Raw genomic sequence first — 70868 nt, 5'->3', positions numbered from 1 at the left:
CATTGCCAAACTCAAATACTATTTTACCTAATTTTCTGATTGGTGATGAAGCTTATCCACTGAAAACATATTTGTTAAGACCTTTTCCACGTAGGAATTTAAATGCGAAAACAGAAAATTTTAATTATCGACTTTCAATAGCAAGAAAATGCATTGAATGCGCATTTGGAATATTAACCAGTAAATGGCGTTTTTTGCAAAAAGCCATTGAAACAACACCAAGAACAGCTATTATTTTAATTAAATGTGCTTGTGTACTGCACAATTTTGTGAGGGAGCGCGATGGCGATAGTGATCTTGATTACTTACAAACAACAACAACTATAAACAATGCTAACGCTCAAACAAATACCGTTGATCGAGAACAACAGCAAAACTTCAACAGAAGCAGCCAAACAGCATTAAATATACGTAATGAATTAACAGAATACTTGTGGGAGTTTGGACATTAAATTCCACTTAAAATTTTAATTTTATCATGTTAATATGTTAACAATAAATTTTTTTTATGAATAAAAAAACACTCACCAGAACAACCACATATTTCTCCCAGTTTTTTCCATATGTTGTCAGTGATATTTTTATTTTTGAAGTCTTTGTGGCTATCCTGCCACAAAACCGGATAGCTTTGCACCTCAGAAATAAGCATTTCAATGTTAAATTTGTCCATTCTTTCTGTTCGTCGCTCAGCAGTCAACTGAAAATTAGAACATGTTTTAATTGTTAAGCGACGTCGCTCAGTCGCAGAGAAATCGCTCAGTCGCTCAGTCGCTCATCGCTTACTGCTTGGCCACTTCAATGGCATTTCATATGTTTAAATTTCGTCGCTCATCGCTCAGTGCGTGGCCGCGCACTAAGTCGGCGACGCCACGCCCATCCTAATTTCAAATCTACTCGTCACCCTGATTACTTTGGTGTATATCACCGTATATCTAACTCCTTTAGTTTTAGGTGTTGCCAACAATCGTTATGTGAACAACACTATTATACTCTCTTAGCAACTTTGTTGCGAGAGTATAAAAATACTTAGTTACATTATCAACATAATTGAATCGATCCCACGGACTGATATGATAAGCTTTAACCTTACAAATATGCCTCAAATCTACATCTTCATTGTCCACAAATGAGAGTATAGAAACTATTACCTTTTATATCTCTAGTAATATCATAAAAAATGTTTTTTTTTTTGTTGAGTAGAGAAGGTACACTCCTGTAGGACCCCCAGAGGTGATCAGTTATTGATGACCAGAGTATACTGAGTTTGTGGAGGGAATACTTCTCCAGCCTGCTGAATGGCAGTGAAAGTACAACACCTGGAGATGGCGAACCCGATTCCCCAATCGACGACGATGGAGCAGATGTTCCATTGCCCGACCGTGAAGAAATTCGAATAGCAATTACCCGCTTGAAGAGCAATAAGGCGGCAGGGGCCGATGGATTACCGGCCGAGCTATCTCATACGGCGGCGAAGAGCTGATAAGGTGCTTGCATCAGCTTCTTTGCAGAATATGGTTGGAAGAAAGCATGCCTGACGATTGGAATCTCAGTGTACTCTGCCCAATACCCAAAAAGAGAGACCCCACAATTTGCGCCAATTACCGTGGGATAAGCCTCCTCAACATCGCGTATAAGGTTCTGTCGAGCGTATTGTGTGAAAGACTAACGCCCCCCGTCAACAAACTGATTGGACCTTATCAGTGTGGCTTTAGACCTGGAAAATCGACAACTGACCAGATATTCACCATGCGCCAAATCTTGGAGAAGACCCGTGAAAAAAGGATCGACACACACCACCTTTTTGTCGACTTTAAAGCTGCTTTCGACAGCATGAAAAGGAGCTGCCTTTATGCCGCGATGTCTGAATTTGGTATCCCTGCAAAACTAATACGGCTGTGTAAGCTGACGTTGAGCAACACCAAAATCTCCGTCCAGACGAGGTTTCAGACAAGGTGACTCACTCTCGTGTGATTTCTTTAACCTGATGCTGGAGAAAATAATACGAGCTGCAGAGATAAATAGAGAAGGTACAATCTTCTATAAGAGTGTACAGCTACAGACGATGGAACGATGAGCTGTATGTGTTATTCGACGACATAGACATAGTCCAGCGAATAAAAAAACAGCGGCTACGCTGGCTAGGTCATGTTGTTCGCGGTCCCCTCATCAGTATATGTATATTCAGAGATTGATAATAACATCACTCCGCAAAATCTTCGATAGAGACACCTACTTCTGATCGCTCACGATGTCGAGTTTCTGAAGTATGAAGGATAAGATATAAATTAAAATTAAAATACAGGTCATAAGTTGCGTTTACCAAATAGTTATAAATTATCTGGATACTTTGTTGACGAATGGGGACAAATAGTATGAACACGAAACGATCCAGGAACATGTCCAGGAAGCATCGTTAGAGAATCATTTTATAACAATTTATCAGGTGCTTATTTGGTTAGACCAAGATAGTTAAATAAATGTGTTTCAGAATATAGAATTATTGGTAAGAACCTTACCTGCCGGGGAAAAGTGGGGTCTCCGTTCTCCATTTTACTCTATAAGATATAAACTTTGGTGCCTAAGGTCTTACAATATTGAAAAAGTCTCATGACCATAGATAGTCCTATTTGTCAGGGTTAGGAAATTATATGAAAGAGTATAGTATTATATATGTAACATATTACTATTTACATAGAGGGACAACTCTTCTTCTTCAGGGTATTCAATTGGCCATTTAAAGGATTCGGTTTCCGGGATAATTAAGAGATCCAGAGTTTTCGGCTATGCAAACCGTTATGTTATGTGATGTGATCTTGTTATCAAATATTTATAGATTCGAGTTCTGCTAGTTTAAACTGGCTTCGAATATCTGATAGACTCTTCAAAAGACAGTTCTACGAAAGAAATACTAACGAACCGTTGCCATTGTTTGCAACCGCTGTTAGAAAAAAATCAATAGCATTCCGCACGTCCAACCACCACAACAAAAAGACCAACGTGTCGTTATTACTTTGGGATTAAAAGGGCCAATCCTTTAGCTTTCAACTTAAAGTCTCTTTCTAGTCAAACCCAACTTTCATCCACACGCAACAACAAAGCCTCGCATTGTACTCTTCAAAACTCACTCAACCACAATTAAGAATCATGTCAACATGATACAGACACGGAAACAGTAAAAGGTGCAAACAAAATACCGAAAATTCGGTTAACTGTAAAAAAGGGCAAGCACATTTGTCACTAATTTAATCAATCACTTAATAGAGTCGAACTAAAAGCGAAAAGTAGCTCAAACAATTTGGATTACGCTTTGAGTAGCCTTAATTTAGTGAAAAGCCGATCGGCAGAGAAGCGGTTGGGTCAAATAAAAGAAGCAATGAGGTGAAATCGTTCATTCCACACGTAGAATTTCGAGGAAACTTGAACCTGTGTTAACACATTCAAGTTAGACAAATGATTACAACGTGACTTCCGCAAAAAATACGAAAAATAGAACTCACACAACACAATATATACATTAAATAAGCAGGCTTAAGCGTGTCGCTCATCAGTCTATGCCAGTTAAACAGCACCTGACAGGACGAGAGTGTGTGCTTGGCATTTTTAAAAGGAAAAACTAAAAGTGTTGCTTACCTTCCGCTTTCTAATATGTGTGGGTGTGTGTAATTGTAATACTGGTTTTTCGCAAAAAGGTAGTTTTGTGAAAGGTGCCTAATCAACTTAAAATGAAGGACGCACTCAAGCCAATTGCTTACATGTGCCGGTATTTGCATGAAACTTGAATAGCTAAATAATTGCATTTGAATAGACAAATAAGCTTGTTGTCATAACTTTCCAACGCCTCAATGTCTAGGTTGTAAGCAAATTATTTCAAAATTGTTTCGGGTTTATGGGTTCTGAATATATGCATAATAAAGTAGTTATTTACAAATGAAATGAAGTTAAATTGCGAAAATTCAGTTTTTGAAAGCAGATGAAATTCCTAGAAGCCAGAAAACTAAATTAAAGCTTTGGTATAATTGAGTTTCCAACTTTACACGCCTCAGCTAAGTCAGTGTAGGCATGCTAAAATATAAAAGAAGCATGTTCAAAAAATAATGGGAATAAAAATTAAAATTTCAAGGGTTTTGAAGAGTCCCATTGTCGAAATATCAGTGAAGTACGATACACATTTTCTTACACCTAAGCAAAATCAGTGGAGACATGAGAGTATATAAATGAATTGCGTTCAAAAAATAACGGGAATTTGAAAATTTAAGTTAAAAATAATGTTTACAGCTAAGTAAAAACAGTGGAGGCACTGAGAATATAAAAAAATGAATGCTAATGTTCGACTCCTTTTTATGTGCTTTCTGATTTTCGTTTGTTAAAAGCTAACACTTCGTTGCTCGTTCGTGAATATTTGGCCAAAAACCATCTGTAACGATGCCACGGCCTCCATATTAGGTAGACGGATGGCTCCGTGTGACTTTTTCCTATTTCAAAAGTAAAGTAGAGAGAACCATTAAGGGCCGTTTTACAAGCATACAAGAAATCACTGAAAGAGGCAAAAGCTATAACAAAAATTGAGTTTGATAAGAAGAGGGAAGAAAGGACTATTTTGAAGGAACATTTAAGTAGACTAATGAACAAATATATTTTTCAAAAATCAAAAATACCCGTTATCTCGTTACACATCGTATTTATATTAGACACTAGTTGATCGAAAATATAAAATTTTTTAAAATATTTCGGCATTTTTTTCTCTCAAATTTCATATTGAATTGAATTTGATCGATATTTTTTTTTTGTACACAACTTAAATATTGCTTTCTATTATCGATTATAACAAACAAGTTTATCTATTCTTTCATTTAATGTATTCAGTAAAATCCTATCAGCCGAACACCTGTGAGACCAGCAGTAAGTCCCCGTACTCATTATATGCCCTTCAATCTTTCAACGCACTTCCGTGACCTTTGACACAAACTGAAATCAGTGCCTCTTCCGAATTCATAATTTGTTTTCTTCTTGCTGCCAACAGCTGTGCTGTGTTCCATCTAATTTACAAGGCACTGCTTGCTATTATTTATGCAAGTAATTTACTCCTCTGGTGAGTAAATGAAATTTCCGTTATGAGTACTGTGCTAAATTTGAACTTTCACCTGTCTCAGGCTACTCCACCGCTGCACCACGATTTCTTTAACTTGCATATATTTCGGTTTCCGCCTTTTTTGATTTTTATGTTTGCTTGCGGCATTTGTGGGTTATTCAGTGTCGATTGTAGTCCAAATTTGCTGTGGCGCTTATAAATCAATACAGCGGAAGTACGAGACTTTGAGCAACAACAAACATCAGCTATGAAATCGAGCGTTATCTTTATGTGTTGAATTTTGAAAAATTACTCTTCCTCAAAGTCGTATGTACCGTACTTCTTCTAACTCATATTCGCCCGCAGCCAGTACACTGCGTATACGCAACAATCACCATTCATATGAGAAAGCAGCGAAAAAATAAACGAAAATTCTTTACGTCAACTCATAATACGTGTTGTTATTTTTTTTTTACTTTCACTTAACCTTACTCTTTACATGTGCCTTGACTTGCACCTTCACTTGAGAAAATCAAACTTCAACAAACACAATTTTAGGTATCATTTGTTGCGCCGGTGCCAGTGTGTATGTGTGTGTGTGTGGAATTTTGTGTAATGAAATCTCTCTGTTGTATGAAAAATTATGCCAAACACTCGACGACAAAGTTTGTGATTTAAGTTGAAAGTTGAAATTAAATGAATTTTAAAATTTAATAAACTCAACGTCTGTTTACATACACAAAAATGCGCAAAGTTTATCTTTTGTTCAACCCAATTCTATTTCAAGCACATTTTTAACATAATGTTGATGTTTTCTGCTTCTTTTCTTTATTGTTGTCTGCAATCACAATACAAATAATCATAAATCAAGTTTGGTGCACGCGTTTTGAATACCGAAGTGATATGGATAATGTGTGGTCGGTAGGAAAAAATTGCTGAACAAAAGGAAAGTTCATTCATGATTGAAATGTCTCTTTTTGTTAAATCACGATGAAGAGTAAATTCTACAAATCGATTATGAATAAATTTAGAGAATTTGAAATTTAGGGGTATAATTTCTCAAGAGCTTTCGGGATAAACTAAAAATGTCTTTGAATAAGAATACACAATTTAGTTTAACGAGTCATGTGAAATTAATGTTTTGATGGTATTTAGGATTATTCAGGTATTTTATTTCTCTTTTTTTTTAATACTTTAAAAAGATTTCAAGATTTCACCCACATTTTTGCGGGTGTGTTTTTTCGAGTTTTTAGGCAACTAATAAACAATGTTAAACTGGAATTCGCGTTTTTAACTACTTTAGTATTACATCTTGTAGATTTCGGGAAATTGTCGGAATCAGTTCGGAATTGATTTTTCGGAATTTTATGTAACCAATAAATAATTTTGGTTATATCACTTTGCAAATACAAACTCATAAAAAAAACAATAACTGGTATATAAGCAAGGTTTATAACACACGTTATGGACAATTTGCTAAGAGAGTATAATAGTTTTGCTCACATAACGGTAACACCTAAAACTAAACAAGTTAGATATAAGGTTATATGTACCAAAGTGATCAGTGTAACTAGGGGAGTTGAAATCCGGATGTCTGTCCGTCCGTCAGTCCGTCCATGCAAGCTGTAACAAGCTTGTAATTGAGATATCTTAATGAACCTTTCTACGCGTGTTTCTCTGCGCCATGAGACGGGTGGTATTGATCGGACCACTGCCACGCCGACAAAATAACGAAAACCGAAAACATATAAAGTGCCATAACTAAGCTATAAATAAAGCTATCAAATTAAAATTTGACACAGTGGATCGCACTAGGTAGAGGCATATTTACATGCCTTTCTTTTGGAAAAGTGGGCGTGGCCCCTCCACCAAATAACGAAACTCTCTAATTACATTATAAAGATGGCACAGAAAGGCTGCACACAAATGGGTATACAAAATTTTAATTAGGACCGGCTGCACCCACTTATGGCTCAAAAACCATATCTCAAAAACTACTCTTCTTCTTCTTAACTGGCGTAGAAACCGCTTACGCGGTTATAGCCGAGTCCACAACAGTGCGCCACGCATCTCTCCTTTTGGCGGTTTGGCGCCAATTGGTAATACCAAGTGAAGACAGGTCCTTCTCCACCTGGTCCTTCCATCGGAGTGGAGGTCTCCCTCTTCCTCGGCTTCCACCAGCGGGTACTGCATCGAAAACTTTCAGAGCTGGGGCACTTTCATCCATTCGAACAACATGACCCAGCCAGCGTAGCCGCTGTCTTTTTATTCGCTGGACTATGTCTATGTCGTCGAACAACACATACAGCTCATCATTCCATCTTCTGCGGTATTCGCCGTTGCCAATGTTTAAGGGACCGTAAATCTTCCGCAAAACCTTTCTCTCGAAAACTCCTAGTGCCGTCTCATCGGATGTTGACACCGTCCACGCTTCTGCACCATAAAGTAGGACGGGAATTATGAGGGACTTGTAGAGTTTAGTTTTTGTTCGTCGAGAGAGGACTTTACTTTTCAATTGCCTACTCAGTCCATAGTAGCACCTGTTGGCAAGAGTGATTCTGCGTTGGATTTAAAGGCTGACATTATTATCGGTGTTAATGTTGGTTCCTAGGTATACGAAATTATCTACAACTTCAAAGTTATGACTGTCAACAGTGACGTGGGAGCCAAGACGCGAATGCGCTGACTGTTTGTTTGATGACAGGAGATATTTCGTCTTGTCCTCGTTCACCACCAGACCCATTCGCTTCGCTTCCTTATCCAGGCGGGAAAAAGCAGAACTAACGGCGCGGGTGTTGTTTCCGATGATATCAATATCATCGGCGTACGCCAGGAGCTGTACACTCTTGTAGAAGATTGTACCTTCTCTATTTAGCTCTGCAGCTCTTATAATTTTCTCCAGCATCAAGTTAAAGAAGTCGCACGATAGCGAGTCACCTTGTCTGAAACCTCGTTTGGTATCGAACGGCTCGGAGAGGTCCTTCCCGATCCTGACGGAGCTTTTGGTGTTGCTCAACGTCAACTTACACAGCCGTATTAGTTTTGCGGGGATACCAAATTCAGACATCGCGGCATAAAGGCAGCTCCTTTTCGTGCTGTCGAAAGCAGCTTTAAAGTCGACAAATAGATGGTGTGTGTCGATCCTTTTTTCACGGGTCTTCTCCAAGATTTGGCGCATGGTGAATATCTGGTCAGTTGTTGATTTTCCAGGTCTAAAGCCACACTGATAAGGTCCAATCAGTTTGTTGACGGTGGGCTTTAGTCTTTCACACAGTACGCTCGATAGAACCTTATAAGCGATGTTAAGGAGGCTTATCCCACGATAGTTGGCGCAGATTGTGGGGTCTCCCTTTTTGTGGATTGGGCAGAGTACACTGAGATTCCAATCGTCGGGCATGCTTTCTTCCGACCATATTTCGCAAAGAAGCTGATGCATGCACCTTATCAGCTCTTCGCCGCCGTATTTGAATAGCTCGGCCGGCAATCCATCGGCCCCCGCCGCCTTGTTGTTCTTCAAGCGGGTAATTGCTATTCTAATTTCTTCACGGTCGGGCAATGGAACATCTGTTCCATCGTCGTCGATTGGGGAATCGGAGGATGGAGTCATATGTAGAAGTTCACGTAAGTGAGGAAAGTTTCTGACTGCCATTCACTTGGGAGTGGCCAGGAACGATTCTTTTACATGTGGCTCAAGCAGCTCACAACTTCCGGTCTTAGACCAAGTATCCTCTGGGTAGCCAACAGACATCCGTCTGGAAGCGAGCTAAAGTGAGAAGGCGAATCCCGCTTATGCGGTTGTGCGTAGGGTTTGGGACCCACCACATAAAAACGAATAACCAGTGAATAAGAAACACAGGCCTCGGATGAGAAACCCCCCTTTTGATGACGACCACGGCAAACGTATAAAGGACTATGATTTAAGGGCATGCACCTGGAATGTCCGGACCCTTAATTGGGAAGGTGCCTCTGCCCAGCTGGTTGATGTCCTCGTAAGAGTAAAGGCTGACATCACCGCAATCCAAGAAATGCGATGGACGGGACAAGGACGGAAGAAGGTGGGTCCTTGTGACATCTACTACAGCGGCCATATAAAGGAGCGCAAATTCGGTGTGGGATTCGTGGTGGGAGAGAGACTCCGTCGTCGAGTCCTGGCATTCACTCCGGTGGATGAACGTCTAGCCACAATCCGCATCAAAGCGAGGTTCTTCAACATATCGCTGATTTGCGCCCACGCCCCGACGGAAGAGAAGGACGATGTGACCAAAGATACCTTCTATGAGCGCCTAGAACGTACCTATGAGCGCTGCCCCCGCCACGATGTCAAAATCGTGCTTGGCGATTTCAACGCTAGGGTGGGTAAAGAAGGTGTCTTTGGCACAACAGTCGGAAAATTCAGCCTCCATGACGAAACATCACCAAACGGTCTGAGGCTGATCGACTTCGCCGGGGCCCGAAATATGGTCATCTGTAGCACTAGATTCCAGCATAAGAAAATCCATCAAGCTACTTGGCTGTCCCCGGATCGAATCACTCGCAACCAGATCGATCATGTTGTGATAGATGGACGACATGTCTCCAGTGTTTTTGATGTGCGTACGCTTCGTGGTCCCAACATCGACTCGGACCACTATCTTGTAGCAGCTAAGATACGCACCCGCCTCTGTGTAGAAAAGCGCACACGTCAACAAACACAAGGAAGGTTCGACATCGAGAAGCTGCAATCACAACCGACAGCCGAACGATTTTCTACTCGACTTGCACTCCTGCTCTCTGAGAGCACTCATCAGCATCTCGGTATAAGGGAGCTGTGGGACGGCATATCAAACTCCTTACGTACAGCTGCAACCGAAACCATTGGCTTTCGGAAAAGCCAAAAAAACAGCTGGTATGATGAGGATTGTCGTCTCGCAGTGGAGAGAAAACAGACTGCCTACCTCGCAATGTTGCGATCGACCGCAACACGAGCGGGATGGGAAAGATACCGAGAGCTGAAGAGGGAAGCGAGACGCATTTGCAGAAAAAGAAAGAAAGAGGCAGAAATGCGTGAGTATGAAGAGCTTGACAAGCTGGCCGACAGGGGTAATGCTCGAAAATTTTACGAAAAGATCCGGCGACTAACTGAAGGTTTCAAGACCGGAGCACACTCCTGTAGGACCCCCAGCGGTGATCTAGTGGTTGATGACCAGAGTATACTGTGTTTGTGGAGGGAACACTTCTCCAGCCTGCTGAATGGCAGTGAAAGTACAACACCAGGAGATGGCAAAAACTACTCTACCAATTTTAATAAAAGTCAGTTTGTAATATTTTTCTAGCATCCCTATGGTATGTTATGAAAATAGGCCAAATCGGTTTACAACCACGCCTACTTCCTATATATCAGGACTGTGAAGTCAATCTGAACCGTTTACTTTATAATATATAAGTAAAGCGCTAGTGAACAACAGTACTTTGCACATACACTGCATTTATAGCCCTTCTAAAAATCGCCAAAATCGGACCATAAGTATTCAAGACCCCATATATGGAATATGAAGACCTCAGTGCTTCTTATAAATATTTTACTGAAAATATAAGTAAATCTCTCAGATATTTTGAAGAAATTCTTTAGGAATATTTTTCTTCCATTAATATGTCTCCGTGCCAAATATGAGTGAAATCGGTTCATAACTTCGTCTAGCTCCCATATACCTAATATTAGGGCTTTCAAACATTTAATAGACTTTATACCATATATATGTGAGTCAAACTGTGTGTTATATTAATAAAATAGAATAAATAAATTGCGAGAGTATAAAATGTTCGGTTACACCCGATATTAGCCCTTCATTAATTGTTGTATTTTATTTTAGTGCTCATATCCGGTTATAAAGTATTTTTATTTATGTGTATTACTTAATATAAACGATATTGGTAATTTATATTAATATAGACAATACTAATAACATATTTTTGATTAGTACTTACCTTTCACAGAGGACATTTTTCTGAAAATAAAGAAGAATGTGATCAATAAGAAAGCAAGTAAAAAAAGCAAATAATAAATTTTAAAACTTTTTATAATATAAATTTCATAGAAAAAATTTATTTACATAGACAAATTGTAAGAATAATATAAGAAATGACAGTATGTTCCACAAGGCGTATGAGTAACATAATTTTTTTATTAAAAAATTTCAGTTACTATGCCATTAATATTTAATAATTTTCTTGTAGAGAATTTTAATAAAACTATTTAATTTGACTGCATTTTTATTCAAATAGCATATATAACAGAGAATACATTATTTACTCATAACCTGTTACGACGAACTTTCCGCCAGGCACGTTCTTCAAGTGCTCAACACAACGCACTTCGAGCTGATAAGTTAAATAATTCAGTTTGATAACGTAAATAATTCATTCATGTACTCAAAGCATTTCAAGCGAATTTCCATTTGTTATACATTTAAGATATGAAGTTTGTAACTTTTTGATACCCCGCAATGGAAATAAGTAACAAATATGGCGACACGCTTAATGTTACTTGTAAATTGTATTTGTGCCTGTGTGTATGAGTCACTTCTACTTTTAATCTGCTGAAAGCATCAAGTTTCAAGAGTCATTTACATGCTCAAGTAAATCAAATGTATTGAGCTAACGAATGAAATGAAAATACTATAAAGATATGTTTAGATGGATTAACTTGTGTGGTAGAGGTAGATAATACTCATAAAAGCTGTTCAATGAAGATTTTGGTCAAACAAGTAAGTTATTTCTCTAGAGTTCAATAGAATTATGAATGAAAATAAGTAGATATATTCGCTTATTATTACTCGCTTTTTCAAATTTTGCTATGAATTTTGCTTGAATTTGTCAATCTGATAGCCAGAAATCGACAAATCTCTTCAAAATTGCAACAAGTGGCTACTTTTAGTAATGAACTTAACAGCAGACAAGCACTAATCTTTTATGAAGTAACCAAAGCATGAACAATATTTTACATTATTAGAAATTATATACTTTTTTCACATAATATAATATATAATCGTCTATATAAATATTTTACAATTATTACCTGCAATCATCTTAAATGTCTGAGAGATAAACGTTGCTGCTTTGAATTTCTAAAGCCATAAGCTGTTATAGAAATTGAGACAAGCAATTATGCAAATGGACTTAAATTTTCAACTTGATAAAAATAACAATTGAATATCTGCACAATTTGCTGAACGAAGTTTCCAAACGAATTAGGATAAAAGTGTGCTGAAAATGCATCAACAACTTTATGACTGTGTGACAGTATGACTGCGTGCATATCTATATAATTTGCTGGCATATGGCAATTGTCTAAAGTTAGGTGGACTGGAGCAAGGATAAGTTTGGTTAAATTGAGTATATTTGTATGTACATACATATGTATACATAAATGGGCTATGCATATGTTCAAAGTCAGAGTTTCGGAAAGTTATAGAAAAAGCAACTGAGCTTTTTACTATCACAATTTAACATTATTAAAAAAGTTCATAACGTTTATATGAGAGGAAAAACAATTGAAAAGACAACCTAAACCTCATATTATAGATGGGTAAGATATAGATCTATATATCATTTGTTATCAGACCACATTATGCTCAATGGTACTCGCTTTTTTCATGTAAAAAATATTTATTTTATATAAACTGTTTTCTGTCTATAGATTATATAAATATATATTATATAAATTTCCAAGAAAAAAATTAAAACTCCTCCATTGTGACGTAATTTCCGAGGACCCCTCGGAAAAAGGTGCGTCCGCGTTGTCAGCATAACTCCTGGCAGGATCGTCCAAAATGAAAAAACAAAAATAAGTGTTTTAGGTAAGACCATAAACTCGTGCTTGAACGAAAGAAAGACAAAAATATTAAAAATTGGAATTTTTCCGAAAAAATAAAAATTTCGTTCAAATTTTTTTTTTGTTTGTTTTTTTGGTTTTTGCTTTTTTTTAATTATTACGTAGATTAGATTCAAGTACGTGATAATTTTAAATAAAAAACAAAAACAAAAAAAAATAAAAATTTGAAAAATACAAAAAAATTAAAAAAAAATATTAAAAAATAAAAAAAAACTAAAAGGGATTAAATGTCTGCTACGTCCACGTCGTAAATCCTGGGTTACGCTAAATTCTGATAATAATAGTGCGTAAATCAATGATTTTTCATCATGTTCTGAATTGGTTTTTTATTTGTAGCTAATACACATATTGCTGTCCCAAAATTCCCTTTGGGGGGTAAAAAGGTGATGAAATAAGGAACATTTTAAGATATTTTCGAAAAAAATCGAAGGGGGCATAAGTTGTTAAAAATTCCAAAAAAAAAGTTTTTTCATTTTTTGCTATGAAATATTAATTTTAAAAATTTTTACGATACACAGTTTTAAAGTTTGAGAAATTCTGTACAAAAAAGTCACATGGTGTTTTAAAATCTGTTCATTAGTTTTAAAGTTATGGCGGTTCGAAAATTTTTTTACAAAAAACGTTGGCCCCTTATAATATGGCAACCCCGCGTTACACAGACCTAAAACCATATGATTTATTTTGGCTTTTACATGTACTATAAGATATATAATTGCCAAAGAAAATAAAGAACTTTTTTTTTAAGTGGCTTTTTTTCAGAGAATGCCCCACATATGTACATATGTCCTTGCGTAGGTTCATTTTAAAAAAGTAAAATGAAGAAAATTCGAATATGAAATCATATTTTATTTGCAATGAGTTAAAACTTGATTACGACCTCTTGTCTTTGGTGTCCGTTGTCTTTCTCTCAGATTATGAAGGCGTTGGGAACGCTCAGAGTTCGACGCCATAGTGCGATAATAGTAGTATAGATACGTGGTGCGTTCATTGCTAACTCTGTCTTTAGCAGCCTCTAAGGATAGATTTAAAAACACATCACGTTGCTTGTTCGTGAATTTTTGAACAATGCCCCAGCCTCCATATTCGCCAGACATAGACCTAAGTGAATTTTTATTATTTCCAAAAGTAAAGGGCGCTCCTTTAACTCTCGTTTTGCAAGCATACGAAAAATCACTGAAAGAGCCAAGGCATGTCCCAAAAAACGAGTTTGAGAAATGACGATTGGAAGAAGCGCAAATTACCGTTATTTTTTGAACATGCAGTTAAAATTTCAAGTTCGAGAAAAACTCATTAAAAATTTTAGATGCTGTAGCTGACTGATCCGAATGCTTCAACCCTACGGTGGTAAGTAGAAAACAAATCAATTTTTCCAAAACCTAAACTCTTAATTTCATGAATAAACGTGAAATATTGAATTATCGCTCAAAGATGTAATGGTACATGGATCTGGGGAAGGTATATTTTATTTTAAAGCATATTAGGACGAAAGGGGCGTGCTTGTAATGGTTTTCTTTAGCAAACGGTCTTTATGAATATATTATCAACCAAATTTTATTTTTGCGAAAAGTTAATGTGCAGAATCTTCGGGTTAAATAATCCTAGCTGAGGTTGTAAATTTAAAACTCTAATTCCATTTATTTCAATATTAAAATTGATTTACCCACAACCACCACCTTAAATTTTCCTTTACGCGCATGCAGATAAATTTTATAACCCTTACGAAAAGGCTGGAAAAGAAAATTAAAAAACCGTGCATACCGAAATGCAAAGTAAAACCTCTTTTCTATCGACATACATCAAAGAAGCCATAAAAATCCATAAAAGTCATAAAAACAAGTCTACTTTTACACCAAATATATATATAAAATATACCACCACACCATACATATACATATATACTTGTATACAATGTTCGCAACATTTACGCACATCATTGTAACCCATATGACTTAAATTCACTGCTATAAACTGCGCGGATAAACTTTTTATACTCTTTTATCTGGTAACAAGCGAACAGCCAATAATCGAACAACACTCGAAAAGTGCTTACACTTTAATCACTGAAAATTGCCAGAAGCAGCGAGGAATTTTCGCAATTTTACCTCAAAAAAGTAACATCATGAGCATATTTATAGAGTTAGGGCAAGTTAAATTGGATTATTGGAAAGTGTATGTAGAAGGGTTTCAGCCGAAACTTTGGTGAATGAGTGAAAGCGAAGAGCTTTAAAATTCGCACGAACTTGTAAGCTTGTACAGCATGTGAGAGCGCGTTTTATATTGATTTAAGCAACCAAAAAGTCGTTAAAAAGTTGTACACATACCAATTAAGTTTTCGGTTGATTTAACACGAAATTTGTCGAAAGGGATTTCAATTCATTTGAATTCAGACTTTGATGAGAGAATCCTGGGAAAAGCTCTCATTGTTAATTTCGCTCGAAAAACTGTTGTCGCTTTTGCAATAACTCTTTCACTCAATATCTCCTCAAAATAGGAAATGGAAACCTACTAAGGTATATACAAATGGTGACTAATTTATTGACTTTGATAAATAAGAATAAGAGAAGTATATAGGGATTTTCGTATCAATATAAAAATTTAAAAAAATCTTCCGCAACTCTCTTAGTTTCCTAAAGTTAAGAATTATGATAAAAACTCAGATAATCTTGTTTCTTAAAGTTAAATAATCCTTATAGCGGCAGTCTTAAATTATCTTCAATTATTGCTGATCCTGCTTCCGACTTGTTCATGGAAGGTAGTAATACTCAGCATCTTTTTATCGATTACTTTTTCCTTTGAAGGATCCTAGTCAGCATATTACAACATCGTAGAGCACTCGGAGGCACACCATCCTATTAATCGAAGATGGAAGTGTTATAATATTAATTAATATTCGATTTAATTGGACTCAATAAAGGTTTCTCTGTAGAGCAGAGCTTTTACAAAAGACCGTTGCAATTCCTCAGAGCTTAAGACCTTCGAAAGCTTATGTTGAGCATGTTTAAAAGAAAGCTGGAGAACAAACTGTAAAGTTGTCTCTTTAATCGGTAAAACCAATAGGATATTATTCAGTTATTTCTAATTTTGTAGCGGAATAAAAATTAAATCATTTAAAAAACTGTAAAATGTTAAAGACAATGCGGTATCAACTAAAGTATCTCGTTAATTCGAAATCAGAAAAGCGCGAAAATATAAAAGCCTATCTCTTTTACAGCAATTAAAAACCGCGCGAAAATAATTAATTGGACCATAGTGACCTCTGTTTGCAGTGTGCAGTTGAGCAGATACTTCACATGAAAAAGTAGTTGAAGTGAATTCTGGCATTAACAGCTCAACTGGCAGAGTCGACAAAGCACCGAGCTTACACAACCCTCACTTAATACAAAATACTACAGACATTCCAGTACATTTGTATATAAGTTTGTAAGTCCATCTACTTTCAAAACCAACTACAACAAAGTGTCTCTTTGCTTGAGACAGCAAAACAAGCGAAACAAAATTGCATAAAATTACTGTTTTCAGCTTTCGACACTCAATAACAGCCCCCAACACAGCATTAAAGCGCCATGACAACACCCGGCCAAGCAGACCGGACAAATTCAGTGGCGAGCCCTCAGCAAAGTGTCAAAGTGGAATTGAGCACAGCTGAAATGTTTTTAAGTGAAGCATTTCATGCTCAAACAAACGAGCTAGCGGACGTAACAACGAACTGCCGACAAGCAACAAATTGACTAAAGACAAAGTTGGATTTTTGGCATTGCGCGTGAAATTCATTTATTCAGCATTCAAAGTTTGCATATCAATTTTTACGCTATTGCAGCAATGATCAGAAGGCATTCGGACATACAACTGCATACAGTTAACTTTAACGAAATTATCTAAATACGCGCAATAGCAACTATTGGTCTATGCAATCCAATCGATTTTCATAGTTGCACGTACTCAAGCGGTAGCAGCTGAATTTCGCTCTATGATGACATATCTACTATATATAGGAAGTTATGGCTAGAAGTTGCACAGCTGTTTCTAAGCACAACATATTGTTGTTTTGTGGACTCATACACGATTCATAACGCCTGCAGAGATCTTGTTATAATACAAAAATGTTTCATATTCGTGAGAGAACTCACTACACTCATATAATTAGGATAACTGACTAGAGATTGTTAAGTAAGGGATTTATTCTTTTCATAAAGATTTCGTCTCAGCTGCTTCAATGACTTCCAGATTTATGTAAGAATTTATTCCGTCCTCCGAATTACTTAAGCACAATCGAGCCTATTTTGCAATGCTTTACACAAAATAAATACCCCGAAGTGATTTATTATTTGACAACGAAATAATATAACTGTTGAACTGCCTAACCCGGTTGTTGCTTGATGTATGCATGAAGTTACACAACCTCTTCTATTTCTTGTGATTTAAAGTCGGGTTGAACGGAAAGTTTAGGGTTCAACCATTATAACCAATAAATTTCATTTTCGACTTAGTCAGTCTCGGACTCATTAGGGGTTCATGACTGTTGCGTTAAGTAAAAGAACAGGATTTTCATGAGAATGTTTTGATAAATACAATCGGAGGTTCGAGATTGTCAATCTCGTTTATAGCGTTTTTGGACAGGAGCTAATTGATCACTTAACCGGCCTCTGCTCGATTTAAACGCTTATTAATATCGATTTACCATACAAAATAATATCTACATTTATTATACTCTAGCAACAAAGTTGTCAAAGAGAGTATTATAGTTTTGTTCACATAGCGGTTGTTTGCAACACCCTAAACTAAACGAGTTAGATATAGGGTTATATAAACTAAAGTGATCAGGGTGAAGAGTGTAGTTCAAATCCGAATGTCTGTCTGTCCGTCCGTCCGTCTGTGCAAGCTGTAACTTGAGTAAAAATTAAGATATCTTGATGAAACTTGGCACACTTATTTCTTGGCACCATAGGAAGGTTGCTTTCGAAAATGAGCAAAATCGGACCACTGCCACGCCCACTAAATGGCGAAAACCGAAAACACATCAAGTGCCATAACTAAGCCATAAATAAACCTATGGAAATAAAATTTGGTATGAAGGATCGCACTATGAAGGGGCATATTTGGATGTAATTTTTTTGGCGTGGCCCGCCCCCAAATAGGTTTTATGTACATAACTCGCAAACCAATACAGCTATATAAACCAAACTTCCTGCAGTCGTTTTTTTTAGCCACTTCCTAATACAGTCCAAAAATGAAAGAAATCGGATAATAACCACGCCCACCTCCCATACAAAGGTTAGGTTGAAAATTACTAAAAGTGGGTTGACTCACTAACGAAAAACGTCAGAAACACTAAATTTCACATAAGAGATGGCAGATGGAAGCTGCACTCAGACTTTTTTACAAAATGTAAAATGGGCGTGGCGTCGCCCACTTATGGGTCAAAAACCATATCTCAGGAACTACTCGACCGATTTCAATGAAACTTGGTTTGTAATAGTTTCCTTACATCCCAATAATATGTTGTGAAAATAGGCCAAATCGCTCCACAACCACGCCTACTTCCTATATACCAGAACTTTGAAGACGATCTGAATCGTTTACTTTACAATATATAAAATAAGCACTATTGAAGATATCGGTGCATAACTTTGCATAAATACTATGTTTATAGTGTGGCAGCCCCATTCTAAAAATCGCGGAAATCGGATCATAGGTTTTTTAAGGCCCCATATATCGAACACGAGGACCTCGGTGCTTCTAACCGAATATTAGAGTTTCCAACTTTCAATGGACTTTATACAATATATATGACGAATATGTGGGTCAAATTGTGTATTATATAATCTTAATAAAGTGAAATAAATAAATTGCAAGAGTATAAAATGTTCGGTTACACCCGAACTTAGCCCTTCCTTACTTGTTTTTAATTTAATTTAAATCGACTTGAAAATCAAATGCAACTCTGCTACAAAGTCGTACGATATACTATCTTTGTCTGCGATTTGCAGAATTTTTTGTTAAAAAAAACTACGGTAGATGTCGCTGCTGAAAAATATTAATCAGCTGATGAAACTTACCAACTTCTTATGGAAGCAAAAACAAAAATGTGTAACAGCTAATCGATTATCGAGTAGCCGGCTGTGCAAAAGGCAAAAAAGGGTTTCTCAATAAAAATTTAAATTGATCAATTTATCTGGCTGTCTAAAAACGCTATTAGACCGTTTGCGTCAATCAACAATAATACTTTGGATCACGCTTAAGAGGATACACATTAGAATTCTTGAATTAAGATTATTGTTCTCCTCGAAAATACGGATACTACATTTATCTAATGATTCAAACTTGTTCCCATTATACCGTATTCTTGTACAATTTACTCTTTAGTAAATTAAATTCCATATCTAAGTACGTTACGCCGGTAAGCTTCAGTGTGAATCTTCTCAGTAATCAGATTACATACCCACATGCAAAGAGTGGGTTTCGACATTTGTTTAGAACATTTTTGGATACATTGTAGTACAAAAGCGACGAAGAAAACGAGTTGATAAAATGGAAGAGAAATTTCTTTGGTTTTATAGTACTTTTAGATTCATGAATTCGAGAGTCATCAGTATAAAGGGGTCGAGGGTTGGCTATCAAATTAGCTGTCAAAGTTAATGGCTGTACTTTCAAAAAAAACACCTTTTATAAAAATATTTTCTAAAATTGTGGCCAGTTAATTTAATTTAAAAAAAATTACATATTTGAGGCAATTTTCATAATTTCCTCAAGTAAAAGTTTACTCATGCTGGTTTATTGTAATCCAAGAAATCGAAAGTTATTTAAGACTTTAAATTATTACATTAGGCACAGAGAAATAGCAAAACATGCATACATTGAAACATTAAAATTATAATATTTAACCAATAAATATTCAGTCGGCACTTGTGGCTAATTGGATCAAAGCAATAAATGTAAACTTTGCTGTATGGCAATAGCATCAATGAAATCGTTCGGTCAGAAACTTAAACAGTAATTAAGTGAACTTTTGAACTTTACAAATGACTGCAGTGAAATTTGAATTTCCACAACGGAAGACGCAGTGTAATTGTGTAGATTCCTGCCAACTTAAAACAAGTGCACATAAAATAGTCGTCTAAATGAACGCTTGGTAAAACAAAAGCAAACACATTTTGATTGTCAACCGCAGTGCATTAAACATTCTCAAGTAGATGCTCATATATAATGTAAAATGTATATGTACTTTATACTCGTAAAGTAATAATAATTTATTGTCTAGATTTTAGTATAATCACATTTAATTATTAGGACATAACTAAATGAACGAAGATGAATATCAACTTAATTTGGGAAGAAACTTTATCATTACCCAATTACTCCAAACCGCTAAGCTATCTAAATTGAAAGCAATTGTTATCTATTGGAATAGGTTATTCAAAACTTTACAGGGGGAAGGCTGCCTTTAGACGGATTTGGCAAAAAATCGTAACAACGTGATCCAATTGTTTCATAAACTACTACAAACTGTAGACCATTTAGCTGGACTACATTTTCTACTCAATAAGAGAAGATGGATATATATTAGGCGCACTTACTGGAGAAAAGGGTCTATCTTTGACGTATCATCATAGGTCTATTTTAGCATGGAAATTTATTTTTTTAACCCTCCATCTTCGTTAGTCATATCTATCATAGTAGTCCTGAGCCTATCAACTGAAATGCCCTGGGTCAAGACTTCCAGGAAGATAGTTAGACATAGATAGGAGCTTTTTGTATTGTTCTAATTCAACCCTGATTCTAACCGCATCGTTTCATCCTCAATATACTTTGTGCTTAATTTCGACATTTGTTCGAACTTATCTCCTATTTTTTGGTTAATTGTATCCATGTATCACCGCCTTTAAGAAGTTGATGACTTCTTCTGGAACATTTTAGGGAGGTTTGAACGGATATTTGTCACTACCCTTTTCTCAAAATCCGCTTAAACAGGCATTTCCCCTTACAAGTGACCGAGTAGATAGCCAAGCCTACAACTCTTTACTACGATGCCTCTCAATTATAATATTAAATTAAAAGGAGCGACCCCGTTAATTTGATTATGTAAGTAAGACAATTATAATTTGAAACCAAAATAATTTGCAAACATATCAGTTGATGGAGAAATTTAATAAAAATGTAAACAAGATACTTAACACAACAACCCAAAGCAGATGACAATGTATTTCATCATAATTAGTGTAAGCCAAAAGGGAAACAATAATATCAACAGAATACACAAACAAATGTACCACAAAAGTGGCCACAGCCTTTGGGAGCCCTTGACTTGACTCGGACTGTAAACTAATTGCCATAAAAGCCTTTTGCCGCCTTAACGGACTTAAAGGACGTAAAATATGGGTTTGATTTAATTTCCTCAACAGCTGGAAAGTCAATGGCTGTGTTATTTTTTCATTCCTTTACACAATCAGCATTTTTATGCAACCAACGAAGTGCCTGCCGATTTATAACCTGTTACAATACATTTATGTGCCACATTTCCAGCAGGCTGTGAAGAAAATCATGTCATGGCATCATAAATGTGGCGTGAATATGAAATGGATATGAAAAACACACATACAAGCGTTTACTCACTCGCTTGCAATATAGACCTCAACGGGAATGGCTTCCGGTTGATAACCTTCACACTTGCTCTAGGTGTATGTTTTCATACCCAACTCATTACTTTGTTAGGGCATTTTAATGTCTTTCGGGTTATTTTGTGTATTTTATTATTTTGGTTAAGCATTTGTTTGCTTTGCGAACTCATTCACTTTTTTTTTCATTTGTAAAATGTCCTGCCTGTCTGACCTCGCACCAGCCAGGCATCGATAAGTACTTGTCTCGTTATGAGTTGTTGTCATGGTCATCATGGCCCTATGTAGGCATTAGGCAAATATGCTGAGCATACATAGTCATCATCGGCCTGCTTTTACGGTTAAACGTTAAACTCGAGCTCTACGCACCGGCATCCGGTTACATATTGATGATTTGACCGTCATCTGCATTTCACTCGCACCCTTCGCTATTTGCAATTCAAAACGAAATTGTATTGGTTTTGTGTGTGTTTATTGTTTGCAACTCGGAAATTATTGTCGTTGGTTTTGTTATCAGCTTTCATGCGTTATACTTGAAACGTTTATGTTTCACAAGTACTCGTAAAGTATGGATGTGTGTGGATCTGTGAACAATCTTATTTTATTTTATGCACATTGTTTTGTCCTCTGTCGCATAAAGGACACTCGAATCGGTAATGCGTCGGAGTGTCATTGAAAACGTGTATCCTAAAGGGGCTTCCAATTGGTGTGAGTAGCTTGTTGAAAATTTGGTAGCTGTCTGCATGGCATAATGTCCGTCACAACCGTGCGTAAACTACGATTGATAAGCTGGACTTCACACTTTGTGCGATTCATTGAGGGCCGACGATATTTTATAGAAGAATTTCGTCAATCTCAGTCTTCCTTCTTGTTGTTTAATAAAGAGTGTAAGAAAGAGTTAAATAATCGTCTGGACTGGACGATTACAAATTACTCCAAAATAGGTTTCTACTGGACGATTAAAAAATAATCCGAAATAGATCTCTGGACTGGACGATTAGAAATTACTCCGAAATAGTTTTCTACTGGACGATGAAAAACTACTCCGAATAGATCTCTACTGGACGATTAAAAACTACACAGGCATAGGTCTCTACTGGACGTTTTAAAAATAATCGAAAAAGGTATCCACTCGACGAACATCTCTACTGGACGATTAAAAAAGACTACGAAAGATACATTGAAATCTCGAAGTAAGAAGATTGTCGAGGGATATAATCGCTACTTCTCAATCTGGACCAAAAACAGAGAAAGTTCTTTATTATCAAGCAAGAGTATCCTTTCGAAAGGTCTCGCACAAGGGTGTGACGAAACACAGAAGCCGCCTGCTACAGATGTGATATTTTTAGAAGTTTTTACCATTAACATCCTTACATGAACCGGGTTATTGCTAAATCAGAGATTCATATCGAGATCACGGCATCAATGCAAGTCAGAACTCTCTTAGTTCTATGTATATATTAGCACAGTCTATGAATCAATAAATTGAGGTTTAAAAGTTCCGAGTTGAATCCGGGTATTAATAAAGAACAACCTTTCGAATGAAGATAAAGACGAACAACACAAATTAGAAGAGAAGATCAAACCAGCAAATATTCTATTTTCAGAAATAATTTTCGTTTTACATTGATTACTTTATTTTTAGCAGTTTGATTGCACAATTGTTACATCATAATATTACAGCAGTTATGGTTAGATTTGGCCTGAGTTCTAAGCGACAAATAATAAAAAAAGACAAGCCTATATACTAATCTCTTATAGAAAATAAGTCAACCCATATATTTCACTGATCCGCAAACGAGTTACCATTGGCAATAATTTTGAAAGCTGCACACAATCCTTCACATAACACGTCCTCTAATATTGGTTGGTTGATTTCACCTTCGCTGACTACCACTTCTATGCGCAGTCGGATAGGGACGACGTGCAGCAAGCACACGTTCTTCACTAACCGCAGTGACCTGCTGCGCTGCTGACGCTGTACTCAAAACTGATGGTGGAGGCGGAGGTAATGTTTGCTGTTCATTAAACAACGGTTTATTAAGCAGATGCATGAGATTTTTCGGAATCGTGTCTAAATCCGGCACGGGTGTGTAGCCAAAAGTTGAAATTACGACGTTAGCAGAGGGTCCATGCGTACATAATCCGTTTGTCGGTCTTCTTAGTGTGGGTGTTATGGCACTACCTAACGGACGACCTGTGCCAACAAACACTGGATTATGGCTTTTCGGTTCGGCGCGTGTATAACCAGTGATTATAATATTCGGTTGTCCCGGTAGTGGTGTCGGTTCCATATCTATAATACCATTGTTTATCATATTTCTATCTATAGCGTAACGTTTGCTTTTGGATGCTTCAAGCTTATTCTTTTCTTCTTTATTGGATTTAACTTCGCTTGCTGATAAAATGGTATTATCGGTGCAAGCGGCCCAGGAGGGGTAAGGTTTGGATACATCGTGTGATTCTGAAGTTGAAATATTTTTCTGTGGTACCAATACTTGCACGGGCTCACATATGATCGGCGGTGCTAAGGCTTCGGAGAAATCTGACATATTAGACAATTGTTGTGCTGGTAATAGCGATTTGTTGGACTCGGGATCTATTGTTATTTTAGCTGTTGAATTCTTAAGACCAGTTATAGCGCTTGTTGTAGGTATTATTTGTGTGCTTTGGAATGGTTTTGTACTTTCAGTCATACTATTTACCAAAACTTCTGGCATCACATCTTTATCTGGCAGAGTTTTCATTTTTATTAACATCTCCTTGATGCCCTCGGACAATGAGGTTGATTTTTGTTCATCGATTTTTTTCTGGTTCATTTGCTTTACCGTTGCAGTGAGTATTTCGGCCAAAGGTTTCGCAACATTCTTCTCATCGCCATTAAAAGGTGCAGTTTTGTTTAAGCCTTTCTCTGTCACTACTGAAGATCTAGCTGAGTTCATGAATTTCATCTTCAAGTCTGCTTTACGAAAAGGTTTCACTGAGCCGCATAACGGATTTGCTTCCGAAGTCACGGCGCTTAAAGATTGTAGCGCCTTTGCCACCGTACCAGCCTGTGGTAGGATATCTTTAACTGGCAATGGTGGTGGTGGTGGCGGTTTAGCTGTTCCTAGTGACCAATGATTTGGCGGCGGCGGCGGTGGAGGTAGTAGAGGTCTCGCTGGTGTTAATTCTTTACTTATATTATAAGTCGGTGAACGGAAGTTTGAGCTTGCAACGTTAAGTGTTTGTAGTGCCTTGGCCACCAAGCCCACTTTTACCGGCACATCTGCAACAATTTGGGGAGATATGAATAGTTTCAGTTAGCGTTTTCAATATGCTACTAACAGTACCTACTGCGGTTGGTAGTGTTGTTGTAGCAGCGGGCGTGGACTGCAGAGTTGCATTTTGATCTACCACTGGCGTTGGTGTGGGCAACGAGGGTGGAGCTTGTGCTTTGTCGCTTGAATCTGCGATGTTGTGGGCTTTCGTAGCTTTTTTCTTTTTATTTTTGGTTGTGGATCTCTTCTCTGCTACTACCTTCGGCTGTTGTTTATTGAAACTCTGACCAGGTCTATATGGACTCGTATCAAAGAATTTTGGCGGTTGAGTATAGGTTGATGTCTTAAAGTTTTTGGCTTGAAATCGTGTCTGTGTTGGATATGCTTTCTGTTTATTCTTCGATACAACATTTTGGTTCGCAGTCTTCATATCTTTGGTAATTGGATTCGGTGGAGTTTTTGGTCTCGGTTTGGTTGACTTTGAAGAGTTGTTGCGTTGCCAGCTTGCCTCATTCTTATTCTCATCTTCCATTTTTAAAATAGTTTTTGACTTCACTACAATAATGGTTGGTTGCTGTATTAAAGAGTTTAAAGCTTTCTGCTTGCCATCAGCCGTTGTCGCGGGAGTCCATTGTCCGCCACCTTCTACTCTTTGCTGTTCTTCCAGACTCTGGTTTTTTAATTGCTTTGGTTCACTACAGTTAGATATGTGACCAAGTAGCTTCTGCATAAAATTTGTCGATGAGTAGGAACATTCGACCAATGTTCCTGCTGAATCATTTTCAACTTTTTGTGGTTTTTTATCCAGGCGTGTGGCTTGCGGTGAAACCTTTTTTCCTGCTACAAATTTTGGAATCGGTTTTATTATATTTAACGGATGCGAAACTCTTTTACAACGCTCACGCGGAATGGAGCCTTGAGAAGGATTAGAGCAAAGCGACCTTGTGCCACTGGCGAATAGTCCGCCGTTATTCAATTTCTTTGCCAGTTTGCAAACTTTAGTTTCTTGAGCGGGATATTTTCTGCCCGTAAATGACTTGAACTCACATGATCTCTTATGGACAAGCTTCGTTGGACATTCAACTGCAATCTCGGAATTCGGTTTACCACAACTAAGTTTTTTCTTGCCAAACCTTTCATTTGGTTCAAACGTTGCTTTGACATTGGGTATCCTTGGATTTGGTGTTGATTTTGCTCGCGTAGTTGGTTTCGGTATTAATAATTCCGATGGTGGCGGTGGAAATTCTTCATCCTGTGAGTGATTTTCTGGTGAAGGTGGTGGCGCAGCTAGCAGCAAATTGGGTGCGGCGGCACCACGAGTATAACTCAAAGCTACTTGTTTACCATTAATCGGCAAACCCTCTGTTATTAGAGTTTCTGTTGTTGTCATTTCCGCGGTAACGTTGTGCTTTGCTTGGTTCTTGATTTTCGTAGAATTTGACGCAATTCTTGTTTTTGCGGTTTTCTGCGACAACTTGTGTACATCCTTCGAATTACTAGCTGATATCAATGAAGAAGTTTCGGACAGGTTTCCGGAAGTGGGTTTGGTGGAATTCGGACCATTCATTATTTTCGACAAAGCTGATGGGAAAGCTGCAGGCGGTTGTATTTGAATCTGATTTTTTTCCATTTCTATAAGAATTGTGGACTCAACACCACCATTTAAACGACTTAGCTTGTCTGTTTGGCTTGGTGCAACGTATTTATTTGGCACTGAAGTGCATTCTTGTCTTTCAGACTCAGTACATAGAACGCTATTTTTAATTAATTTCGTTGAATCTACAGTTGCTTCAGTTTTTTCAGGATTTTGAGCATTTGTCGCTGTATTGTTTAACTCTTCCAAATGATCTTCTTGGGTAGGCGCATTTCTTTTACGCTTCGGTGGCACTGGTGGTTTCTCCTTCTGTGCACCACCTAAGCTTCTATCTGCCAATATAGTTTTATCATCTTCTGGTGTTTTGGAAAGGGAAACCGACTTTTCAGCGTCGCTTAATATGGGCACGACTCTTTCCAACGCATTTGGTTCCTCAATTAATGGTGCAGGTGGAAATTCAGGTTCCGTAAATAACGCTAACTCCTTTTCAAGTTCTTCGTTCAATATTTTGCTAATTTTGGTTTTGGCAATTTTATTGATTTCATCAACTATTTTCGGCGCCACACCATCTTTCAGTGTATTTGGTGTTACTAGTGTAGTTCTCTCACCACTACCTGACAACGCTGTTTGTTCTTGTAAATACGTGATTTGACCAATATTATGTTGCGTGCTCACAATATCAACTGTGGGCTCTTTACCTGTTGCGGTCAATACTAGCCCATTGCCCGTTTGTATGCTAACACTACAACGATCTGGCCGCGATGGAAAACTTGGTATTTGCGATTCGCGTAGTCCGGTGGTAAAACGTTTTATATCTGATTTGAATTGAAATTTTGCAAAATATTCGACAATTTGTCGTTGTTTCTCAATGCCGAATTCATTAATTTTCTGTATTGATAGTGAACGCATACGCCTATACCAATCGTTTAATTTTTCCCATCTCTTACGATCGCCATCCATCGGAAACATCATATCCAAGGCACCAAGGCAAGCGACAAAGGAAATATCAGCAGCGGTTAACTATAAAAGCAGAATGAGGAGAAGTGATCGATAACTAGCTCTTGAAAAATTAAGACGAAAGTCGAATATAAAACTCTAAATCTTTAGGAAACTCTGGATTTAAAAAAAAGAAGACCGCAGATACACTAATTCTAAAAGAATATCCTCTGAAATGATCAACCCATTAAAAATATCTAGTTTAATAATTCAAATAGATTTCTCTGAAAAACAGACCTGAAATAGAGAGTTTGCGAAACCGCTACCGGGGGATGCTGATAATTTATTCAAGTTTTGATTTGTCTAGAGGCATATTTCAATTGCATTTCCCTGAAATACAAACAGGCCCGAAATAGGAAATATGGAGTTTTCGAAATCGGTTCCAATAACATTCCTCTGACAAAAATAACTTTAAAATAGGGAGAAGAGAGTTTTCGAAATCGGAACTGAGAGAGACTGATAATCCATTTAGCAATACATAAAAAATTCAAAAAAATGGTCATAATTGAAAGGAATCTTTAAGCACTCTCTAAAATCTATTAAAGCCTCATGAAATTCCTTCGTATCTATATTATAAGAAATAGTTATAAAGGGACCTCTCAGAGGGGATTTTTTAATCGGAATCTGAGCACACACAACCCCCAAATGGCGATACCGCTCCACTCACCACAGATCCCGCCATGAACTGGCCCTCGCTCAGATACGCTTCCATGACATCATAGGCATGTTCCACCTTTCTCTGATGATAATCCAAATCTGTTTGGAAAATGGTTTTTCGCACTAAATCCGTCTGCAATGCAAACGTTGTAAAAACGTACCTGATGGATACACCTTAACACCTTACCATCAAATGTCCATGTATGCGATGCAACACCTGACTCTCAAAAAATAGGCGAGACAAAACGCAACAATGTCGTTTATAACATTTCAAAGCAATCAACTGATTTGCCTTTTCGTTGTCATTATTCTCACACACGTACGAGAATATCGCATTGCCGGTGATGACAAGGTCCTTATGCACCATAGTGGGTACGGTGTGGGCTGGATTGATTTTCGCGTAGGCCGGTTTCAAATGTTCTCCTTTGATCATTTCGACGGCGCGCAGCTCAATATCCACATCCAACATATTCAAAATCATTAGAACGGCACGCGAATGCGGATTTATGTCGTCGTAATACAAAATTGGACGCACATTGTAATTACTGTTATTGGCAAACATTTTCTCATGGAACTATTGTAATTTGTTGTTATTAATTAATTAAAAAAAAATTACTCAAATTTCACTTTTGCTATGTTAAATTTGTTAAACTTTATTTTTTAGTTAATGAAAGACGCTAAAAACACTGACAATTTGTTGTTTTTAAAGTTAATTATAGGAATTTTTTACAAATCATTTCCAAAATGCTTGAATTTTGAAATTTAAAGAAAATTTTACACATGACTTTCACTCTGATTTGTAAAAAAGAGACTGATCGTTGAGTTTACAATTTCATTACACTGCAAATGGAATTAGAAAGCAATGAGTTGTGGGAACAGTTTGTGTATGTAATCGCATAGAAATCGGATGATTGAAATAACGGATTCTTGAAACATTCATTCAAGACATAAAACAGAAAAAAAATCGGTGGGAACATCCTTTGTATCTCAACACACTGCCGAAACCCCCGGAATGATTTAATACAGTTCCGTTAAAATATTTCCTCTGTAATTTTAGATTTTAAGTTCACGAACCATCAGACGCGATGCTTAGCTGACATTCTCCAAAAGTCTTGAATTTTTTCGACTGATAGACCTAATCTACTAAGTTTCGTAGATGACAAAATTTGGATTCTGTATACGGTGCCGTAACCGTAAACATTTTTTAAACGATGAATTTCCTCTTTAACGCTGACTAAGCGCATTACGAATGAGTTCCTGTGGAGTTTCATGACCGTCGATGAAATATGGATCCACAGGAACACGCCACAAACCAAGGTATTAAAGCGGTCACAGGACTCGACTGTGCCGAAATATTGAGCCGATACGATTCTTCCTCTTCTTTTTACTTAGTGCAGCCAGTTCCTCCTACACCTGGTCTTTCCAACGGAGTGGATGTCTTCCTCTTTCTCTCTTTCCACCAGCGGTTACTGCATCGAACACTTTCAAAGCTGGAGTGTTTTCGTCCAGCCAGAGTAGCCGCTGTCTATGTCAATGTCATCGTATAACTCGTACAGCTCATCGTCTGCGGTATTCGTCGTTGCCAATATTCAAAGGCCATACGTTTTCCACATAACCTTTCTTTCGAAAGCTCCTAGTGCCGTCTCATCAGATGTCGACATCGTCCACACTTCTGTATCATAAAGCAGGACGGGAATGATGAGGGACTGTAGAGTTCGATCTTTGTACGTCGACAGAGGACTACACTTTTCAATTGCCTACTTAGTCCAAAGTAGCATCTATTAGTATGACTTATTCCGCGTTGGATTTCAAAGCTGACATTGCAAAAACGGTATAATTTGACGAAGAATATAGTGATTTGCCACCAAAACTCCGGTCTATACGAATCGATTTAGACTTGGAAATGCTGTCCCGTCTACTGTATTTTTCAGACACAGTCCGTACGACTTCTTTTGGTTTGGTTTTTCTACTTCCTGAACGAACCTCTTTCACCGAATTGAATAAAAGTCTTTCCAGGGATATTATATAGTTTAAATTTTGGGATTTTAGAAGAATTGAATTAAAGAATTTAAATATTGTTATGTGGTATTTAAAGATTTATTTCATTATAAATGTATGTAGATATGTACGTATTTGAATATATTTATTTTATACTACATTTACTCTACTTTTCTGCAGTTTTTTCTTCGCCCACGGCGCCGGCTTCATCGCCAGCGACCTCTTCTGCTGGCTGCTTCACCTCTGTCGCCGCATTTTCGCTATTTGGAAATTTAAATTTACCCAGTCGTTCGATGACAACACGCAGTTTCTCCAGTCCCGTCTGATTAATGTGAAATACCGGCAATGCTTGCATGCGCCCAAACCAATCATTCAGCAGAGGCCATTTATCTGCGGCGCCAGCAGCAATCGGAAACATTAGATTCACCGTACTCAATGTGGTCACAATGGAGATATCGGCAATTGTCATCTGCCACAGCAACGCCGAATGTATTATATTCGAATACATATGTATATATGTATGTATACATTGTAAATGCGCATAAATAAGTAAATAGTTGGTAAATAAATATATTTATTTAAATATGTGAGGTGGTGTGTATGATAGGGTATGAATTTGTTTAAATTTCGTTAACTGACACCAGTAAATCAAATGAAATTGCGGTTAGTCTGATTGATCTTTCGTAATAAATCGGGAATAATCATATTATAACAGTGCAGTGAGGGTTGTTAAGAGTAGTGTGGATGAATGTGCATTATTTTTAGCGTATACCGAAGTAGATGTGTTTATGAATGTGCACAGGAATTGCTGATAAAGTGTTTTTTTTTTTGTACTTACATGATCACCCGCCATATATTTGTGTCGTCGCAAATATGACTCCAACATATTGTACGCCTCCAACAATTTACGTTCGTGCAAGGGGAAATCAACACTTGCAAAACCATTGCGCACTATACCGGACTGAAATTGTAAAACAATAATTTTGTGTTAAAAATAACGTAAAATTTATTTGAAGTTATTATTTGAGGTTATATGTATATTAGATATTTTTGAATTTTTTTCTATTTTATAGTTTAATATATTCTAAAATCATATTCAAAGTGTTATAAAACAAGAAAATTATTTGAAATATCACTACTTTGAGGTTATAAATACTCTTATTCGGAGTTAATATTTATGTTGTTTCTATTTCATCGCTTTATACGAGATCGATGAGATAAGAGCTTAACCCACAGAAGCAAATCGATTTTTGTTTTTGTAAAATACAATTTTTTTTCAACACAATTGACCTATCGTTGCTTCAACTTCTGGAACCTATCTAAAAATACGTTTTCTCGAGATCTCCAAATAACAAGAAGTCGCACGGGGAATATACGATGGATATGAAGCTTAATTCGACAAAATAGGCCAAATCGACAGCGAAGATATGAGCCGATACGATGTCATTGGTGGGAGAGTACTTCTTTCATCTTCAAATGTGATCGGATTTACAATTCGATCGGATTACAATCATCCCTCTTAAAAGAATCATCGCTATTATTCGCCATAGAGTAGTTATGTGGCCGTTTTATTCTTCACTAGGAGAGATTACGTTGAAATTCCTTGAACCAATTTTTAAAGTCCGCAGCATTCAAGCTCTTTTCGATTTTACAGTGTGATTTTCTTTCCAATAATAAAATCTCATTCAAAATTTAATGCGATTTCGCAATTTAAGTTTATTTTCAATCTTTTATGGTCTTTCCGTTACCATTTTCCGGTCAGCAACTTAAAGTAGTTTCCTCTCCTCTTCAATGTAGTAAAGTTTCTATTACCAAAGTACACGGAAAATTGAAAGTATTTTCACACAACTTTCACCAAAAACGACACTTGAACATGAAAATCGATTGTTCTTAACTTTTTAATCTATTGAAAATTACAGCAACGATGGAGTATGTGTGTCACCATGGATCAAGTTGAAGGGGAGAAAGTAGAAAACTTTTGTGGTTTAGTGGTTTAGCGACGTGCGGATTTCCATCAAATTGATTAAAGCTGACGGTAAATTTTGCCTCAAATTATTTCAAACTGCCGAAGTCATAACACTGTTTTTAAATTGGTTGAAACGGAAATATTGGTTGCTCAGAGTTAGAAGTATTCTGTACCCAAAAAATAAGGTGACATTTGAATTTAAACTGCGCGCGTCGAAGGATTTGAAGATCTGGCTGTTCACCAAGCTCAAAAGACCGCTCCGGGGACACTGTTTTTATACGATAGAGGAGATTCAAGCCGCAGCGAAAACGGAACTGAAGGCAGCTCACAAAACGACACGTATCTCAAACTCTAATGAATATTTTGACACGAAATTTGACATAAATGTGACTGACAGTACTACCAACCAAAAAAAAAATAATTCTCCAAATCCTTCGATGGTCACCTTATTTTTTGGGCACAGGTTCATGTCTATAAATGTGTAAATTTGGATCTTTTTGTTTCAAAATATATGAAAATTAAAATAAAACATCTGAATTTAAAAAAATTCCAAATGAGACCATATTAAGGACAAGTCCCGAATTCTTAGTTTCTTAAACACTGTTAGACGGATTTGTAATGAATGTTTTCTATCAGGATTCTACAGATCACAGAATTCAATGTCTTTTTAGAACTCTTTCATACGAAATGTATTTTTTTTTTATTTATTTTTTTTTTTATTTCACTCACCAAAAACTCACTATCTCTTCGAAAGAGTACGGCGCATTCAAAAAAGAGCATATTCCAAACGCGTATACGCTCGTCATAATTTAAGGGCCATAATTTCTGGTCTTTGCTTTCCTGCTCGAATTTCTCACAGAGATGCATCAGAATAATATGACTATCAGTGATAACCAGGTTATCATGTACCAAAGTGGGCACTGTGTGATTCGGATTTAGCTGAGAATGCATTAAAATTATATTTATTGGAACGTGTAATTAACAAAAGACTTTCATTTTTCACCTCTAAGAATGCCTTATCCAATTGACCACCCTTGAACAAATCAACAAATTTATATTCCACATCCAACTCCAACATTTTGATAAGCATCATACAACTGCGTACTGGTGGACTGACATCGTCGTAATACAACACCAGCTTCGACATTTCAACAGATATGCAATGTCGAATATGTGTAAATGTAAATAAGTTGGAATATATAGTTATAGTACGGGAGTACACTTGGTTTAAATTGATCCGCCGAATTTTAATGTTTATTCGATACAAACGCGAGTAAGACTAACCTCGGTGGTACGTTGAGAGGCACTTTTAAGCCGCACTTGAAGGTGCGGTAAATATCTGTGAATCTACATAATATATACAGGCGTATATGATATATATATGTATGTATGTATGCAGTATTTGTATATATGCAAGTACATAAACCTGCATTATTTTGCAAGGGTAATTGGATCTGCTTGAAAACAGCGAGTTAAGATTGTCTCGCTGGTGGCATATACATGCATACATTTTTATATCTGTTTTATATGTAGTCGGAGCTTGAAATGTTTGTTAAAGATAAACCAAAGTCAAAAGTATGTATAGTATTGCTTATTGTTTAAAATATTGATAATAAAAAACAGGATATAAAGGACGGCATTCGATGATTCTATGTCAAACCCGAGAAGGCAAGCGGCCGAGTTGAAATTCAATTCGGACCTGAGCGGTCGGCAAACACCCATACTATTTTCAGGTAAAATGTCTAAACTTAGGAAAATTAAACAGTAGCGGGTAGAGGACACCGCCCCCTATTTCTCCAAACTTCATCAACCACCAGTGGGAATTTCAGCTACAGGGCCGCAACAAGATCCTCAAGTCACTAGCCAGAAAGGACAGAGAAACGTTGCTGTCCACTTACAAGAATTTCGGACTCCGGACAGTCACAGGGTGCGTCTTGATGTCCCCTGAAGCACATCCATACCTTTATTCTGCCTGTAAAGGAGCATAATGAATTGCCCATCAAGCAGTGTCTACTTGGTTGTTTTCGCAGAAGTCACCCAAGTAGTCATTTGCTGAACCGCCCCCAAGAGCATCAAGAGGTCACTCCTACACTCCTCCTCCTCGAAGATTTAACACAATATGCCGACCAGACTACGGACGCGGAATCCTTCAGACACGACTTAAACGCCACTCCCAGTGAAGCCATTAACATCTTCATTGTCCCTCTCCCAGTATATGGCGTCAAATCACCACAAAAAGCAGACGAAGAGCTCTAATTGTCACGTGAATCAGAGAGACCCTTGCACAACTTCGTTTGGGATATTGTAGCAGGTTAAACTCTTACTTATCCAGACTGAACCCCAACATACAGAATACATGCCCAACGAACTCAACTCATCTAAAACCCCTTTTCCTTTGGTCCGACCTCACCGAAACAACACGTAGCCTGGGTTTCCAGTTAGATGACCGCGACGACAACTAGACTTATGCTTTCCATTCCAGCAGGGCTGGATAATTGTTACAACAACAACAACATGATCCTATGATTTATATCAGGCAAGGCACAAGCGACCATAACAAAAAATGGTATTTTAACAAAAATTGCTACACGCTATGGGTCTTAAGTTTAAATCTATAATGCATTAATGTTTAAAACTATTTAAAACTTCAGCGGTTTTGAATGTATATATTTTAAGAATACCTATTTTTGATTTTTAGTGCTTACTTGTAAATATCATAATGGAAATAAATTACTATTTCTATAAATTCATTGTATATATATAACATATATGTCAAGTTTTTCATAATAATTAATAAAAATTAAACTACTAAAAAATTAAATCTAATATAAAATTAACAACGAAAAAATATTCAATGTACACTCACCATAAAGTCAAATCAGCTGTTCGGCTGTCAGATGAACATCAGGGCATGACATAACCTTTTAATTTTCACTTTTGCGATACTTGCGCGTATTTTGTCGTAACAACAGTATTTTGAGTACATTTTTAAATAAATATAATATAATTTTGTACTAAAAACACTAACGATGTATTTAACGCGCCGGTTACCACGACTTTACACGGGCACAACACAGTTGCTGGCCAAGAGCAGCGGACGTTTCAATAGTACTACAGCCGCAACAGAAGATCGTATTGAAATACCGAACCGGGTACAACGTTCTCCAACTGACATATTAAATGCATTGGCTAGCACAGTGGGGCGTGATCCTACCGCGCCACATTATAAATATCATGATGATTCCTATTTAATACCGATGTCCAATGTGGGTAAGCGTACATTTGCCATGGCACAGGAGGCCGGTCGTAAAGCTGCCAAATTTATAAGAGATGAACATCGTGATATCTTTAAGGTAATACTTTGCAGTAAAATTTACATTTCGTATTTCACATGCAATTACTGTTACGTTAGCACCAAGAAGCACAACCGGCTATTGAAGCATTTGCCCCAAAATTGGTATTTACTGAAGATACCGATGTAAATGCTGATACACTACAGAATGTGATACGACACTCGCAAGTTACTGATGCTATTTTCATATACAATTTGTTGAAACAAAAAGGTATTGAAATAACCAACGAAACGAAGCAACAACTGCTCGAGCTCATAAGCTTTTACAATAACGATGAACCATTGCCGGAAGAGTGGATAGAGGAACGTTGGTTTAAGGCAAATGCAGATGCACGTGAACGCAATCGTAAAATGTGGAAAGACGGTGAACTAGCAGAACAACTTTTCGCAGAAATCGAACCGAAAACTGCGCAATCTTACGCGGCGCTGATAAGGGGCATGGCGAAGTATTCACAAGTGAGCTTTTGATATTTTTGAATATTGAATTCGTGTAAATAATTTCCTTTCAAATAGGCTGAACGCGCTTATGCACTGCTACAAGAAGCTACTGAGAAACAATTTGAGTTGGACACGCAAACCTTCAATGCCATTATAAGTGTGTCGAATTTCTTAAAAGAGACAGCGGATCAACGCTGGGAGCTTTGCCGAGATTTACTACAACAAATGGCACAACAACAATTGCGACCTAACTTGGGCACATTAAACGCAGTGTTAGAAGTAGTTAGCACATTCGGCAACTTCAAATTGGCACGCAGCTCGGCACTAAAAGCGCTTGCCGAATTCAAACAATTGGGACTTGAACCAAGTCTAGGCACATACTACTATCTGCTGATTATTTTCTGTCGCGAGCGTGGTCCTGTTTCGCATATCATTGTCGATATCTTGAATGAGATTAAAGGACGTGAATTTACGATACAACACCCAAAGGACACATATTTCTTTGCAACCGCCATGGACGTGTGCCGTAATCACTTACATGACAAATCCCTAGCGAAAAAGGTCGATGAACTACTGCATACTGGCAACAACTACGATTTGATTGGTGATACTTATAAAGAGTCGGTATATTATCGCCATTACTTTGCGCTGCTCTCTCAGACCGAGTCCATCGATGAGTTTATGAAAATATACGATTTACTTGTACCGAATGTGTACATTCCAGAACCGGGCATTATGGAAGAAATATTGAAAGCCGTTGAAATGCATGGCGCTGTCGAACTGATGCCGCGCTTATGGTCCGATATGGTGATTTTCGATCATATCACACGTGAAAGTTTACTCACACGTACATTGCAAATATTAGTCGATAATCCCGCGCACACCGATTTACCAGCACATCAATCTCTGCCCGAACAAGTTGGTAAGATCGCGTTGGACATTTATCAAAAAATTGCTGATACAGAAGGACGTCGGTCTAAGGACTTGCAGTTCACAGGCAAGATGATTGGTGATATTCTTGTGTTATTGGTGCGTAGTGGTGATTTCGAAAAGGCGAGTGATGTGTTTACGCATATCGACAAAAACCAACATCGCATACCGGGCACACCGTCCGAGAAATGTCTGCAGGAATATATTGATAGCTGCATTGAAAATAAGGCGCCTACGAAGGCTTTAATTTGTTTGCAATATGCTGTCGAGAATAATATGGACTCACAGCCAATGGCCGAAAGAATCAACGCTGGCTTCACCCTCAATGAGGTACATTTATCGAAACTTAAATCACTGGTCGGCGAAAACTTCGTTAGCAAGTGAAATCGTTAAAACTGATGTACTAAAGTTAGTTATTTTGTATTTAAATTAGTTGCGTAATGATTGAGTATCTTTGTTGTAGCAATAAAGTGGATGCTTAAAAATAAATGTAAAGTTTCAAGAAATTAACTCTTCGTTTATAGTTAAAAATTAAAGGTAGAAATTTTGTTTATAAACGAAAAATTCGATTTCAACACGCAGTGTAAATTTCGATACACGTAAGATAAATGCTTTTAAAATTCACATAAAATACGGAATTAGACTAGAGATTCTTCGGTTAGCTCGCATATGTTTACATGTCAATATTATCGACGTTTTTCCGTCTCGTCTATAACATTCTCCCAGTGTATACCATCATGTGGTAAGTCACTCTGTATGAATGGTGATATCCAAGTCATGTTCATACGCTTACCCAAAACCATTTCCAAATTTCGTCGTACACCAAGATCATAACGTTTTGGTTCTCGCTCGCATTCCTTACCTCCGCGTAATATGAAAGGAGCATGATAAGCGATTAGCACAATGGAATAAGCACTCGTAATTATATTCAGCATATAGATAAGCAAATAGAAGTTTTGCCGCGACACATCGATACAGAACATGAACATGGGAAATACGATTTTAATAGCAGTCAACCAGTTGACGTAAGTCTCCGAGTGTAACCACCAAAAGTAGATGCTATTATAAATCGCCGCATATGTGGCACCAATGGCCAAATATAGTACAAAGAAAACAAAATAACGTTGATTTTGATGTCCAATACACGAACCAGTAAAACTGCAATGATGATCCCGTTTGAGTATACATGTATCGCAAATATTACAATGCCAGGAACGTGGTGGCGCCAACATTTCACAAACCGAACAATAACGCCAATATTGACGTTGTCGTTCATTTGTTGGTGGCATTAGCACAACAGCTGCAAAAAAAGAGGTATTTATAATTAAAATTAAATGGTTGATATTTTCATGTACCAACTAACTTCTCGCACTTGTGTCGACCAACATGCATGCTAGCATATTCGCCATTAAGTTAAATAAAAGGAATATTCCAAATAAGCATGTAAGGAAATAAACTATGCCATTTGTTGCATGGAACTCCGGGAGAACAACGGTCAACTCAAATACGAATGCTATTGGTATGAAAGTCATCATAATTAAGAAACAGCCAATATCGCGCAAAGATCGCGGCAAAAATGTACGCCGGAGACGCATATTCAGACACGAAAATATCTCTGATATAGAAAAAGTCACTTTGATTATGATGCTTGTGTTTCAAATAATTTATTTTAACACTTTTAATCAATATAAACAAATATTTAAGAATTTGTGCTAAATTGTAACGAAATGTTCTTCTTCTTTTTCCGTATAGTTTGCTTCTACAAATAACAGAGTTGCCAAATTTTCTGGTGTAAGTTCTTTTTCGTATAAGACCGAAAGAATCAGGGTATTTTACTCAATACAGTGGTGTAAATTATAATGGACACACTAAATTTCTAAAATATTTTTGTATAAATTGAGCTATCTCATAAAGGCAACAAATATATTATTATATACTTAAAAATATGATTAACGGCTGTGTAATAGCTCAGTAATATTAAAAAACATTATAGTATTTGATATGTATTTAAATTAATTAACATTTATTCTATAACATATATTTTAACGGAAACTCTTTAACAAATTTTAACAATTAGATTTCAATTTTTACTCTGAAATCGTTCTACGTGTTCTACGTAATATACGTTGTCTCCTGTTTGCCTGCCGTGATAGTCTCTCTAATGGTATATCATCGAAATCCACATTCCAATTAGCGCCATCTTCCAATAAGTCACTGCTAATAAAGGGTGACAGCCACACTAAATACATTCGTATTCCAAAAATTGAACGCAAATTAGAGTAGATATCCCTCCCATAAGGATAATCGAAACGTCTTTCATATGAAGTGCTGCCATTAAGAATTGGTATGCCATGAAAGAATAGTAATATGGAGGATATAATCACCGCAATTGTGTTCAAATTATAGAATATCAACGGTACATTATCCCACACACTACCGTCAATTGTCATTAGTATCGGACAAAGCATTTTATAGAAGCTGAGAAAATGTAGAAAGATGTTACCATTCACCCAAAACATATAATATGTAAGGTAGCCGAAAGATAGCACTGAACCAATAAACATATAAAACAAAAACAACGCAAAATAACGAAAATTGTAGTGGCCAATGCAACAACCGGTGAATACACAGTGATGATCACGTTTCAAGATACATGTTCTGCAAGCTGAAATAGAAGCAATGTATGTAAATTTATTACAAATATATTCATCTAATTAGCAATCAATTATTTACCTTTGCAATGATACGATCTTGGTGGCACCAATTTTATACAATGCCTACAGGTGTACCAGCCTTGGGCGCGTGCATTTCGTGGAGTTGCCTCATCCAAGTCTATAGCTATAATAAATTTTCTAGAGTTAAATAATTTATTTATTCACACATTGTTGTAGTTACCATCGATACTGGTGTCCACCATCATTGTTGCAAGCATATTCCCCAATATATTTGTAAATAAAAACACTCCCAAAGCAAAAATTAACGTATGCATAAACCCGCCCGGCATATGTATAGCCGGTACAACAAGAATTAAATCAAACAAGGCAATTGGCGGTAGAAAAAGTGCAATGAGCAGAAAACAAAATCTATCACCCCATCGCCTCGGAAAAATATTTTCCCGTATTCTCATTTCCATTTTGCTTCCAGTTAGTAAGTAAGTTTCAATATTTTACATAAATCAAATACAGTTTGTTTATAAATATTTATCACAACTTAATATATAGAAAACAAAACAAGCGCAACTGACTTAAGTAACAAGTTGTTTAGCTGTCTTATACTAACTAACAATTAACCATTTTTGTATGAAAGAGAGTCAGTGACTGTTATCACGTGAAAAACGAAAAGATAAGTTAGCGAAGAGCGCATATATTGTATGGAGCAGGTGGTCAGGCAATACGACGTCATTATCTAAGCAATAACGGCTTTCAGCAACTTAGACTATCTCAACTTAAGTGGAGAGGCATATGTTAGAGTTAGGCCACTTGATCCCGAAAAGCTCTAAAAAATTCGGGATTTTAAACGGGCAACTGTTTAAAAAAATGAAATTTGAGGGTATTGAATATAATTTTGTTACCAAACTGTCGGATGAAATGCCATATACTCGTACCTCCTTTGAAATTAGGCCAAGAAATCGTTAAATCTGTTTTATATCAATCATTAATCGTATTAGGGGAAACTTTAGTATAGTATCCCCCGATTTCAGGGTTAAAATGGGTATGGTTGGAAAGAGGACGATCTCCAGATCTTGATATCTGTCAACATGGTTATTGTGCATATAAACAAAATTGTTTAAAAATTAAAATGCTTATTTAAAGCAAATATTAAACCAATTGATATAAAATAAGTATGTGGAAACAATTTAGTGAAGTGTTAGTGTATAATAAGCGCATTACATAAATTAAAAGTTATGTAATAATCGAAATATCGCCACATAAAATTTGTGAAATTTTCAACTTTAAATGCGAATATCTCGAAAACTATAAGTCTCCTGCGGCAACTATTATATATATTCGTAATCTGGAGATCGTCCTCTTTCCAACTATACCCATTTTAACTCTGAAATCGGGGGATACTATACTAAAGCCGACCCTCGTATTATATTACGTTTGAATTTCGAACTAAACAGGAAAATATATAAAATATTCTTTAAATCTCAGTTCACTCAATAATCAACATTTTATACACTACTTTAAGTACACTTGCACCCATGAGGTTATATTCTTTGATTATTTATAAAGGGTGATTTTTTAAGAGCTTGATAACTTTAAAAAAAAAAAACGCATAAAATTTGCAAAATCTCATCGGTTCTTTATTTGAAACGTTAGATTGGTTCATGACATTTACTTTTTGAAGATAATTTCATTTAAATGTTGACCGCGGCTTCGTCTTAGGTGGTCCATTCGGAAAGTCCAATTTTGGGCAACTTTTTCGAGCATTTCGGCCGGAATAGCCCGAATTTCTTCGGAAATGTTGTCTTCCAAAGCTGGAATAGTTGCTGGCTTATTTCTGTAGACTTTAGACTTGACGTAGCCCCACAAAAAATAGTCTAAAGGCGTTAAATCGCATGATCTTGGTGGCCAACTTACGGGTCCATTTCTTGAGATGAATTGTTCTCCGAAGTTTTCCCTCAAAATGGCCATAGAATCGCGAGCTGTGTGGCATGTAGCGCCATCTTGTTGAAACCACATGTCAACCAAGTTCAGTTCTTCCATTTTTGGCAACAAAAAGTTTGTTAGCATCGAACGATAGCGATCGCCATTCACCGTAACGTTGCGTCCAACAGCATCTTTGAAAAAATACGGTCCAATGATTCCACCAGCGTACAAACCACACCAAACAGTGCATTTTTCGGGATGCATGGGCAGTTCTTGAACGGCTTCTGGTTGCTCTTCACCCCAAATGCGGCAATTTTGCTTATTTACGTAGCCATTCAACCAGAAATGAGCCTCATCGCTGAACAAAATTTGTCGATAAAAAAGCGGATTTTCTGCCAACTTTTCTAGGGCCCATTCACTGAAAATTCGACGTTAGCTCGTTAGTCTATTCATGATGAAATGTCAAAGCATACTGAGCATCTTTCTCTTTGACACCATGTCTGAAATCCCACGTGATCTGTCAAATACTAATGCATGAAAATCCTAACCTCAAAAAAATCACCCGTTACCTTCAAGCGGTATTGTTAAAAAATAGTCATAGAAAGTTCGGCAACCCTGAAATGTACAAAAACAATTTCCTTTCCAAATCGTTATCAAAATAAAAACCACGAAGACAAAACAAATGTCAGAAAAGAATTACTGTGAATTGTTTCTTTTTCAAGAAGCTGCGAGAGGCCAACAACGTGTTTGGCTACAAAAACGCAGTTGAACAATTTTTGATTTGGTTTTTTTACCAAATTTACTTTTAAAACAATACTGTGTTGTGATTTGACAACGAACACAACATGGTGCGTCACAACAATCAGTTGCCTGACAATTTGCCACAGCTTCAAAATCTTATAAAACGTGATCCGGATTCATACAAGGATGACTTCCATCAACAGTATCAGCACTTCCTTAGTAGTTTGGAAGTGTTTGCACTCAATCCTGCAGAGGAGAACAAATCTTTAGATGAGCTGGTGATGTTTATAGCGCAGGTTAGTATATTTCAAATCTTATAGATTTAATTTGTTAACAAGTGTATATCCGCACAGGTCGCGCAATGTTATCCGGTTGAATGCGAGAAATTCCCACAACATCTAGTGGATCTACTGAAGAATCATGCCACTACTTTGGATCCCATAATGCGCAATTGTTTTGTTAAGGCTTTGATATTGATGCGTAACAAGAACTTGATACCAGCCATTGATTTGTTAGAATTGTTTTTTCAACTCTTAAGCTGTCCTGATAAGAATTTGCGTTCTTTTCTACAAACTCACATCATAAATGATATAAAAAATATGAATGCGAAACACAAGGATATGAAACTTAACTCGGTAGGTATATATAAAGTTTGCAATTTTCTTAAAAACTTAAATTTATTTTCAATTTCCATTAGACTTTGCAAAATTTCATGTACTCGATGCTGAAAGATGCCAACCCAAAAGCTGCCAAGATGTCGGTAGATATTATGATTGAGCTATATAAAAAGAATATTTGGAATGACGAAAAAACCGTTAACGTTATAGCAACAGTTGGCTGCTTTTCGAAAATAATGAAGGTATGAGTAACGCTGAATAAATAGAAAATATATAAATAATACAAATATTTGTATGAACAGGTGCTCGTAGCTTCCTTGAAATTCTTCTTAGGACATGACGATGAAGAAAAGGGTTCCGATGATGATGACAGCGATAATGAAGTGGACCTCAAAGGTGCTATTATGCAAAATCGTGTCAATAAAAAGACGAAGAAGCGTAAGAAGCAATTGGAACAAATTAAAAAGCAAGCCGTAAAAGCTCAGAAGAAAAAGAAGAATGCGCCCGCATTCAATTTCTCCGGCATTCACTTAGTGCACAACCCTCAAGGCATGGCCGATGGACTGTTCAAACAACTGCAGTCAACAAACGAACGTTTCGAAGTCAAACTGATGCATTTGGATGTTATTTCACGTCTCATTGGTATACATGAGTTATTCTTGTTCGGCTATTATCCATATATAACCAGATTTCTGCAACCACATCAGCGACAAGTCACACGCATTATGCAGTTTGCAGCACAAGCTTCACATGAATTAGTGCCTGGCGATATTATTGAACCAGTTTTGAAAACAATTGCCAATAATTTCATAACGGAACGTAATTCCAGCGATGTAATGGCAATTGGTTTAAATGCAACACGTGAGATCTGCATGCGTTGTCCCTTGGCTATGGGAGAGGACCTATTGCAAGATTTAGCTATGTACAAGACGTACAAAGAAAAATCTGTTATGATGGCTGCACGCTCGCTTATTATGCTATATCGTGAACAGTTACCGGCTTTGCTGCACAAAAAGGATCGTGGTCGCTTGACAGAAGCGCAAGCGGAGCGTAAAATACGCGCTTATGGTGAGGTGGAAGTGCATAACACGATACCTGGAGCGGAAGCTTTGCTTAAAGACTCCAAAGAAATCGATCTGGGTAGTGATGATGATGACAGCGACAACGATTCCAACGATGGAGAATGGGTAAATGTGTCGCATAGCGAAGATGAAGGTGCAAATGTGGAAGATGATGACGAAGAAGAGGGTGATGATGATGATGAAGTTGACGAAGACGATGATGAAGATGAAAGTGAAGAAGAGGATGATGAAAGCGATGATGAAGAGAATGAAAGTGAAGATGAGGAGGATGAAGATGAAGAAAACAAAAACACAGAGAAGTCACAAGCTAAAACCAGCGAGAAGAAAAAAAGGAAAAATAGCGAGAAAAGTATTGAAAAAGATGGTGTACAAGTTCTCGACGTTAAAGAAGCAGCTCAAGAATTAGCAATGACTCGCATTTTCACTGATGAGGACTTCAAGCGCATCAATGCCGCTCAGCTCAAGAAAACCGTTACAAATGCGCGTAAAAGACCGCTGGAAAAAGATCGTGCAGAGTTTGTAAAACTAAATAGCATTGAAATGATTTATAAGAAACGCAAACACGATAAAGAGTCTAGATTAGAAACAGTGAAGGCTGGACGGCAGGATCGTGAGAAGTTCGGTTATAAGGATGGACGTAAGAATGAAAATTGTTCGAAAACTAATCGTGAAAATCGTAAAAAGAAGAACTTTGTGATGATGCGACACAAGGCGCGTGGCAAGGTGAAGAGAAGCTTCCAAGACAAGCAAAAGGCGATGAGAAAACATTTACTACATCAAAAGAAAATGAAATAAGCTATTCCACGGTATATTTTTTTTTTGTCTTGTATATAATTTATACAGTTTGAATAAACTAAATAAGTAAATATAAGAAAATGTGAAAGTTCTATTAATCTATTGATGATAAACAACACAATCTATTTATTTTTATGAGGTTTATTTATTTAGTTTTTAAATACCTAAATACATGGAAATCATTTTAAATAGATTTATTACATTTTCTTTTCATATTCAATCATCTTAAAAAAGTAATTTTCCTTCATCGTCTCCTCTAAAAACGATACTATGTCTGTCAAAGTATCGCATAAATATCAGTATCTGTTCAGCATTTATCTCCTTCGTTTCTCTGATTTTTTCATGCGTTTGGGTCCTTTCACAAAACACCAATCTACCTGTATAACTTGACCCATAATTTCTGTACCATGCAATGCTTCTTTTGCCGCCAACGCTTGCTTATGGGTCTCGTATTCGACTAGCGCATAGCCTTTAGAGAAACCGGTACGTCGATCCAAATTCAAGTGTATATTTTTAATGTCACCAAATTCACAAAACTTCTCTTGTATATCATCTTCTTGCGCCTCCTCATGTATTGAGGTTACAAACAAAATCCAACCTTCAACGGAACGTTGTGGACCCGGCTCAAGTTCATCTTCGTCTTCGTGGCGTACACGTTCATAACTTTGTATGGGCTCGCGGGAATTACTCTCGCTGCCAAATCCACGACCCTTGCGGTGCTTGACTTTCTCCTTTAGGCGTACAATGCCCTCTATAAGAAAATAAATATGTATGACCAATTTCTTTAACGTGCTAGGTTCTGTATTAGTCAGATATGTTTTCACTTACGATCGCCATCCTCATCAACTTCGAACTCTTCCGCATTATCAATATCGAGAACATCAGCCATTTTTAATTAATATTTATGTGAATTTTATTAAAATAAAGAAAATATTACACTTTCCTCTAAAAATATCTAAACAACGCGAAATATTTGCCGCAAATGATGAGACGTGAAGTTAGCAATGGAGGAATGACATGAAATTAATGAAACATACGTGGGAGACATGAATTGCAACCGGGGTCTATATTGGAATGTGATTTAGTTTAGGAGATCTACTCAAGATGAGCATTTTGATTAGTTTTTATACCATTTTTCATTTCTTATTGTATTAAAATATAAAAACTATTAATAGATAGTGACCAACAAGTCAGCTCGTGGTAAAATCATACGTAAATTGATAGATTTTCATAAGGCCGAGTTGGCAAAATTTCTTCAAAACCTAAAAATATTTAATATTTTACTTTGTGTGTACATATTAGTTTAACAAGCAGATCTATACAATGTATAGGCGCAAATGTTATTTGCGAATATGATTTTTTTACGAATATTCGGTATAGCTGATCTTTGAAAATTGGCCACACCCTGCATTATGTTCCATGTAAAATTTTGAGGTTCTCTGATGCAACCCTATAAAATTGATAATCACAATAATGAACAGCTGTTTTGGGATTTTGCTTTAAGACAAGTTTCGTACTTTTGACATTTACAAGTTAGTTGGTCAAATTGGAATTTTCTTGCAACATCTAATGTGGTTAGTGCGTCTAAAAGATTTTTTGGTTGACTATAAAATCCAAATAGTGAAAAGTTGTGCTCTATGTAACAAAAAAAAAATAATAATATTTGTTTATATATGTATATAATTAAACAAATATATATTAAATATACTAATATACCTGCGTGCGTTATTATATAGGGTTGTGTGCTATTTGCCATTGACATCGATTCGGGTTTGATGATGTCATAATAATATTTATTTTGTTTTTGCACCCCAGAAAACAACAAGAAATCGTATCAAAGTGAATATATGAATGCCAATGAGCAATTTAAATATAATTATCTGTGCATTTTTTCTAACGTTTAGGTGCGTTGTGTTGCAGTAACTTAGCGAGAAAATCAATAAGGATATAAAATTAAACAAACCGAATTTGTAATAATAAAGTGCTATTAAGAAACTGTGAAAATTGTTTGAAAAGTTTAATGTCCAACATTTTCGCTGTTGGCTAAAATTTGTTCTACCACATACCTTTTTGACGACCAAGCCATCTCTGTAACCTTAAGGCAGCAACAATATGGTTTTCGAGTCGGTGGTCACCGATGTACTAAATAAGGTACTAGGTGATTATGTCGAAAACTTGGATAAAAAGCAGCTCAAAATTGGAATTTGGGGCGGTAAGTTTGTTACAATAACTATAAATTTAATAAATTCCATATTTTTCAAATATGTATCTAGCATTGAAAAAAAATGCGTGGTACCATATGCTTAATAGACAATGCCATACCTTTACACCTTAAATAGTAGCTATGTGTATTTATTACTTATCAAACACTTTTATGCAAGTTCTGCACGCAAAATTCATATTTCGCATTTTTCCTTTTTTCTATTAGTCCCCAAAAGAATAATTAATCTTTTTTGTTCGAGCACTGCCACGGTGACCTTATCCTTCACAAATATCTACGCCTTGTTTCATTTATAATATATCGTCATACATACAAGTGTATGTATTTTCATTTAGAACCAAACAAAAAACTTTGAATTTTAATGCCTATCATCACCGACAGTCTGCTTCGCTGCCTCCTCGTGCTTGTCTACTGTTGACCTAAATTTATTTGTGTAATACTTTTTCTACACGATTTCCTATTGTTTATTTCTCTAGCATTTTAGCTCTTTGTATGCTGCTGGTATTTACATATTCACGCATACCTATTCACGCTAGTTCCAACCAACATGTTTGTTGGGTGGGTGGGTGCTGCTGCTTGCATCCAACTAGGGAAGACCTGCTGTTTGTGTTTTTGCTTTCGCAATATTCAACTGTTGCATGCTGTTGATGAATCAGTCATGCTCCATCGCCGAATTCTTTTTATGTGGAAATAAATACTTATGTATGTGTGTATACTTTATGCACAAAGTGTTTATAAGTGAAAATATTTGTGTTTTCAAATAATATTTGTGTGAAAATATTTGTGTTTTCATATTATTGTCAGCATAACATATGTTAGCTATTATAAACAAGTAATTTTATATTACATTGTACATAAAGTATTTCAAAAATTTTAAATTAATAAAGTAAAACAACATACAAACAGGTACAATGCGTATTTACATTCACATATTTGTATTATGTATATACTTGCTTTTGGCACACCAAGCTTTCGAATAGCTTGTATCTGACAAGCTGATAAAAGGTCTCGAAATTAAACATAGCATATCTTTATAAATACAATGAATGCATTCAGATGTGAATATTTGTATATATTAGTCATTTTAAAAGTAACAAAATCGCCTGATATTATATGCAAGACTTAACCCAATTTATTTGTATTCGTCATTAATAATACTTATGTTGGACGACATTTCATATAGACTGTTGTGTAGTTCCATGAAATCCTTATAAATAAAATAATATATCAAAATATATATTTGTAATTATGAACTCATAAAGCAAATTCTTAAAAATTTTATCAATGCATAATTTCTTAAAAAACTGGGTGTATATAATATATGTAGATATTTATGTACATGCAAAGCTATGTCTGTACGCATGAAACTTAATTTAACATTGACATTGAACTTAACTTTTCCGTTTTTGTTTATTTTCTCCTTCATCTTGTTATTCCACCATTTTTACCTACTTAACTCCGAAGTGATGTCATTAATGGTGTGTTGTTGTTATGTACAACACAATATATGTAAACAGAAATTTATTTAAAACTTTATTCCAAAAACTGCTGGTTAGGTCAACTTCATATTGAAAGCCAGAAAAAATTTAAATTTCATCGAGAACTTAAAGCAGTTAAAGCATTTGAAGGCAATTCTATATGTATTAATATGCGTTTGTGATTAAAATCTTAATTCAACTTCATTCACATGTTGTCCGTGACGACATCGATTCGATTACTGCGCCACATGGGGCTTCACTGGCCCTGTTGCTTCTCATGTGGTTTAAAACCTCAAGTAGTCCATCCGCAAATGTACGTAAGTGTTACATTAAGCATATGAAAACCTTATACACTCAATTACAATATTTTATATTAAAGAAGTTTTTATATTCAAGTTAAGTTTTGCGGTTAAAAACCGGAATATTAACTTGTAGACACCGCTGTGACCGTTAAACAGTATTCCTTTTTGATTAAGTTGAATTGGTCACTATATGTAATGGAAAAGAATATGAGGAGAGAGTCGTTGGTGGCATATAAACACAGTTGCGGTTACGTTTACCCAGACCAGAACGCAGTCAGTAGAACGTCGAGAACTGAATACCGGTAAAGTGAAATGTCGATTTGGCAGACTTTCGGTGTATTTTTTATGGTAATTCTACATTTATCATTTAATAGCCCCTTGTTGATTCTTGCTTTGACGAATGTGTGTATATGCTATACATATGTATATATTAAAAGCCTTTCAATTATTTGATATTATTTCAATGGGCTTTTATTTCACCACTTAGCATTTCAAAACAAATTATACGGTATACAGAAAATTAAAAATGTATTCCTTTTTGTACATCTATTTAAATACAATACAAATATCGTTGAAGTATGACTTCATACGTTTTCCGCTTCTCTTTTTTTTCACTTATAAATATATGATTTAGATTTAGATTTACATATTTTTTGTAATTGGTATGCCCAAACTTGTTGAAGTTTTCCTCTGATTAATATCTTTTTTCAACATTTTAATTTAAAATTGTACGTAACTTAATTTAGAGAACAATGCTAAAGCTTTTATTTTTGATTTGCTTGTTTTGAGCTACATATATTTACGCAATTACACATTCCACAGTGGATGTGTATTGTAAAGAAATATGCTTTTTTAAGCTGTCTAAGAGACTCTAATTTACATTTAGATGTATGCGTGTTCGCTTTTCTTGTCTTAGTTGGGCAGCGATTTGACCTCCAAACACTTTAGTAACCAGTTCTTTTCAGTTTCTTGTAAAAAATTGTACGCTTTATTACTAGCATAAATTTAGAAATTGTTTTAGCATATACCTAGAAACGGTGTTTTCACAAGGCTTAAAATTTAATGGTATATAATAATTTATGGGGATATAACTTAAAAAAAAATTATTTATTTCTGTATATTTATATACTATATATAATGAAATATGTATGTATGTATTTCACAGTTTGATTTATTATGCTCCGCGTTGTACTGACCTGGTTTATGCACCAGTGGTACAATTTACTTTTACTACATCAATTCGCGGTTGTATTTCCGGTGATAGCCAACTGTTTAGCTTATCGGTATCAATTTAATCATTAAGAATGTTGACATACAGAGATATATGTATGAGATATATACATATTTTGACATAGAAACCTAACACAGGAGTGTCAAGTTCTACTCAACTGACTTATACGAGTTTATACTATATACTTTATAAACTATGTACATAAAAATGTTAGTAAAACAGCAGAAATTGAAAAAAATATTGATAGCACTACATGCAAGTATGTATGTATGTATATTTTTGTTTTATTTTAAATTTAATATTTTATTTATTGACTCTCTCTCTCTCTCGAGAATATTCTTATCCATAAAGCAGAATAAATTTATTATGTTTACGAAAAGCAACTCGTTCAGATAAGAGATTGCTTACTGTCTGGAAGAAAGAGCCACCTGCTTGAGTTCATGCTTAGCAGTGATAAGCTAAATGTTGTTGTCGCGACTGCAGAGGAAAACATTACTCAAGAAATGTTGAGAAATACTGCCGAGTTGACCGTATTTCACCGAATCTAAATTCGGGATTATCTCGGTTATAGAGACTTGACTCCAGTGGTATAGAAAGCTAAGAAAAAATTTACAAAACAACTTCAAAAAATATTTTATAAAATAAACACAACTATAGTTCCATAAAAATTTAAAATATTATATTTATTTTCAAAATATAACCTTCCATATATGTAGGTTAATAGGTTTAGTTTTTGTGAATAATTTTCCAACCTAAAACTGTTTCAATACTACTTTATGTATAAACATTAATATTACTCATGTCAATTTGTATCAGTATGTTAACCTCTTCAAATTAATTGAATTTCTCGCTCAGACACTCCTCATAAATTCGAGACCTATGGTATGTACCACATGCTGCCAATTAACCTATGACAGCATTGTGAATACATTCCGCTAGAAATTTATTGAGCATCTAAATTTGGTTTGTGTATTCATATTTGCAACAGCAACAGAAATTTCAACTTTATTATTATACTCTCGCAACCTGTTGCACAGAGTATCATAGTTTTGTTCACATAACGGTTGTTTGTGTCACCAAGAAATATAAGAGTTAGATATAGGGTTATATGTACATAAATGATCAGGATGACGAGTGGATTTGAAATCCGGATGTCTGTCCGTCCGTCTGTCCGTCTGTCCGTGCAAGCGATAACTTGAGTAAAAATTAAGATATCTTAATGAAACTTGGAACACATGTTCCTTGGCATCCTGAGGAGGTTGCTTTCGAAAATGGGCAAAATCGGTCCACTGCCACGCCCACAAAATGGAGGAAACCGAAAACCTATACAGTGTCATAACTAAGTCATAAATAAAGTTATGAAAATGAAATTTGGAACATAGGATCCCATTAGGGAGGGGCACATTTGGATGTAATTTTTTTGGAAAAGTGGGCGTGACCCCGCCCCCAAATAGGTTTTTTGTATATAACTCGCAAACCAATAAAGCAATATAAACCAAACTTTCTGCAGTAGTTTCTTTTAGCCATTTCCTTATACAGTCCAAAAATGAAAGAAATCGGATAATAACCACGCCCACCTCCCATACAAAGGTTAGGTTGAAAATTACTAAAAGTGGGTTAACTCACTAACGAAAAACGTCAGAAACACCAAATTTTACATAAAAAATGGCAGAAGGAAGCTGCACTGAGATTTTTTTACAAAATGGAAAAAGGGCGTGGCGTCGCCCACTTATGGGTCAAAAACCATATTTCAAGAACTATTCGACCGATTTCAATGAAATTCGGTATATAACACTGACACGGGTGGAATATGGGCGAAATCGGTTCACAACTACGTCTACTTCCCATATAACTCAATTTTGAATTCCATCTGATTCGTTCACTTTATAATGTATTCATAAGGAATCAATGAAGCTAGCGGAATAAAACTTTACACAAATACTGTATTTGAGCTGTGACATCACTTGTGGAAAAATTGTCAAAATCGGACCATGACTTTTCAAGGCCCCTGATATCGAACATGAAGAATCTAGTGCCTAAGGTTAATTTTTCACCGAAAATATAGGTAAATCCCTCAGATATTTTAATGTAATTCATTCTCTCTGAATTTTTTTCTTATAACAGTTTCTCTCTGTACCTGAAATTGTAAAAATCGGGTCATAACTTCCCCCAGATCCCATATACCTAATTATAAGTAATATTAAATTAAGTGAGCGTATAGTCTTCGATACATTGTATCTTGGTGGTGAAAACGAGTGAAATCGGTTTAGGAATTACCTCAGTCCCCATATACTATTTATGATGATTTTCGTTATTCTATTGAACTTTATACCAAATATATGGGTCGACTTGTGTTATCTTTATAAAATTACGTCAATAAATTGCGAGAGTATAAAATGTTCGGTTACACCCGAACTTAGCCCTTCCTTACTTGTTTTAAATAATGTTTATTAAAGCTGAACAACTCGCGTATTTAATATTTAATTTTATTTTATTTATTTATTATTTATTTTTATTAAAATAGTTTATTTAAAATTATAAGTAAATGAGGAAAAGCTATTTATCATTTTTTTAAGAGATTTCGAAAAAACAAAAAAACCGCAAATAATTATGTTCAGATAATTTGTATTCTTCGTAACATTTCCGAGATTCCAAGAAAAAATCATTTTAAGTCTTTAAAATAACTCTTAAGCGATACAAAATGAATTTTGTGACTATTTTGGAGCAATTTTGTTACATAGTGTATACAAATTGAACAATTACATTATTGAATTCCAGCAAGTGTTACAAACACTATGGGTAAACATTAATTAAAATTCCAAACGTCTGACTATTTTGACATATTTGTCGGCAATTGATGGCCAAATTTCACCCGACCTTATAAACAGACTTTTTTCACAATAGTTTTAACAATTAAAATATTATTTTATTAATAGAAAAAAATTTAATTATTATTTTACAATTAAGACAAAGAAGGCGGCCGGTCGTAGCTGCTTGTGCTTATGACTCTTTGCATTTATTTGCTTTGCGTAAACACTTATTGACCACTTCTAGGCAATAAATAATACAAATATGTATAAGTATTTGTTTGTCTATAGACATATATGTACCCTGCCAGCCAAAGGTGGTGAAAAAGCTGGTTAAACCGAAGTTTTTTAAACCCACAAAAGTGGTAAAAAAAGTGGTGAGTTTGCCATAGGCCACCAATGCTGCTTGTGAGTTTTTTAACCACTATTCCCCTCACACGTACGAATACAAAAACAAAATAACCCAAACGTGTGCGTTGGTGTTAGTAATTGAAGAAACATGAGGGGAAAGTGGTTAGGCCTGGCTGGCAGGGTATGTATATAAACAGATTTCTTCACTCACACACCACCATCGACTGTTTGTTTACAATGCCATTGAACCGTACCTTAAGAGTTTCAGTTTCGTTATCAACACCTTCACTGGCATTGGCGCTATTCATAAAACAGCAGTGTATGTGTAATTTGGTTTAAATAATATATATTTTATTGTCATAAAATCATACTATTGTTAGCTTATAGTTTATAGTATATGAAACTTGCCTAAGCTGATTTTAAAACAAATGAAGGTGCGTTGACATCTTCATTTGCATTAATTAGTCGCTTTAAATGACGGTTCCGCGTTCTGCTAACATGATTTCTATTAAAATTTACATAATTACTTAAAATTCTGTGCTTAAAATTAATACTTTAGCTTATTACATTGATATTAAGGTGACCAGGTTTTGGTGATATAAAAAATTGTTACTTGTTATCGTTGTTGTAATAGTTTTAAATAATCTGTTTAGTGGCCAAAATATTGTTAAATTTTCAATAAAATAGCTTTACAATTTTGACATGCTTATCTAATCACATTTCTAAAAAATAAATTTCAACAAAATTTTGTACAATCCTTAACTTTTTCTGGTCACCTTACTCCCATGTACCTGTCAATCTCGCAGGTGTGTGACGCGCATTACAATTTTACTTCCAAATATTTATGTTCCCGCGTCGTACAATTAAATGTATTGCGTGACATTTGAATATTAACGGTGCAATCGTCTGTCACAAATTAATTAAGAACAAACAACGGTGATGTGTCATTATTACGGCATATTTTTTACAGGGTAATTAGGCAAATTGTAACTAAAAAAAATGAAGCATGTTAATTATCTATTTATATGCATTTGAGTCAACTGAAAGTAATATGTACATAAAATGTACGACAAGCTGATAGCTGTTTTCACAGAAAATCACTCATCTTATTATGATAAGCGTTAATTTGGTTGCACATTTTAAATATTTAATGATTGATTGCATATTAAGCCAATAATATGAATATACTCAATACAAATGCAAGTGTAAATATATTTATTGCTAATTAGGTTTCTGGGTAGGTTTTATTCACATTGGGAAATTGATAGGTGTATATTTATGTATATTAAAAATATCTACATTTCACATTTTTAAACAATTTATTAATTTTTTGAAGTTATTTTAATCAAATATTAAGCATTATTTTGCTATAATTAAAAAAAATATATTTTCACTTTTTTACAGGCGATGTTGTACTACATAACCTCAAGGTTAAAGAAAATGCTCTCGATGAGGTAGATCTGCCGGTGCAGCTTGTCTATGGTTTTTTGGGTAAGTAAAATAAAATTTTAAACATCCTGAGTATGCGCTATAATCCCTATAATTCATTGATTTAAACAGGTAAGCTAGTCTTGAAAATACCATGGAAGAATCTCTACAGTCAACCGGTGATTGCACAAATCGAGGATCTATATATGCTTGTTGCCCCCAAACAGGCAGTGCAGTACGATCCCGAGAAAGAGGAAAAGTACGAATTACAAATAAAACAAGCGGCGCTCAAAGCGTTGGAGGAGGCACACAAAAAGGAGTTGATGAAAAGTATGTAACTGTAAATTAATAAGAAGCAATAGAGTGTTAAAGCAATTATTATTTCTTTCAGATGAAGCCAAACCGGATGCCACCTTCTCCGAGAAGTTAACGGCACAAATTGTCAACAATCTGCAAGTGAAAATATCGAATATACATATACGTTATGAAGATGCCTCCACGACGGGTGAGAACTTCGCGCTCGGTGTGACACTACACGATCTAGAGCTATACACCACAGATGAGAACTGGGAGAAATGTTATCTAACACAACAAGTCAGTCGTGTCTTCAAAATCGCCAATCTCGACTCTTTGTCTGCATACATGAATTGCAGAACAAATATGTACTCAGCGCTATCCAAGGAAGAACTCGCTGAGGTGTTTCGAAAAAATATCGCACAAAAGGATTCGGTGCCCAACGATTATAATTACGGTGAGCATTAAGAGTTATTTAATGTTTGATAGAAACATATATATTTTAATAACTTTGGTTTTTTCACAGTGGTTGGACCGATTTCGGTTATGGGTAAATTACAGTTAAATATGAATCCCGAATATGATACGCCAGCATTTGTGATACCAAAAATCGATTTGGCTTTGGAAATGCAAAAGTTGCGTGTCGGCTTAACGAGCACACAATTCCAGGAGGCGATAAAGCTGGGCGAATCCATGAATCGCATGCAGTTGGGTGTGCGCTATAGAAAATATCGACCGTTCAATACGCGTAAGTGAGACTTTTGACTAGCGATGATTGAAAATTATATAGAAATTAATTTTTTGTTGTTGTTTTTATTTTTGCAGCTTATAAGAAACACTATCGCGAATGGTGGAAGTTCGCTATCAATAGCATTTTAGAGGAAGACATCAAGAAGCGCAATAAAGAATGGACTTGGGAGCACATTAAAGAGCATCGACAGTTGTGTAACACATATGCAGAGGTAATAACGGTTTATTTTCTCATATAACGGTTATATAATCATTTAAAAAAATCAACTTTTACTCCACAGCGTTTCAAAGAGAAGGAGCTATCTAAGAAGCCACCTGCTAGTCTCACTGAAACCTGCACCTTACTCGAACAGAAGTTAGATTTGTTCAATTTGGTCTTGATACGCAAGCGTGTGCAAATTGAGGTGGATAAAATCCGTAGAGATGAAGAAACGCGGCAATCACAGAAGAGCGGGTGGTTTGGCGGCTGGTTTGGTGGTGGACAAAAAACGGAAGATGGCGAATCGAATGATATTGGTAGGTTACTCAAAAATATATTATTTACTGTACAATTTATCTATAAACAATTTTTTATTTATATTATTGCAGTTAAAAAACTGGAAGCTGCAATGACAGCGGATGAAAAGTCGAAGCTGTACGAAGCTATAGGCTATCAAGAGGGCACACCACCGCCCGACATGCCAGCGCACTATGAGGCAATAAAAATGCAATTTAAATTGTTAGCCTTGGAAGTTGGGCTCTATGATGACAGTGAAGTGGTTGGTAGGGAGAGTTTCACTTTGGAACAACTTAAAACGCTGATGCTGCTCAATTTCTCGATGACAACTTGCGATTTAAGACAACGTCCTGGCGGCAATGCTTTGAGGTTTGTTAATCATTTATTTTAATTATACTCTCGCAACAAATGTTGCCAAAGAGAGTATTATAGTTTTGTTCACATAACGGTTGTTTGTAACACCCAAAACTAAACGAGTTAGATATAGGGTTATATATACCAAAGTGATCAGGGTGAAGAGTGGAGTTCAAATCCGAATGTCTGTCTGTCGGTCCGTCCGTCCGTCTGTGCATGCTGTAACTTGAGTAAAAATTAAGATATCTTGATGAAACTTGGCACACTTATTTCTTGGAAAGGTTGCTTTCGAAAATGAGCAAAATCGGACCACTGCCACGCCCACAAAATGGCGAAAACCGAAAACACATAAAGTGCCATAACTAAGCCATAAATAAAGCTATTGAAATAAAATTTGGTATGAAGGATCGCACTATGAAGGGGCATATTTGGATGTAATTTTTTTGGGGAAGTGGGCGTGGCCCCGCCCCCTACTAAGTTTTTTGTACATATCTCGCAAACCAATAAAGCTAAATAAACCAAACTTTCTGCAGTCGTTTTTTTAGCCATTTCTTAATACAGTCCAAAAATGAAAGAAATCGGATAATAACCATGCCCACCTCCCATACAAAAGTTAGGTTGAAAATTCCTAAAAGTGGTTTAACTCACTAACGAAAAACGTCAGAAACACTAAATTTCACATAAGAAATGGCAGATGGAAGCTGCACTCAGATTTTTTTACAAAATGGAAAATGGGCGTGGCGTCGCCCACTTATGGGTCAAAAACTATATCTCAGGGACTACTCGACCGATTTCAATGAAACTTGGTTTGTAATAGTTTCCTTACATCCCAATGATATGTTGTGAAAATAGGCCAAATCGCTTCAAACCACGCCTACTTCCTATAAACCAGAACTTTGAAGACGATCTGAATCGCTTACTTTACAATATATAAAATAAGCACTAGTGAAGATATCGATGCAGAACTTTGCACAAATACTATGTTAATAGTGTGGCAGCCCCATTCTAAAAATCGCCGAAATCGGACCACAGGTTTTTAAGGCCCCATATATCGAACACGAGGACCTCGGTGCTTCTAACCTAATATTATGGTTTCCAACTTTCAATGGACTTTATACAATATATATGACGAATATGTGGGTCAAATTGTGTATTATATAATATTAATAAAGTTAAATAAATAAATTGCGAGAGTATAAAATGTTCGGTTACACCCGAACTTAGCCCTTCCTTACTTGTTTTTAAAATAATATTATTTTTTTTTATAATCATATGTATTTATTGTTGTTGTTATTAGCGTCACTGTTGGCATGCACGAAATCAAGCTGTTGGGCTTGCATCAAGATGGCGTCGCACCAATTTTGATCGAATCGAAAACAACCGATGAATTAAATTTACTCGACGTATTCTTTGAGACCAATCCTCTCGATAAGAAATGCGATCAGCGTATACGCGTGTCGGCGCGTCCACTACAAGTCGTCTACGATGCCGACACGATTATACGACTGGCTAAAGTGTTTACACCACCCAAAACGAATTTGTCCGAGTTAGAATTAGCCGCAACTGAACGCATGGCCAATTTCAAAGAGCGTTCCGCCACTGGTCTACAATATATGATCGACTCGAAATCTGTGCTGGAGATAGATATACAATTTATGCCGAACATTGTTATTATACCGAGCGGTGGCAAATATAATCCGAACTGTAATGATAATTCGCTAATTGTTATAACGCTGGGTAAGTTCATCGTGTCTTCGAAACCGCACAATGTTTCGTCGAGCGATCTGATTGGTATGTTGGAGGACACTCGAGTCTCTATAGATAACGTATTGGAACGTGCATACGATCAAATACAAGTCAGCATTGCTGATATACAGGTTGGTTTTTATCTTGTAAAATATATTTCCACGAAATATTTCTAACAACTTTCACTCACAGCTGGTTGTCGCACGCCCTGGCGAGGATTGGCAGAATACGCTCGCCTCAGCAGTGCAATCAGATATGCATATATTACGACCAACATCTGTGCTATGCAATGTATGCCTGTGCGCCGTCGATGATGATCCCCGTTTGCCGAAGATGAAAATCGAAATTGAGTTACCTTCGATTGCGCTCAACATAACGGAAGATCGCATGTTCGATGCTTTACGTGTCGCCACAAGCATACCATTGCCGGAGAGTGAGGCTGCACAACCCTCACCACTCACGAGAGCTATAAGCACTGCTTCGTCGAAGCTATCCTTAGCTAGTTTCTTGACACAAGAGAAGAAACAGAAGAAGCGTGTAGAGAAAGTCGATCTTTCCGAAGAGATTGTACAATATACGAATTTAGAATTGGTATTCAGATTAAAAGAATTTACCGTTGCTCTAAATAAATCGGTGCCCGTTAAAGAACCACATTTGAGTGAGCCTAAAAATGAGACAACCGAGTCGCCCATGGACTCAACAGTAGAATCGCCACAGGATTCGAATGCTTACGGTACACCCGTGGAGGAAATGCCAAATGATATTGTGCTTGATAAAATTGAGAGTTGCACCTCGGCGACTTGTGAGGTCGAGACCATATTGTCGTTCCATGTGCTCGAGCTGGGCGTGAAAATGTACCAACGCACATATGAAATGGTGGTGGAAGCGAAGTGAGTAGTTGTTGCTTTCTGAAGAAGCTATTTTCATTAAATACTCTCGATAATCTTCAATCTTTCAGTTTGGGCGCCATCAATTTGAAACGTCATGGCAGTGCTGAGAATTCTCAATATCAACTAAATATTATCGATACACCAAAATTCTCTAAAGAACTGCAATATCTGCTGAATGTCTCCTACGTAATGGCACAACGCACTTCTCCCGAATTCTTCACCAAATATAATGCTACCGAACAACTGATCAACATCAACTTCTCAACTTTGAATATTACGCTGCATCAAGAAGTGCTACTGCAATTGCTAGAACTGGCCGATTCCATACAACGCAAATTAGATACTGTGCTCAAGTCATCAAATTCCGAGGGTGCCATACCCAAAGATCGTGTAGGCAATGCTGGTGATACGGGCATTCTTAGTAAACTTTCTGTTATTGCTGAAGAGGGTGAAGAGGATGATGTGTTGACTGCTTTGGCGCCTGCTAAAAATCGGCCACGTCAAGGCAAAGTGGTTGACAGCATACAGGTGCATGTGAAGGCGAAATTGGAACAGGTTTCATTGCTGCTGACATGTCACAAACGTCCTTTAGCCTCAATGCAAGTGCAACATTTTGATGCGAATGTCATTTTGAAGTCATCCTACACGGAGTTGAATCTGCGTTTGAAGGATATCGTAGTCACCGACTTGAATCCATTGACGAAGCATAGTGGTGTAGGTTATTTATTTTAGAGAAGAAACAAGAGCCACAGAAGAGAGCCCAAAATTATATTCAATATTTGTTTTTGTTGCTGTGTAGATACTCTCCATTGTCGGCGATAATGCGCTCGAGTGCCAGGTGATCAAGTTTAATTTGGACGAAACCTCCAACTACAATTCGGATGACATGCGCATAACTGTATCGATTGGTGGCATGAAGATAGTGTTCCTCAACTGGTTTGTCACCGGCGTTTTGGTATGTGTTGCTGACATCTTATATTTTTTAAATACAAATTATGTATTCCTCAATTATTTTTAGAGCTTCCTCAACAATTTCCAAGCCGCTCAAGCGGCTCTTGCGCAAGCCAGCGCTGCCGCTGCAGATGCTGCGAAACAAAACGCTATGGTTGCCTATGAGAATGCATCGCGCATGAAGCTCGATATCAAGGTGAAAGCACCCGTTATTATTGTACCGATGGACTCGCAAAGTTTCAATGCCATCGTGTTGGATCTTGGTTTCCTCTCATTAAACAATGTCACTACTGAAGTTGATGTAGCGGGTGACAGCCGACGCGCTGTGCTGGATGAAATAAAGTTGGAGCTAAAAAATATGCGTTTGGCAAAGGCGGCCATTTTGTTAGATGAGGGTATTCGATCGTCGGTCGATAGTAAGTTTAAATAAATTTGTGTAAATTTAATGTACATAAATATAACTGTTTCACATTGTAGCTGTTGATATGGCATACGGCATCAAGTCGCATTTGAATATTTTGGATCCCGTTAGCTGCGCTTTAATTGTCAAACGCAATTTATCCAGCACATGGTACAAAGAGGTGCCGGAAATGGATATTTCGGGACATTTGAAATCCATTGAGGTACAGTTTATATTAAAAAAAACGGCTATATGCAATAATAATAATTATTATTTTTCATCTCAAAAACAGTTTAATCTCTTTATGGAAGATTACGCTGTCATAATGGCAATATTAAATCGTAATTTGAGCGAAGGTGCCGATGAATTTCCACCCGTCGAAGAACCCGAACGTCCGCAAACACCGAAATTGCACGAACAACGTTCACAGGAGTCGAAAATTGATGTAGAATCAGCTACAAGCAGCGCAGCAGCTAAACGTAAAGTTGCCGCCGTGGTGAGTGCACAGAATACACCACAGAAGAGTACGGTGCATGTGCAAATGAAATTCAGTTTCCTGTTTGACGGTGTTGTTATCAATTTGCTGTTGAGTAAGTGAAAAAAGAAAAATAATTTATGGATTATAAATATTTATTTATTAACTTTTTTCCTCATATCCACAGACAACGATGAGGGTTTAGCGCGCTTCGGCTTATACTTCCTATCGCTGAAGGGCAACAAATTGGTGAATGGCACACTGAATACCTCTATTGTGCTTTGCAATATACAAATCGATGACACACGCACATCTAATACAAGTCCCATTAAGAAATATCTATGTCGCAAAGACTGGAACGAAAGTCAATTGCATAAACAAACCGAACCTACAGCGGATATGATAGACGCTTGCAAGACCGAGCTGAATTATATGTTGGATTTAACGGCCAGCATAAAGGAGGATGATGTTTTTGGTAGGTGAAATGTGGTTTTTGAATTTCGAATTTACAAATGTTTGCTATTTAACAAAATAATTCTTTTTAATCACTTTTGAAAATGTTATAAATAAATTATTATTTTTTCTACTGCCAACAGCTGAGGTGCGCGTTAGTAGTTTCGATTTGATTTTATGCGTTGACTACCTTTTGAGATTAGCCGATTTCTTTAAATTACCCGAAGATACCGAAACACCAACTGCGCTTAAAAAACCAGAACTAAAATCGCCAACTAGTCCTGTTGCACCGAATATAGGTAGAGAATTAATAAAAATCATAGTTTTCTAGTAAAAACAACAACAAATTCATTTTTTTTTTTTCAATTAAATTTCCTTTCCACAGCAACAACGCCCGCCGTAAAACCAACGGTGAGCACGGTCTCCACACAAGATGCCGCTGTTAATAACAAGAAAATGAATTTAATACTACATATCGAAGAGCCGGACATAATCCTGGTGGAAAATCTGGACGATATGAATTCCAATGCGATTATATTCAATGTGCAGGCGCAATTGAATTATCGCGCCATTGGCGAACGCCAGAATATCAATGGACAAATCGATTCGCTGAAAATGTATATGTGCTCCTTTATGCCAGAGCGTCGCGAGGCAACGCGCCATTACATATTGCATCCGTGCATGATCAGTTTGCATGGCTCTACGCCGGAAGAGGAGGGCTTACATGTCAGCTTGAAATTGAGTGAGATTATGTTGAATGTTTCACCGGCCACCATCGAGTTGTTGAACAAAGCTATGCGTAGCATAAGCGCTGACAATGCAAAGCGTGAGACGAATATGAGGCTCGAGACTAATTACAAGAAACTGTGGTTGGAAGAACCGCTACAAGAGAAACGCTATTGGTTCTTGAGAGCTGGTAAATACTTTGTTTTATATATTTTTTTCTTATTATTTTTTTATATTAATTTTTTATTAAATTATTATTTTTTATTTAATACTTTTACTAATTTTTTTGGAATTATTTTTCTATAATATTATAATTTTTTTTTATTAATTATTTTTTAAATTAAATTTTTTAATGATTTTTATAATAATTTTTTTATATTAATAATATTTTCTGATATTATTTTTTTATTAATTTTTTATTTAATGTTTTAAAATTATTATTTTTTATATTATATTATTTTTTAAATTAAATTTTTTAATGATTTTTATAATAATATTTTTATATTAATAATATTTTTTGATATTATTTTTTTATTAATTTTTTATTTAATGTTTTAAAATTCATTTTTTTATGTTATTTTATATTAATTTTTTTATAGTTTTTTATTTAAATTTTTTATATATTTTTTTTATATTATTTTATAATAATTATTTTTTTATTAATTTTTTTATATTATTATATATTATATATTTTTAATTTTTTGTTATTTTTTTATATTCTTTGTTTGAATTAATTAATTAAATTTATATTTTTGAAATTTTTTTTAAATAATGTTTTTTTGTTTATTTTTTAATTTTTTTCCATTAATCTTTTTTATATTATTTTTTTTTTTTAATTTTTATTAGTAATTTTTTTCATTAATTTACCGTTACTAACTGTTTTTCTTTTGTTTCATCCTTCTGTTCCACAGACCGTGCTGTCGAGGCGCTAGAGTATATCGAGAGTCATGTAGCTGTGGATTCTCAAAGGCGGAAAACTGAGCGTTGTGTTGTTGAAGTTCCTAATATCACGATAGTCATCGAAACGGGTATTGGTTACTATACGAAACCGCTCATAACAATCGATACACGTCTCAATGCCATTATAAGTGACTGGAGTGATGATCTGAAAATACGTGGATCGCTTACATTGAGCACCAATTATTATAATGAATCCCTAGCCGTGTGGGAGCCCATCATTGAAATGAATGAACACATTAACCGCAATGGTGAGCAGGAGTATCTGCCTTGGGAACTAACCTACAAAGTGGATATAATAAATCAGAAGAATGAAAACGATAACGATGAGGAGCAAGAGGAGGAGGAATTGGGCAAAGTAACACAAATCGCCATACATTCTGATGAGGACTTGCAATTTACCGTTACCAAGTCTTGCTTAGATCTGTTAAGTGTCTTGGGTGAGGCCTTCTCACAGGCCATACAAATTGAGGGTCTTACCAAACCCGAAGTTGTAGCACCTTACGTTGTTGAGAACGATACGGGCTTTGATATCTCTATAAACTTTAGACGTGGCATATTTACATTGCATGAATGTCACTCGCCTAAAGCCACGACAGGCACCAGCTTGAATAGTTCTTTGGTATTTGCGGCTGAAGATGCAGATGCCAACTTTTCGCCAGAGCAAGTGAAGGATTGCCGGATCTCGCCTGGTGGACGCGCCTATTTGCAAACCAAAGATTTGTCCACAATCACCAATGAAGAAGATGAGGAATATAACCTATATGTGCAGGTAAGTTGAAGGATTTAAGAAATTAAGATTAATTGAAGTATTTAAGAAATAAAAACAATTCTTAATCCGCAGGTGGGTGGCATCGACAAAGAGGTTGTACTGCCTGTATCCAAATCGGATCAACGCTATTTCCCATTATATCGCGGTTCGAATCAAGATCCTTGGGGTATTGTCTCCGAGGTGCGCTCCGAGTTCGGCACCACCAAAATCAATATACACGGTGTGGTCAAGGTTTGTATGAATATGGTTGCTTGAATGTCAAAAAATTATATAATAAACATCTGCTCTTTAGGTTCACAATCACTTCACCACTCCTTTGCTCATACATCGTTATAAACATGGCGCGGGTAGAGAGAAAATTCTGGTAGGCAAAGTGCTGCCCGGCAAAGTCTTCCATGTGCCGCTGCATGCCATTTACGCTGATATCAAAGAATTACATTTCAGTTTAGAGGTTAGTTTTCAAGTTTTACATACTTCAACACATTCTAATCGCTTTTTTCTCACTTCTCAAGGGCTACAACATATCTGTGCAAGGCATTAAATGGAACGACTGTCCAACTGATCTGGACTATTCCAGGCAATTGCAATGTGATCCTTTGGACACCTTCGAAACATTCTATATAAATGCGAAACGTGTTAAAACCGAAATCTTCCACGAACACAGTGACAAATACACCATATTGAGCGCCTATTACACGCTGCATTTGCGCCCACCGGTATATCTTTGCAATGCATTGCCGATTAGTATTAGTGTCTCGGTTGCTGGTTGCAGTGTACGCAGCGCTGAAAGTGAGAGTGTTGAAAGAGGCACAACGAGCGCAATCAAGGAGGATATGTTGGATTATGGCGAGAAAGAAGTGGCACCAGGCGATGTGCTGCATTTGCCAACGGTGAAATTGAGTGGCAAATCGCGTGAAAATCGTAGTTTCCTCGTAGTGCGGGTGGGTTGTTGTTGTCTATATTGAATTTGATATATTTTTATTTCATTTATTTTATTAAAAATATTTATTTTCCAACAGCTTATCCAATATTTGGAGAAGGATTGGTCGTGCACCACTGAAATTTCGGAAGATCACAATGATATGGCTACTTGGCGTTTTAGTTCCTATGACTCTGAGGCCAAAATGGATATGGATTTATGTGTGCGGTAATGTTTACAAATTGCATATATTTGAAAAATAGTTTTTTAAATTCAACATATTTTTTTTTACAATTCAGTTTCGAAGATCGTCGTGGCGCTTTGCAGATATCGCTCTACAGCCCCTTCTGGATGATCAACAAAACCGGCTTGATGCTTAGCTATAAAACCGATGCAGAAACCGTTGATGTACTCTATCATCCACCAGAATATAACGGACCGATCTTATTCTCTTTCCGTGAGAAATTCTTCTTTGACAAAAAAGCTGCCACAATACGTGTCGATAACGGTGATTGGAGTAATAAAATACCGTTGGACGTTGCCGGTTCAATGGGAGCTGTTACTTGCAAATCCAAAGACACACCATATCAGGTAAGCATGCGCATAAGCAAAAATTTTGCGGAATTTAGAAAATTTAACGTTACCTAATTGGGTTTCTTTTCGCTTCCAGATTGGCGTACACAATCATTTAACTTACAATTCGCTTACGAAAATGATCACTTTCATACCATTCTATATTGCAAGTAATAAGTGTTACTTCGAAATTGATTTACAAGAGCAAAGCAGACCGGGTGATCCATGGATGACGGTAGGTGTATTGTAATAAATAAATGTATTGTTTTTAATATTTTCCCTTACCGCTCCCGCAGGTGCTACCCAACTCTTGTACACCACTCTGGCCCAAAGATGATTCCGATCTTATGCTTATCGCACGCGTACTCGGCCAATGCACACCTGCTTTTAAATACTCCGAGGCGCAATGTACGCTCCTCAAACTGCCAGGCAATAAGGTAGTTACTAGAGAGTCCAATATAAATTTAAAATAAATATACAGCTCTCTTATTTCTCGTTTTCTTCTCAGTACGGTGGCATTAATGTGGATGTGCAAGCCACTGAAGGCGGTGTTTATATCATATTCAATGAGTTTAATCCCGGTGATGCGCCTGGCTTAATCATTAATCACACCGATTTACCAATTGTCTATCAAGAGAAGGATGTTAAAGACAATGTGGTGGTGAAACCATTTACAAAATTGCTGCACGCTTGGTCACACCCATCCGGCGAGAATAGCATTGTCTTTGATTTTGGTGTAACTATAAATGAAAAAAGCAAAACTAAAGCCGAGACGGATCTGAGACGTGATCAAATCGGTGAAATGAAGTGAGTGAAGTGTGATTTTTAGAAATTATATTTTTTCTAATTTTCTTTTTAAATTTTTTTTTTAATTTTTTTTTAATTTTTGTTTTAAATTTTAAATTTTTTAATTTTTTTAAATTTTTACTTTTTTATAATTTTTTTTATAATAAAACTTTTTTAAAATATTTTTTTTTTTTAATTTTTTTAAATATTTTTTTTTTTAATTTTTTTAAATATTTTTTTTTTTAATTTTTTTTTAAATATTTTTTATAAATTTATTTTTCTAATAAAATATATATTTTTTAATATATTTTTCTTTTACATTTTTCTTCTAATTTTTTTTTTTTCTACTTGTAGAATCAATGACGGTTCGACAGCTTACTGGGTTACATTTTTGGATGGTTTGCAGCGTGTGTTGCTTCTTACTAAAGATGTTGGTATTGCTAAGAAGCTTGAAGGCAGCGCCACCATACAGAAGATTACACAGTCGATGGAAGTACGCATCCATGGCATTGGCTTTTCATTGATTAACAATGCGATTAACACAACCATATTGTATATGGGTATAGCAAGCTCAGGTAAGAGTCCACGAATTTTTGGTAATTTTTCAGTGAAAATTTAAGGTTAGAATTTTTAATAAAATTTTTAAAAATATTTGAACTTTTTTTCAAACTAAATTGACTAACTAACGCTGGAGTGGAAAAGAAGCTTTCAAGTACAGTTGAACTTCCATAACTCGAACTCTTGAATTGGCAATAGTAGTCAAATTTCATAAAAATTACCTTCCATAACTCGAAGTCTCTCTAAATTTGAAGTATTTTTTGTGTATTATGGTTATTCGAATTAGGGAAGTTCAACTGTATTTTAAAATTTGTGTTTTATTGATTACAGGTGTTATTTGGGAGCAAAAGAAGGGCTCAAAACACTATAAGCAGATGAATATACACGAGACAGCAGAGCTGGAAGAACAGTACCAACAGTATTTGGTCGACCGTAGTGTGAATCTAGTGAAGAAGTACTATCTGGATGCCAAATATGAGGTATGTCTATATACGATTTACTATAATGATTGTTTCTAATCAATAATCAATAAATTTCAGGTCGATTTCGAACATATGATACTTAAAAAGAATAAAGAACGTGAACTGCATCGCACTTTCTATCCAGGTGTTTGGTTCAAAATGCGCACGTCGCCCTATCAAATGCAGCTACATGCGAAAATCAATAAAATTCAAATTGACAATCAATTAAACGATTACATCTTCCCGGTTGTGTTGGCGCCAATACCGCCACCTAAGAGTGTAGCCACAACGACAGTTCTGAAGCCATTTATCGAAGTCAGCGTCGTGCAATGGGTGGTGCCCAACTCCACTGTGAAACAATACAAATACGCTACAATGCTGATACAGGAATTCCACTTCAAAGTGGATCTAATGTTCCTTACAGCGCTCGCCGATATGTTCGCCAGCAAGGTGGACGATGTGCAAGCGGCGAAACTCTTCAATATGAATGTTGAATCCATCGAAAAGCCATTAGCTGATCTGGTGGAGACCCATTCCGCGCAGGAACAAAAGAATTTCTATGATAATCTGCATTTGGGTCCAATTAAAATACACGTCAGCTTCTCAATGGCCGGCTCGGATACCACCGCTTTGCCGGGTATACTCTCGACGCTGGTGCAAGGTGTGGGTGTTACTTTAACCGATGTAAATGATGTTGTTTTCCGTTTGGCTTTCTTCGAACGCGAGTATCAGTTCTTCACGCAACAGCAGCTAACTTCAGAGATCACAACACATTACACCGGTCAAGCGCTGAAACAGCTGTACGTGCTTGTTTTGGGTTTGGATGTACTCGGCAATCCATATGGCTTAGTTGTTGGCCTGAAGAAGGGTGTCGAAGATTTGTTCTATGAACCATTCCAGGTAAATTTTGCGTGGAGTGTGTAATAAAGCTGTTATTAATTTGCGTTGTCTCCATAGGGTGCTATACAAGGACCCGGCGAATTCGCGCAAGGTCTAGCGCTCGGTGTTAAATCACTTTTCGGACATACAGTGGGTGGTGCAGCTGGTGCGGTATCGAAGTAAGTACTTTCGGAACGAATATTCTTAGATTCACATTTAATAAATTAATTTTTGTTTTCATATTTTAAGAATCACCGGCGCTATGGGCAAAGGTTTGGCTGCACTTACATTTGATGAAGAGTATCAGAAGAAGCGTCGCCTACACATGAATAAGAAACCGCAAACATTCTCTGAAGGCATAGCGCGCAGCGGCAAAAGTTTGGTTATGGTGTGTACTAACCTAAATTAGTTTAAAAAATATATCTTTTAACCTTCATTTACCCTTCCGCAGGGCTTCGTTGACGGCGTCTCGGGTGTTGTAACCAAACCTGTTGCTGGTGCGCGTGAAGAGGGTGTTGAGGGCTTCTTTAAGGGTGTCGGCAAGGGCGTCATTGGTTTTGTCGCCCAACCGACAGCCGGTGTGGTTGATTTTGCAAGTGGCAGCTTTGGTGCCGTGCGTCGCGCTGCTGAGGGACAACACGACACAATGCGCTTGCGTGCACCGCGTTACGTACATCAGGACAATGTGATACGGCCATATTGTCGCGCCGAGGCGGAGGGCAATCGTGTTTTCAGGTATGTATACTAATAACAGTAAAATATATTTGTGTAGAAAAATTTAATAAAATTTATTAATATTTTAATACAATTTCTTATACAGAGAAATCGAAAAGGGCAAATACGCCGGCACCGATGTGTTTATACACTGTGAGGAGTTGGTACCAAAGCATGAATTTTTTGTCGTTTCGAATCATCGTGTTATACATGCAACGAAGAACGATCTATTCGGCACATATACGGTAAGTAACATTTAACTCAAAATTTTTTTCAAAAAAAGTTAGGTTAACTAGAAAAATAAAAAAAGTAAGGAAATGCTAAGTTCGCGTGCATCCGAGCATTTTATACTCTCGCAATTTATTGATATAGTTTTATTAAGTAACACACAATCTGACCCATATATTCGATATAAAGTCCAATGTGGTATATGAGGGCTGAGATAATTCCTGAAGCGATTTGACTCATTTGCACCACCAAGATACACTATATCCAAGACTATATGCATACTTAATTTGTCTAAGATATCCCACATATTAACCGATTTATAAGGTATTATGTCCATCATATTTTTGAAATACCTATAATTAGGTCTAGGGGAAGTTATGACCAGTTTTAACCATTTTTGGTACAGAGATACTCTATTAAAAAAAATCCCTCTGAATTAAATTAAAATATCTGAGAGTTTTACCGATATTTGCGTTGAAAAATACTGAGTTATTCATGTTCGATATCAGGGGCCTTGAAAAGTTATAGTCCAATTTAGACAATTTTTCTAAAATATTACATTCCGAATTTCATTGAAATTGGTCGAGTAGTTTTTGAGATATGGTTTTTGATACATAAGTGGGCGACGACACGCCCACATTAAAATTTAATGTTTCTGATGTTTTCCGTTAGTAAGTCAACGCACTTTTCGAAATTTTCAACATAACCTTTGTATGGGAGGTGGTATTCGATGATATCAATTTTTATGGAGGTGTCAGGGCTCCGATTTGTTGTGAGAGTTAAAAAATATTTAATTTAAAAAATTCTGTGTTTTTCACAGGGTGTCTCACTATAAACACTACATAAATTCATAAAATTTGCAATCTTCTTGAGAACGTTTTCGATTAGAAATTTATTTAATATTATTTATTATAAATTCTCATTTATATTCCTTTACTTTCTCCTCCAGGTCCAATGGAAATATCGCTTTGAAAACATCGACGTATTCACGCCCACCGATAAGGGAGTGGAAATCAGACTGAAAAAGCAAAACAAAAAAGTCATGGGCATGTTTTCAACCAACGAAGTGGTACGCAAACAAATCACCATAAAGGATGCGAAGCGACGTGATCGTCTAATTGAAATTTTGGAATCTCAACACAAGAAAGTGTAACCTTTTCATCTACCGCTTAATATGCGTGCTGTGCGGCAGCCTTAGCTGCTCATCACCGTTTTTGATACTCAAAAACCAGAATTTGCTGTTTCAAAATTAAATGGCTGTAAGCTAAACAAGCTAAATGAAAGCGCTTTAAAGCTGCGAACGCAACACAAACGACATGAATTCAACAACGATCGAGTGTGCACCGAAAAAAAATTTTACTAAAAAAAATGAAGTAATAAACTGAATTTGAAAATTGATATTTTAATATATACTAAATGTAAGCATATTGCGGTTGAAATGAAATCAAGCACTATGTACTTTTAAACACTAACTGTTAAGCTTTTCTAACATGGATTTATATTAATTTTTGTTTCTCTTACATTTTTTTTTTTTTTGTTGTTTTCCGATACTGTTATGAATAATATTATTGTACACGCTCCATCCTGTATTTTTATGTAGTTTACACTATGTACCAAAACTCTTTTCCTTTATTTTTGACGTTTCACATTACGAGCGACTACCTCGTTGTTACTGCTAAAGCAAGAAAGCAAACAATAATTTTCCGCTGAATTATTATTATTACTACTTTTTTATACATGTTGAATATTGAAAAAAGATATACATATAATGTACCTAAATACATATATACATACACTTATATATTCAATGAAACTAAGCATCACATAAATAATTTTGTTACTGAAAAATTCTATGAATAAATGCAAAACGATATTATTGTTGTTGTAGTTACTACATTTTTACGTTTGAAACATTTTATAATTGCTAGCAATCATCAAACAAGAAGAAAGAATCATAAAATTTTAGTGAAAGTGCGGCACTTTTTTCATGGCACTTTTCATTAATGAATCCAGCAATGAATATAAAAAAGCGAAATATTTAATCAACTTTTCATGAATATAAGCATTTTACACCAAAGTATTGCGCTTTTTGGCGGTATA

At 36.2% G+C, this 70868-nt stretch overlaps 7 protein-coding genes across 9 annotated transcripts; 3 read left to right on the top strand and 4 right to left on the bottom strand.

Moving 5' to 3' along the window:
- Positions 1–23148: 23148 nt before the first annotated feature.
- On the bottom strand, positions 23149–33321 carry LOC105214971 (uncharacterized). Its single transcript, XM_054233491.1, has 8 exons — positions 33025–33321; positions 32751–32960; positions 30894–31016; positions 30225–30524; positions 28245–28631; positions 28068–28190; positions 24883–27424; positions 23149–24818 (listed from the first exon to the last, which is right to left on the bottom strand). The coding sequence occupies exons 1-8, from the start codon at positions 33166–33168 to the stop codon at positions 23428–23430; spliced, it is 5220 nt and encodes a 1739-aa protein (XP_054089466.1). The 5' UTR covers positions 33169–33321; the 3' UTR covers positions 23149–23427.
- A 1609-nt stretch (positions 33322–34930) lies between these two features.
- LOC105218680 (protein PTCD3 homolog, mitochondrial) lies at positions 34931–37251 on the top strand. Its single transcript, XM_011194412.3, has 3 exons — positions 34931–35374; positions 35434–35829; positions 35887–37251. Exons 1-3 carry the CDS (start codon positions 35051–35053, stop codon positions 37123–37125), a joined length of 1959 nt encoding a protein of 652 aa, XP_011192714.2. The 5' UTR covers positions 34931–35050; the 3' UTR covers positions 37126–37251.
- A 7-nt stretch (positions 37252–37258) lies between these two features.
- LOC105218679 (probable palmitoyltransferase ZDHHC24) lies at positions 37259–38577 on the bottom strand. The gene is made up of 2 exons (XM_011194409.3): positions 38105–38577; positions 37259–38041 (listed from the first exon to the last, which is right to left on the bottom strand). The coding sequence occupies exons 1-2, from the start codon at positions 38334–38336 to the stop codon at positions 37428–37430; spliced, it is 846 nt and encodes a 281-aa protein (XP_011192711.2). The 5' UTR covers positions 38337–38577; the 3' UTR covers positions 37259–37427.
- A 157-nt stretch (positions 38578–38734) lies between these two features.
- Positions 38735–40074, bottom strand: LOC105218678 (probable palmitoyltransferase ZDHHC24). The gene is made up of 3 exons (XM_011194408.3): positions 39637–40074; positions 39475–39579; positions 38735–39406 (listed from the first exon to the last, which is right to left on the bottom strand). The coding sequence occupies exons 1-3, from the start codon at positions 39872–39874 to the stop codon at positions 38829–38831; spliced, it is 921 nt and encodes a 306-aa protein (XP_011192710.1). The 5' UTR covers positions 39875–40074; the 3' UTR covers positions 38735–38828.
- Positions 40075–42041: 1967 nt separating this feature from the next.
- Positions 42042–44761, top strand: LOC105218681 (protein SDA1 homolog). Its single transcript, XM_011194413.3, has 4 exons — positions 42042–42370; positions 42428–42709; positions 42772–42933; positions 42994–44761. The coding sequence occupies exons 1-4, from the start codon at positions 42179–42181 to the stop codon at positions 44566–44568; spliced, it is 2211 nt and encodes a 736-aa protein (XP_011192715.2). The 5' UTR covers positions 42042–42178; the 3' UTR covers positions 44569–44761.
- On the bottom strand, positions 44694–45579 carry LOC105218682 (RNA-binding protein 8A). The gene is made up of 2 exons (XM_011194414.3): positions 45397–45579; positions 44694–45319 (listed from the first exon to the last, which is right to left on the bottom strand). Exons 1-2 carry the CDS (start codon positions 45455–45457, stop codon positions 44883–44885), a joined length of 498 nt encoding a protein of 165 aa, XP_011192716.1. The 5' UTR covers positions 45458–45579; the 3' UTR covers positions 44694–44882.
- Positions 45580–46021: 442 nt separating this feature from the next.
- Positions 46022–70563, top strand: LOC105218683 (intermembrane lipid transfer protein Vps13). 3 transcript variants are annotated; one of them, XM_054232958.1, is made up of 36 exons: positions 46022–46142; positions 46473–46780; positions 54363–54449; positions 54519–54716; positions 54778–55137; positions 55207–55428; positions 55506–55642; positions 55712–55946; positions 56019–56295; positions 57578–58157; positions 58219–58916; positions 58985–59630; positions 59716–59871; positions 59935–60283; positions 60345–60490; positions 60560–60857; positions 60930–61217; positions 61339–61494; positions 61581–62111; positions 62833–63650; positions 63723–63881; positions 63943–64101; positions 64163–64591; positions 64670–64797; positions 64869–65160; positions 65240–65377; positions 65439–65579; positions 65651–65949; positions 66283–66503; positions 66817–66965; positions 67026–67847; positions 67905–68005; positions 68076–68214; positions 68278–68561; positions 68647–68785; positions 69718–70563. In XM_054232958.1, exons 2-36 carry the CDS (start codon positions 46681–46683, stop codon positions 69919–69921), a joined length of 10086 nt encoding a protein of 3361 aa, XP_054088933.1. In that variant the 5' UTR covers positions 46022–46142; positions 46473–46680; the 3' UTR covers positions 69922–70563. The 3 variants fall into 3 exon arrangements, with proteins under 3 accessions (XP_054088933.1, XP_054088934.1, XP_054088932.1); XM_054232959.1 differs by having other exon boundaries at positions 46128–46207; XM_054232957.1 differs by lacking the exon at positions 46022–46142 and having other exon boundaries at positions 46227–46780.
- The last annotated feature ends 305 nt before the right edge of the window (positions 70564–70868 follow it).

Source organism: Zeugodacus cucurbitae, chromosome 6, assembly GCF_028554725.1.
Source record: "Zeugodacus cucurbitae isolate PBARC_wt_2022May chromosome 6, idZeuCucr1.2, whole genome shotgun sequence".
Taxonomy (NCBI): Eukaryota; Metazoa; Arthropoda; class Insecta; order Diptera; family Tephritidae; genus Zeugodacus; species Zeugodacus cucurbitae.
Note: the sequence above shows the minus strand (reverse complement) of the source record. Positions and strands in the feature narration are given on the sequence as shown.

Coding starts and splice junctions, on each gene's coding strand:
- LOC105214971 (XM_054233491.1), bottom strand. CDS start 33,168: ATGTCGAAGCTGGTGTTGTATTACGACGATGTCAGTCCACCAGTACGC. Junction 32,961..33,024: donor TGGATAAGGCATTCTTAGAG/GTGAAAAATGAA, acceptor ATGCATTCTCAG/CTAAATCCGAATCACACAGT. Junction 27,425..28,067: donor AGTTCATGGCGGGATCTGTG/GTGAGTGGAGCG, acceptor CTGCTTTTATAG/TTAACCGCTGCTGATATTTC.
- LOC105218680 (XM_011194412.3), top strand. CDS start 35,051: ATGTATTTAACGCGCCGGTTACCACGACTTTACACGGGCACAACACAG. Junction 35,375..35,433: donor AACATCGTGATATCTTTAAG/GTAATACTTTGC, acceptor CTGTTACGTTAG/CACCAAGAAGCACAACCGGC. Junction 35,830..35,886: donor GCATGGCGAAGTATTCACAA/GTGAGCTTTTGA, acceptor CCTTTCAAATAG/GCTGAACGCGCTTATGCACT.
- LOC105218679 (XM_011194409.3), bottom strand. CDS start 38,336: ATGCGTCTCCGGCGTACATTTTTGCCGCGATCTTTGCGCGATATTGGC. Junction 38,042..38,104: donor GGTCGACACAAGTGCGAGAA/GTTAGTTGGTAC, acceptor CTTTTTTTGCAG/CTGTTGTGCTAATGCCACCA.
- LOC105218678 (XM_011194408.3), bottom strand. CDS start 39,874: ATGGAAATGAGAATACGGGAAAATATTTTTCCGAGGCGATGGGGTGAT. Junction 39,580..39,636: donor GGTGGACACCAGTATCGATG/GTAACTACAACA, acceptor AATTTATTATAG/CTATAGACTTGGATGAGGCA. Junction 39,407..39,474: donor AAGATCGTATCATTGCAAAG/GTAAATAATTGA, acceptor CTTCTATTTCAG/CTTGCAGAACATGTATCTTG.
- LOC105218681 (XM_011194413.3), top strand. CDS start 42,179: ATGGTGCGTCACAACAATCAGTTGCCTGACAATTTGCCACAGCTTCAA. Junction 42,371..42,427: donor TGGTGATGTTTATAGCGCAG/GTTAGTATATTT, acceptor ATATCCGCACAG/GTCGCGCAATGTTATCCGGT. Junction 42,710..42,771: donor AGGATATGAAACTTAACTCG/GTAGGTATATAT, acceptor AATTTCCATTAG/ACTTTGCAAAATTTCATGTA.
- LOC105218682 (XM_011194414.3), bottom strand. CDS start 45,457: ATGGCTGATGTTCTCGATATTGATAATGCGGAAGAGTTCGAAGTTGAT. Junction 45,320..45,396: donor AGTTGATGAGGATGGCGATC/GTAAGTGAAAAC, acceptor ATTTTCTTATAG/AGGGCATTGTACGCCTAAAG.
- LOC105218683 (XM_054232958.1), top strand. CDS start 46,681: ATGGTTTTCGAGTCGGTGGTCACCGATGTACTAAATAAGGTACTAGGT. Junction 58,158..58,218: donor TCAGCATTGCTGATATACAG/GTTGGTTTTTAT, acceptor TTTCACTCACAG/CTGGTTGTCGCACGCCCTGG. Junction 59,631..59,715: donor CATTGACGAAGCATAGTGGT/GTAGGTTATTTA, acceptor GTTGCTGTGTAG/ATACTCTCCATTGTCGGCGA.